Source organism: Vigna unguiculata, chromosome 5 (genome assembly GCF_004118075.2).
Source record: "Vigna unguiculata cultivar IT97K-499-35 chromosome 5, ASM411807v1, whole genome shotgun sequence".
Lineage (NCBI taxonomy): Eukaryota > Viridiplantae > Streptophyta > Magnoliopsida > Fabales > Fabaceae > Vigna > Vigna unguiculata.
The window spans coordinates 34,167,566-34,239,654 of record NC_040283.1 but is presented as its reverse complement, the minus strand read 5'-3'; the positions used below and the strand labels follow the sequence as shown (position 1 = coordinate 34,239,654).

General features: G+C 34.0%; 3 protein-coding genes across 5 annotated transcripts; all 3 read left to right on the top strand.

The window, feature by feature from the left end:
- The first annotated feature begins 4,253 nt into the window (after window positions 1–4,253).
- On the top strand, window positions 4,254–11,459 carry LOC114184650. The gene is made up of 4 exons (XM_028071966.1): window positions 4,254–4,598; window positions 4,731–7,828; window positions 8,015–10,203; window positions 10,261–11,459. Exons 1-4 carry the CDS (start codon window positions 4,254–4,256, stop codon window positions 11,457–11,459), a joined length of 6,831 nt encoding a protein of 2,276 aa, XP_027927767.1.
- Window positions 11,460–23,269: 11,810 nt separating this feature from the next.
- Window positions 23,270–24,442, top strand: LOC114184649. The gene is made up of 2 exons (XM_028071965.1): window positions 23,270–23,506; window positions 23,666–24,442. The coding sequence occupies exons 1-2, from the start codon at window positions 23,270–23,272 to the stop codon at window positions 24,440–24,442; spliced, it is 1,014 nt and encodes a 337-aa protein (XP_027927766.1).
- A 20,316-nt stretch (window positions 24,443–44,758) lies between these two features.
- Window positions 44,759–69,276, top strand: LOC114185901 (probable leucine-rich repeat receptor-like serine/threonine-protein kinase At3g14840). 3 transcript variants are annotated; one of them, XM_028073848.1, is made up of 24 exons: window positions 44,759–44,924; window positions 45,161–45,338; window positions 45,970–46,041; window positions 46,458–46,529; window positions 46,678–46,749; window positions 46,844–46,915; window positions 47,323–47,394; window positions 52,465–52,536; window positions 52,622–52,693; window positions 57,355–57,423; window positions 62,559–62,630; window positions 63,769–63,837; window positions 64,677–64,748; window positions 64,871–64,936; window positions 65,022–65,057; window positions 65,330–65,367; window positions 66,225–66,619; window positions 66,706–66,901; window positions 66,988–67,134; window positions 67,367–67,485; window positions 67,606–67,816; window positions 67,916–68,153; window positions 68,292–68,442; window positions 68,735–69,276. In XM_028073848.1, the coding sequence occupies exons 1-24, from the start codon at window positions 44,831–44,833 to the stop codon at window positions 69,131–69,133; spliced, it is 3,054 nt and encodes a 1,017-aa protein (XP_027929649.1). In that variant the 5' UTR covers window positions 44,759–44,830; the 3' UTR covers window positions 69,134–69,276. The 3 variants fall into 3 exon arrangements, with proteins under 3 accessions (XP_027929649.1, XP_027929651.1, XP_027929650.1); XM_028073850.1 differs by having other exon boundaries at window positions 68,731–69,067; XM_028073849.1 differs by lacking the exon at window positions 57,355–57,423.
- The last annotated feature ends 2,813 nt before the right edge of the window (window positions 69,277–72,089 follow it).

The following is a 72,089-nucleotide window of genomic DNA, read 5'->3' as shown; positions in this document are numbered from 1 at the left end:
AAGGGTGACGGCGTCGCCGGTGAAGCCTCCGGCGGAGGTCGTTGGTGGCGGCTAAGGCGAACGCGCGTCCAGGCCTGGGGCTGTGTTGGTGGTGTCGAGAAGAAGAGATGCCATGGTGAGGGGAAGAAGCTTGGCTTCTGTTAGGGTTTTTTTTCTAAAAAATAAAAAAGGGGCAGTAGGCCTTGAACCCTTTTACCACGCGCACCCCCTCTTTTACCTCAACCACACCCTCCTCCTTTCTTTTCGTGCACCCCCATTTTTAATTCTTACACCTCTGTTTTGCGTTTCCTTAGCACATTCCTTTATTTACTGCACGCACCCCACCTGTTACTTCACGCACCTCTCACATGTGATACTCCTGCACCCCATGCCTTTGTCTTTTGTTTTTGGGTTTGTTGTTGTATTTGCTTTGTGCACCCCACCAATTACTCGTGCACCCTTACTTTTTTTGTTTTCCACTTTTATCCATCTTAAATATTTTCATCCTTTTATAAATTTACTTATTTATTTATTTATTTTTATTTATTTTATTTAAAAAAAAAGAAAACAATTATATTTGAACATTATAAAAATTAAAATATAGAAAAAATCAAAAAATGGTTCTCTTTCATTTTTATTGTGTCTGTCCGACTGCCCGCGTCGTGTGACACTTTCTTCCAAATAATTTAAAAAAATACTAAAATAATTTTCTTTCCCTTTTAGTGTCTGCCCGATCGCTCGCATCGTATGACACATGTTTTCAAATAATTCAAAAACACCAAAAAATATATAAAATTTCAAAATACAAAAACATCAACGTTTTTAAACAAGATATCTTTTTAAGAACTACGTAACCCTGATTTCTCATTTTTAATGAGAATACGTAGGACCAAGGTCAATCCTTGTCGGGCCCAAAAACAAAAAAAATTATTTTTGTTTCTTTTTAGTTTTTTTTGTCTTATTATTTTTTGGGAAAAGTTAATATTTTGAAAACCACATCAACTTTGCATTTTTTAATTAAAGGTACCGCCCTTGGGCGGGCGCGATAGGGTGCTAACACCTTCCCTACGTGTAACCGACTCCCGAATCCAAAATATGGTTTTTCGCAGACTTGTCTTATCTTTATGGTTTTCCATAGTTTTCCAGAATAACTATGGTGGCGACTCCTAAATCTTTTTTAAACCCGTTTCTTTTTTTGATTCGCCTTCTCGTCGCGATTCTGGTTGCGACAGCTGGCGACTCCATTGGGGAAGCTAGAGAGTCAAGCTATTTAATTAGATATGCGGACTGAATGTGGTTTTCCTTTTTTCTTTCTTTTTATTTATTTATTTTCTTTTATTTCTTTTTTCCCCTTTCTTTTATTTCATTATTGTTTTTATTTTTATTTTTGTCTCTTTTTTTATTTGTATATTCTTGTCTCTATTTTAATTTATTTATATCTATCTCTTGGAATGATTGTGTGTAAATTGTTTCGCATATTTTGTTATATATCTGCCTGGGAAGTTTTCTGGTTGTTTTGCAGGTGGGGGTTATGGTATGCATCATCCTCCCTCCACACACACACACTTTGTGCATATCATGAGCGGGGCCCTATACCCGGGTCTGTGTAACTTAGAGTTAGAGGGGATTGTGTAGCAGTGCCACAGTGGATGAACTTCCCAAGTGGTCATTGTGAGAACCCCAGCTAGAGTTTGTTTACTTCGTTGGTACTCCCACATCTTGTTGTCTACCAACTGTTGTGGGAAATGCCTAGAAGTAGGCCATAGCTCTAGTGACCTTGATCCTTAAGTATTAGGGAACTATCCTGGTAGCGCATATATTTTACCTTAGGACCATTAGGCATCGAACCTCTGATAAGGCACAAGGGGAGACATGTGCATTACCTTAATTCTCATCTTATTTTTCTCGCTTTATTTGAATTAGCAATGAAGTCATGTGTCTGTACTTTCTTTCACGGCATCGTCATACATGCATTGTGATTATTTGTTCATGCATAACATGTACTTTGTCATGCCATGCCATAACATTTCTTGTGATTCTAGGTCAGAAATTTTAAGGCTGTGATTGAGTTTGAAAAAAAAAAAGAAACACAAGAAATTAACATGGGATTTCAAGTCGGAGGGAATTTAGGTTCGGATGCCTTAAAGAAGAAGTTACCTATCAAGGTTATAGATAGCAATCTGAATGGTTTAAGGGAAATAGTGCAACAAATGAAGACTATACAGAAGAACGCTTTCAAGAAGCGGTATGGGAACTTATTGAGGTTGTTGAATGTGGAAGTCCAAGCGTCGGCAGTCACCGCTTTGGCCCAATATTATGATCCGTCGCTCAGATGTTTCACCTTCCAGGATTTTCAGTTGGCACCAGTAGTAGAAGAGTTCGAGCAGATTTTGGGTTTGTCGGTGGAAGATAAAGTCCCTTACAGATATTCTGAGCAACGAGCATCTATCTCTACGTTGGCAGGAATCTTGAAGGTACACCCTGCTGAGCTAGAGAGTAAAATGGCCTCCAAGGGCAACTCGAAGGGGATCCCCCAAGGGTATTTAGAAGGGCACTTGCGTCGTTTGGCTGAGAAAGAGATAGGGGAGACGTTCATGGATGTGTTGGCTCTCACACTATATGGAGTCGTGCTCTTCCCTAACATGGAGAATTTTGTTGATCAAGCGGCCATCGATGTGTTTGTTGCTTACAAGATTCATTCGGAAAGTCCAGTCACTGCGGTTCTAGCTGATGTGTACGGGGGTTTGAATTTGTGCTACGCACTCAAGAGGAAGATGTTATGCTGTGTACCTATATTGTATGTATGGTTTATATCCCGAGTCCGCTTGGGTACAGTAAATGCTGAATGTCAGATTGGGGAATTGCCACATGGCGGCGTTGAAATTCGAGGGGCGAAAGAATGGGCCCAATTCTGTGCAGGTTTGGATGGGGGAAAGATTAGATGGTGTGTCCCTAGGCTGCCCAAGTCGCATGTCATTTCTTGTGGGGATTTCCCTAACGTCCCTCTGATAGGTACCAGAAGTTGTGTGAATTATAACCCTGTTCTGGCGCAACGGCAGTTTGGGTGTCCAATTAAGAGCTCTCCAACTCCAGAATCTTTGGTCGCCATATGGACTTATTATGAAGAAGGAATTTCTCAAGATCTAATTCGAAGAGTTAGGAGTGCCTGGGGTGAGGTTTTGCGTGCAGAAAAAGACCCAAGGCCATGGGTAATGGACGGGAAAATACCTTACCGACGATGGATTCTGGAAAGGGTTAATATGATCAAGTTACCTTTTAAATCGGACTCCCCTGCTCCGGAGCGATTGGAACCTGCTGAGTCTGAGGAGGTGAAAGGGCTAAAAGAAGAGATCGAGAAGATGAATTTAAAAAATGCCAAATTAATTAACGAGCTTCAAAGTCTCCGACATGAGTATGTGGATCTGAGGCGTGACAATGAGGAAATGACAAAAGCGTATGAAGGGATTCTTAGGCAACAAAGAGAAGAACGAGATCATGCTTTCAGAGTGAAACAGGATTTGGCCGCAGCAAGCACCGCATTAAAATCAAAGGACCGAGAGAGAGATGCAGCAGCAACATCTAAGCGCCAAAGGGATCAGTTGTGTGAAGAATTTAAGAGAGAGAAAATTGAAGCACTGAGACGGTTGCACAATGCTCAAATGAGAATTAGTGAGGTTGAACAACAAATGAGAGAGGTGGTGTCGACCTATGAGGTGAAGATGGACGAGGAGCGTTGGCATAGAGCTGAATTGGAAAAGGAACATCGAGAGGTGATCAGTCGGATGAATGAGTACACAGCCGAGCAGGAAATGACTATAGAACATTGGAAGAGATGTTTCTCACAGCTAGCTGCCTTGGCGAATGGAGCAATTGAAGAAATCCCACGATTATTAGCTGAAGCAGAGGCTGCACTACCGATCTTCAATCCGCCAAGGGAGATTGAAGCTTTCTTTAATCATTGCAAGAAGTTGATGAGGGAGATGAAGAGCATGATAGTCAGGGGTAGGGAATAGGTTTTATTTCTTTTCTTGTTTAATGAATGTAGAAGACTTGTTAATGGTTGGGTTGTATCAGTTTCGTGTTAATTTCTATGATATATTTACCTTAACGTTCTCACAGCTTTAAAATTTCTGACTAGAATAAATGTTTTGCATTCATTTTATTTCTTTTCATTCTTCATAATTCACTTCATTTAACGAAATAATAGAGCAAAATCAAATACGACGGCAAAATTTCCACGACACCCTTATCGCACACGAGCTAACCACAGAAGCATGGAAGATTGGGAAGAAGCCCATGAAGCTGTGAAGGCTGACATTAACGAGCTAAAGGATCAAGTGGGCCAAATCCTAGAGGTTTTGAAGTCACTGAAGGCTTCAGGGGAGGCCTCATCCGCTAGGGTCGAGGAGAATGCTCATTCTTATGGTACGCCTCTAGGCGCGTCAGTTCCGTTCCCAATGTACGGCTTGCCTCCGGGATACACTCCTTCAGTTGGAGAATATTCAGATGCAGAACAAACTTCTTTCTCTTTTCTTGCAGCTAACAACACACTATCGAACGGTACCCAAGGGCCGATGTTAGCTTCGACACCCGTGACAGGAGCGGAGATGAATGAGACAGTCACATTCACAGGACCGAGGATGACTGTGGCGCCCCAACCTCCGAAAACATTCATCGATGCAGATGCTGCGACTAAAGCTACACCACACGCTACAGTCTAAGCAATATCCACTGTTGTTGATGGGGCTAAGAGTAAGCTTGAAATTCTTGAGGAAAGGATTCGTGCCATTGAGGGTGGTGGAAGCTATGGGTTCGGTGATGTGGCGAGATTAAGCCTGGTTCCTGGTGTGATGATACCACACAAGTTTAAGGTCCCAGAATTTGAAAAGTATCACGGCACCACATGCCCTAAAAGCCATCTGACAATGTACGGTAGAAAGATGGCTGCTTATGCCTATGATGAAAAATTGCTAATACATTGTTTCCAAGATAGTTTGGCTGGGGTAGCATTGAATTGGTATACACACTTGGAGCCATCTCGAATTCATTCCTGGATGGATTTGGCCGACGCCTTTGTGAAACAGTATAAATACAACACAGATAGTGCGCCCGATAGATTGCAATTGCAAAACATGGCCAAGAAGGATACTGAGTCCTTCAAGGAATATGCACAACGGTGGAGAGAGTTGGCTGCTCAGGTTGAGCCACCTCTACTTGATAAGGAGATGGTGGCGACGTTTGTAAACACGCTGCAATCACCATTTTATGAGCATGTATTGGGGAATGTGTCTTCCAATTTCGCTGATATCATCATCATAGGGGAAAGAATAGAAATCGGGTTAAAAAGCGGAAAGATTGCATATGGCCCATTCGCGGCTGCAACTCCTAAGAAACCTAATTTTATTCCCGGAAAGAAGAAAGAAGCAGAAGTACAAGCGGCCTCAGTGATGCCTGTGTGGGAAAGTCGGGCTCCTACGATTAATTATCGACCACACTTGAACCAACCTCCTTATGTGGCCAATGCAATGTCTGTTCATCAAACACGACCTCAGCAACAAGGGTTTTATCGACCGTCAAATCTTTATCAACCACAACGTGCTCCAAACAGTGCTTGGAAAACCGAACCTAACTCGAATTTCAACAGAAATGCGGGACAAAACGCTAATCTAAGGAGGAATCAAGAGAGGAACTTCGTTCATTTCACTCCTATTCCTATGTCATATACGGAATTGTTGCCTCATCTCCTCCAAAAGCGTTTGGTGGCCATTTGTCTGATGAAGCCTGTGCAACCTCTGTTCCCCAAGAATTATGATCCAAATGCCAAATGTGATTATCACGGAGGGGGAGTTGGTCACTCTATTGAGAATTGTGTGTCCCTTAAACACAAGGTGGAAGCTTTAATCAACTCAGGATGGATAAAGTTCCATGAAGACAAACCTAGTGTTGAGGCTAATCCCCTTTCTGGTCTTGGGAACCCTTCGACAAATGCCATTGAGGTTAAGAAACACCGACTGGTGAGGGATGTGAATGAAATTCGAAGCTCCAAGCGGTTCGTTTTTGAGACACTATTAAAATTGGGTTTGTTAAAAGGAGAATATAACCTGAGTAAAAAGTGTGGATTCCATCCGAGTGCTAAACATTCTATCGATGAATGCACAGAGTTCGAGGATGTTCTACAAAATCTTATAGACAGAAACTTTGTACAAGTATGTCACGGACACATGGAGGATGAAGTATTTGCACAAGATGGTGCGGAACCCGGTGTGACTTTGCCAGAGCCATTGGTGATTCATTTCACTAGATCCACCTCTACCCCGACAATTCAAGAAAGACAATCTATTATTATCCAAACACCCTCCCCATTTCCCTACAAAAGTGAGAAAGCTGTCCCATGGAAATATGGTGCATACGTGTTAGGTGAGGAACAACGGGTAGGTGGTCAACCTAGCAGTGGTGAGTTAGTGGTGAAAAATATATCAGGCATCGGTGGAATTACGAGAAGTGGTCGAATCTTTACGCCTCCAAACTTGATGAAAGATGGAGTTGGCAATAATGAATCGGCGAATACCAAAAAGGCTAAGGAACTCTTGAAAGGGAAAACCATCCAAACCGACGAGGGTCTAAGAAAAGATGATGGGAAAGAAGTATCTGATGAGGAGGCTTGCGAGTTCTTGAAGTTCATACAGCAAAGCGAGTATAAAGTGGTCGAACAGTTGAATCGCCTGCCTGCTCGAATCTCACTTTTAGAACTACTCATGCATTCAACCTCTCATAGAAAGTTGTTAATGAAGATACTCAATGGAGCGCATGTGGAGCAAAATATTTCCCTGGACAGTTTTAAGGGAATTGTTAACAATATCACTGCTAACAACTACCTCACGTTTACCGATGAAGAGATACCTACTGAAGGGAGGAGACACAACAAGGCCCTCCATGTCTCTGTAAAATGCTTGGATCATGTCATAGCACGTGTATTGATCGACAATGGATCTTCCCTGAATGTGATGCCAAAAACAACATTGGGAAAGCTACCGTGTGAAGGTATTCACATGAAACCAAGTGCAATGATAGTGAGAGCTTTCGATGGGAGTAAAAGAGAAGTAATGGGAGAGGTAGAATTGCCGATCCAAATAGGGCCATGTGTCTTTCAAATAACTTTCCAAGTGATGGACATCCTTCCAGCATACAGTTGCTTGTTGGGTCGTCCTTGGATTCACTCAGCGGGCGTAGTACCTTCAACCTTGCACCAAAAGTTAAAATATGTCATGGGTGACAAATTAGTGATTGTTTCAGGGGAGGAAGATATTTTAGTAAGTGGGCCTTCATCTTCTCGCTATATTGAAGCAGCAGAGGAAGCCCTCGAGACAGCCTTCCAATCTTTGGAAATTGTGGAAAATGCCTATGTGGAGCCCTTTCCAATGAACCCACACTTGTCGCGTACTTCCCTTATGACGGCCAAGGTCATGTTGAAAGAGGGATATGAGTACGGAAAGGGGCTAGGCAAGTACGAGCAAGGATTGATGTATCCTTTAGAAGTCACCGAGAAAAAGAATAAATACGGCCTTGGATACAAGCCTACTAGAGAGGATAAGAGGAGGCCGGCGGAAGAAAGGAGAGAGCGCGGTGTGGCTCGAATCCAAGGAAAAGGACTGGGGTTAGGAAAGATTCGCATCTGTGACATCAGAGATAGCTTCCGCAGCGCGGGATGGATCAACACTAGTCAGATAGCAGCTGTCAGAGATGAAGATGAACATGAAAGCTTGGTTTTTGTGCAACCTTGTGCTCCAAATGCGCTACTCAACAATTGGGAGACTTTGGATCTACCCGTGATGTTTAATTTGGTTAAAATGTAATATTTTTAATTTATCCTATTGCTTTACCCGGAGCTTTAGGATTCATGACTTAACAGGATGACACCTTTTCCTTTATGCTCAGCGTGATAATCAATTTGTGTTTGCTACCTTTGTTATCTTTGTTTGCATTTTTCACTGTTTGTTTGTTTATTTATCTTTTTTTATAAACTCAAATAATGCAGATATGATAATGAATGTTTTGAAAATAACAATGTCGATATCCCTAACTTCGAGCACCCTGTCAATAATATGGAAGATGATTATGAAGGTGACTCCGAACCCTCCCCTGAACTAATGAGATTAGTGGAACAAGAATCTAGGGAAATAAAACCCCATCAAGAAGATGTTGAAGTGCTTGACCTAAGTGAGGGGGATGAAAAGAAAGAAGTGAAAATTGGCACGAGTATGAAGAAAGAAGTGAAAGAAGAATTGTGTGTGCTGCTAAAGGAGTTTAGGGATGTGTTCGCTTGGTCGTACAATGATATGCCTGGTTTAGATACTGATATAGTACAACATAAGCTTCCACTCAAACCGGAATGCCCTCCAGTCAGACAAAAGCTAAGAAGGATGAAACCAGAAATGTCATTAAAGATTAAAGAAGAAGTGCAAAAGCAATTTGACGCTGGATTTCTAGCTGTGGCAAAATACCCTCAATGGGTGGCAAATATTGTACCCGTGCCCAAGAAGGATGGGAAGGTTCGGATGTGCGTTGACTATAGAGATTTGAACCGGGCGAGCCCAAAAGACAACTTCCCATTACCGCACATCGATACATTAGTGGATAATACAGCCAAGTTCTCGCTATTTTCGTTTATGGATGGCTTCTCGGGATATAATCAGGTTAAGATGGCACCTGAAGATATGGAAAAGACCACGTTTATCACATTGTGGGGGACATTTTGCTATAAGGTGATGTCTTTCGGGCTTAAGAATGTTGGGGCCACCTATCAAAGGGCCATGGTGGCACTTTTTCATGATATGATGCACAAAGAAATCGAGGTTTATGTAGATGACATGATCGCCAAGTCTGAGTCAGAAGAAGAACACATCCTTAACCTAAGGAAATTATTTGAGAGATTGAGGAAATTTAAACTTAAACTAAACCCAGCAAAATGCACATTCGGTGTGAGATCTGGAAAGTTGTTGGGTTTTGTTGTCAGTCAAAAGGGGATAGAAGTCGATCCCGACAAGATGCGTGCGATAATCGAAATGCCTGCTCCCAGTACAGAAAAGGAGGTACGGGGTTTCTTGGGCAGACTGAACTACATTGCTAGGTTCATCTCCCAGTTAACCGCCACTTGTGAACCAATATTCAAGCTATTGTGTAAAAACCAGGTTGTTGAGTGGAATGAAGACTGTCAGACTGCTTTTGATAAAATCAAACAATATCTACAAGATCCTCCTGTGTTACGCCCGCCCGAACCGGGGAAGCCACTCCTTATGTATTTGACGGTACTTGATGAGTCAATGGGTTGTGTGTTGGGTCAACATGACAAAACTGGAAAAAGAGAGCATGCCATATACTACCTGAGCAAGAAGTTCACGGAATGTGAACAGCGATACTCGTTTTTAGAGCGAACTTGTTGCGCATTGGCATGGGCTGCCCATCGTCTAAGACAATACATGTTGAGTCATTCTACCTGGTTGATATCCAAGACTGACCCTATCAAGTATATTTTTGAAAAGCCCGCTCTCACTGGAAGGATAGCCCGGTGGCAAATGCTATTGTCAGAATACGACATTGTGTATGTCACTCAGAAGTCCATCAAGGGTAGTGCTTTGGCTGAATATCTGGCCCAACAACCCGTTAATGATTATCAGTCGATGCAACCCGAATTTCTGGATGAGAACATCATGACCTTGTTTGAAGATGACCAAGAAGATGAGAACATAAAGAAATGGACGTTATTATTCGACGGGGCTTCTAACGTCATGGGACATGGTATAGGGGCAATACTAATATCTCCAGAAAACCAATACATTCCAATGACAGCAAGGTTGTGTTTTAATTGCACAAACAATATCGCTGAATACGAAGCATGCGCTATGGGCATCCAAGTCGCGATTGAGTCAAAGGCAAAATTTTTGAATGTATATGGAGATTCAGCGTTGGTTATCCATCAACTAAGGGGAGAATGGGAAACTAGGGATCAGAAGTTGATTCCCTACAAAACTTATATCATGGAATTGGTGGAGTATTTTGATTTCATTAAATTCCACCATATTCCGCGAGAGGATAACCAATTGGCAGATGCCTTAGCTACTTTATCATCGATGTTCAAGATTAATCAGGATGGGGTAATGCCGATGATCCAAATGAAGAGTCATGAAGGGCCAGCATATTGCCATTTCATTGAAGAAGAGTTAGACGGTAAGCCATGGTATTTTGATATTAAACGCTATATAAAAACCAGAGAATACCCCGAAGAAGCATCTGAGAATGATAAAAGGACACTGAGAAGGTTGGCTGCAAATTTTATCCTGAGTGGGGATGTGTTGTACAAGAGAAATCATGATATGGTTCTCCTTCGATGCGTGGATGCAAAAGAGGCCGAGTCAATATTGGAGGAAGTTTATGAAGGAACTTTTGGCACACACATGAATGGGCACTCGATGGCTAGAAAGATCTTGAGGGCTGGTTACTTTTGGTTGACTATGGAGAATGATTGTTGCACACACGTGAGAAAGTGCGAGAAATGTCAGAAGTATGCAGACAATATCAATGCGGCACCCACTACTTTAAACTTAATGTTTGCCCCATGGCCGTTTTCAATGTGGGGGATAGATGTCATTGGGGCTATAGAGCCAAAAGCCTCAAACGGACATCGCTTCATTCTAGTTGCAATTGATTATTTCACTAAATGGGTGGAAGCTGCTTCCTACGCTAGTGTGACTAGGAAGGTTGTGACTAAATTTATAAAGAGAGAGTTAATTTGTAGGTACGGGTCGCCTAACAAGATAATCACTGATAATGCCACCAATCTGAACAATCAAATGATGGCCGAATTGTGTGAAGGATTTAAAATTCAGCATCATAATTCTTCTCCTTATCGTCCAAAGATGAATGGGGCAGTCGAGGCTGCTAATAAGAATATCAAGAAGATTGTACAGAAAATGGTGGTCACGTATAAAGACTGGCATGAGATGCTTCCCTTTGCTTTGCATGGGTATCGCACCTCAGTACGTACATCAACTGGGGCAACACCTTTTTCTCTAGTGTACGGAATGGAGGCAGTACTACCCTTCGAAGTAGAAATCCCATCCCTACGAGTGTTAATGGAGACCCAGTTGGAAGATGCAGAATGGGTTCAGGCCCGATTTGACCAGCTTAATCTCATTGAGGAAAAAAGGCTAGCGGCAGTGTGTCATGGACAGTTATACCAAAGAAGGATGAAAAAGGCGTTCGACAAGAGGGTGCGTCCTAGAGAGTTCCATAACGGCGAGCTAGTCTTGAAAAAGATCTTACCTATACAAAAGGATCATAGGGGCAAGTGGACTCCAAATTATGAAGGCCTGTATGTGGTGAAGAAAGCATTTTCTGGTGGGGCACTAATTCTCATAAGGATGGATGGAGAGGAGTTACCGTTACCGGTCAATTCTGATGCGGTCAAAAAGTTTTATACATGATGATTCCTTGATAGGAAGTGCTACTAGGGGATATTGACATTGTCTCCAAATTTTGTTGTATTCTGCTTTGTTTTTCATTCAATAAACACCATTTTTTTCTCTCCATAAATTTAAAGCAATGAATGTCACGCTGAGTTCGTAAAGAGAATAATGAACAAAAAAGAAGAGAATAAAAGTATGTGCATACTAACGAGGCATCACGGGTACATTCACTAAGAGTAGACTCATTTTTGGAGGGTGTCGTGGAAAAAAAATTAGTAAATAAAAAGGCAAAAAATAAAGCTTCATATGAACTTTATCCATGCATCCATGCATTTATGCATCCTCACCGCATTACATCTTTTGCCTAAAGATTGAATCTTGTCGGTTAAGCATTCAAGCAGTGTTTACTGGCACATCAAAATCAAACTTCGGGATCTCCTTTCATATATGGACATTCTCCGCTTAGTTTTCTTATGTCTACATCAAGGCCCTCTCCGATGGAATGGTCATTGATTTTCTTTCTTTACATCAAGGCCCTCTCCGATGGAATGGTCATTGATTTTCTTATGTTTACATCAAGGCCCTCTCCGATGGAATGGTCATTGATTTTCTTTCTTTACATCAAGGCCCTCTCCGATGGAATGGTCATTGATTTTCTTATGTTTACATCAAGGCCCTCTCCGATGGAATGGTCATTGATTTTCTTTGTTTACATCAAGGCCCTCTCCGATGGAATGGTCATTGATTTTCTTTCTTTACATCAAGGCCCTCTCCGATGGAATGGTCATTGATTTTCTTATGTTTACATCAAGGCCCTCTCCGATGGAATGGTCATTGATTTTCTTTCTTTACATCAAGGCCCTCTCCGATGGAATGGTCATTGATTTTCTAATGTTTACATCAAGGCCCTCTCCGATGGAATGGTCATTGATTTTCTTTCTTTACATCAAGGCCCTCTCCGATGGAATGGTCATTGATTTCTTTGTCACATCATGATCCTCTCCTTTAGAATGGTCAAGTTTGTTTTCTTCTTTTGATCACGACCCTTTTCTTTGAATTGGTCTTGTATATGCTTGTTTTGTTTTTTTTCTCTTTACCTTTAAAACCCAAACGAAATTAGTGTTTTTATCTTTACTCATCTTTTACTTTGATAACCTATGAAAGTTAAAATTTCATACTATCAAGTAAAATCTAAGTAAAGAGGGGCAGCTGTCAACACCCAATTTCGTCCGGGTAACAATGATAAAATAAAATAATTAATCAATTAAAGTTCAATTGAGAAGAATAAATAAATAAATAATTAAGAAAAGAAAAGAAAAAATATGTTTTGGTTTGAGAAAAATAATTATCTATTTATTTTATTATTATTATTATTTTATTTTAGTTATTTATTTGTTTATTTGGGCTTATTATTTTATTACATTATTTTTCTTTCTATTATTACAGCTCCTTTTTTTTGTTTTACGTCTCTCATTCTAGTTTAATAAAAAAAAATAAAAAAAAGAAACAAAAAAAAGAAACAAAAAGAGAGAAGGGAAAGGGGAAAGAAATAGGTAACGTAAAGCCTCTCTTTTGTCAGACCCAAGCATGCTATGCTATCATGGTTTTGTATTGGGAAAGGTCTGTGGCATGGTCATGATGGCTGAAGGAGCAGGAAGCAACATCTGCTCTCAGTCTGGTCCCAAATTTCAAAATTGGAAGGTGCAGAGGGTTACATAATAAAAAGGGGAAGATTCATGAGAGGAGGGGTCTTTTTTTGAATTACTACAGAGAGGGGAGAGGGCACTAGAAATCAGTGAGGGAGAGAAGGAGTCAAATTTGGGAAACGGAAACAAAGCTATTAGTGCATTAAGTTTTATTTTCACGGTAAGTGTTCTTAACTCCTCTTTAGTTTATGTTACCGTGACTTGATGTTGTTGTTGATGTTCATGGGTGTATGAATTAGAGCTTATGTTAATTTGATATTGATGTTCATGAATGTATGGATGGTTTGAAATGAGCATGGTTATTCCTTTTGTTTATTCTCATTGCAACTGTTACAGTAAAGAACAGAGCACAATTTCTTTTATTTTATTTTTATTTTATCTGTTAAGATATGTTCTTGTTTGGATGTTACTGTTGTCCGAGTGAGTGCTGAAAAATAACCTCATCCTCAATCTCAATCTCTCTCACCACCATCATCTTTCCCTCATCACCTTCACCTGCAAGACTGCCAAGCCAGAACCCAAACACACTTCACCATCATCTTCAAGTCACACCTGAAAATAAAACATAGACCCAAAAGCAGTATTCACACAGTCATCAACACAAACTCTCCCATCATCACCCTCATCATAAACTCGTCCGCCATTAACGAACCTTCGTCACCAACCAGCATATTCAATTTTGGACTCTTATACTGCACTACAAACACAAGACTCCTCCATCGTCATTTTCACATCCACCTGCATAAAAAACCAAAATAAAGAAAAAACAGATACCAAACTCAGCACGCACACACATAAGTTTTATCCCACAAGTCTTCATCCTAGTTTGGCACCACTTGAGACTCTTCGCACACTTTCACCTTCACCATCGCAACATTCCCACTCCCACGGCATACCCCTTTTGTAGAGCCACCATCTCAACATCACATCACCATTTCGACACAAGCAACAAACCAGAATCACATTCATCATCATCACTGTCACGCACTCAAATATACCATAACAACCCAATACAAATCAGAAGCAGAGGGCCGCCGGCGATTCGAAGCTCTGAACGGGAGTATGGTCGCTTGTGGTCGCGTGAACGGAGGAGTGTGGTCGCGTGATGGTTGCGGAGGGGGATAGTCGAACATCGGGAAGCTTGGCATCACCGGTGGCACGTCTCGTCGCGGCAGCAGCGGCGTTCATGATGGCGGCCACAGACGTTGCGTCGTCGGAGTTCGAGCAGAGGAGTGTGGTCGCGCTCAGTGGCGAACCCAACGGCGGCGGCTCGCGCGAGAAGGAAAAGGAGCAACGCCGTCGGCTCCAAGCGTCGCCGGTGAGGGCAAGCGGCGACGACGATGTGGCTGCCGTGTCTCGTTTTATATTTCCCGGGAAGTGGAGGAGACGTCGGTGCAGGAGCATTTCGCGAGAGAGGGGAGTGAAGGGTGACGGCGTCGCCGGTGAAGCCTCCGGCGGAGGTCGTTGGTGGCGGGGAAGAAGCTTGGCTTCTGTTAGGGTTTTTTTTCTAAAAAATAAAAAAGGGGCAGTAGGCCTTGAACCCTTTTACCACGCGCACCCCCTCTTTTACCTCAACCACACCCTCCTCCTTTCTTTTCGTGCACCCCCATTTTTAATTCTTACACCTCTGTTTTGCGTTTCCTTAGCACATTCCTTTATTTACTGCACGCACCCCACCTGTTACTTCACGCACCTCTCACATGTGATACTCCTGCACCCCATGCCTTTGTCTTTTGTTTTTGGGTTTGTTGTTGTATTTGCTTTGTGCACCCCACCAATTACTCGTGCACCCTTACTTTTTTTGTTTTCCACTTTTATCCATCTTAAATATTTTCATCCTTTTATAAATTTACTTATTTATTTATTTATTTTTATTTATTTTATTTAGAAAAAAAGAAAACAATTATATTTGAACATTATAAAAATTAAAATATAGAAAAAATCAAAAAATGGTTCTCTTTCATTTTTATTGTGTCTGTCCGACCGCCCGCGTCGTGTGACACTTTCTTCCAAATAATTTAAAAAAATACTAAAATAATTTTCTTTCCCTTTTAGTGTCTGCCCGATCGCTCGCATCGTATGACACATGTTTTCAAATAATTCAAAAACACCAAAAAATATATAAAATTTCAAAATACAAAAACATCAACGTTTTTAAACAAGATATCTTTTTAAGAACTACGTAACCCTGATTTCTCATTTTTAATGAGAATACGTAGGACCAAGGTCAATCCTTGTCGGGCCCAAAAAACAAAAAAAATTATTTTTGTTTCTTTTTAGTTTTTTTTGTCTTATTATTTTTTGGAAAAAGTTAATATTTTGAAAACCACATCAACTTTGCATTTTTTAATTAAAGGTACCGCCCTTGGGCGGGCGCGATAGGGTGCTAACACCTTCCCTACGTGTAACCGACTCCCGAATCCAAAATATGGTTTTTCGCAGACTTGTCTTATCTTTATGGTTTTCCATAATTTTCCAGAATAACTATGGTGGCGACTCCTAAATCTTTTTTAAACCCGTTTCTTTTTTTGATTCGCCTTCTCATCGCGATTCTGGTTGCGACACAACCTTTTCTTGGATCCCCCAACATATTTCATGGCTTAACTACACGTTTAATGCTTAAGGTTTCCTTTCCCAAGGGTTTTGCTCTTTATGGTTTGGGCTTAATTATGTCGCATCAATCACAATTTACCTAGATTTACATTATTTTCATTCAATTTCTCTTTTTTTTCCATTTTGACACTCTTTCGATGCCTAGAACTTCAAAACAAACCAAATTGGGTGGAAATTTGACAAAAACTTACCAAAATAAAAACAAGAGATAAGTTCCAAAACTATCTTAAAAATTCATTCAAACTAGGCACTTATCATAATTATAGTGGAAGTTGAATTGTTTGTCCTCCTTACGCCATTAATGAGATTGGTTCGTTCATCTTGAGTTAGTTTTACTATTGAGCATTGGCCATTTGGAAAATCACCAGTGCAGAAATCACACCTCATAATTTGCTGAGATGCACTTTTATATTGCTCCAGCCTGCATTTTAGACATTTGTTTCTTGATTTCCTCCATCTGTTGCGAAATCAACTTGTTTTGGGCTAGAATGGAACCTTTTGTATCTAACCCTAAAATTCCTCTTCTAGAAGGTTGATTTCTGTCATGTTACACTTAGTGGTCACTTGATACCAAAGACTCTAGTGATTGAGGTTGCTTCTTCAACAACCTTTGTCATCATAGTGCCACCTGTAAAGGCATCCAAAATTATTTTTAGTTTGTGGTCTCAGCTCACTATAAAACATATTGAGCTGAGCCACATCATCAAATCCTCGGTTAGGACATTTTCACAAAGAGATTTGTATCTCTTTATAGCTTCACATAAAAGCTCATCTAATCCTTGTGAAACTGCATAATTTGTTGATTTGCCACCAACATATCTTGATGGTGGGAAGAATTTGGTCAAGAACTTCCTTTCTACATCTTCTTAATTGATTAAACTCTAATTTGCTTAAGACTGCAACTAGATTTTTTTCCTTCCCTGTCAAGGAAAAGGGAAATAATCTGAGGTATTCAACTTCCTCATCTTCTCTAGTTATTCCCATGGTGCCACACGATTTATAGAAAATGGTAAAATGGTTGTAGGGATTTTCATTGTCTATCCCTGCAAACTGATTTGAAGTGACTAGTAATAGTAATGCATGCTTCATCTCCACTCCTTTGGTTGGGCGGACTATGTTTACAAATGCCTTTGCCCTTGTTGCTGCATATAATCTCCCAATAATCTCCTTTGTTCATTGCATTCTCCCATTGCTCTTCTTAATGATGTTGAAGTGTACTTTGGGAGGATGATTCTACATTGAACTACAGTTGTCTAAGCCTTTCTTGTTGCTTCTTCTTTCTTGTTTTGCTACTATTACTCCTAGTAGTTTTCTCAACTTCAAGATCAAACAACAAATCTTCTTCTTATCTTTTCCTTAGCATACAAGATCAACTCAAGACCAAGTGAACAAAGTATCTTCATCTTCTTATCTGGTAGAGCTAGAGCAATCTCTTCTTCCTTCTTGTATCTTCATCTTCTTCGACCTTCATTTTTAAGCTTGTGCTCTCTATGATAATAGAGAGCTAAACCTATTTTTGTTAGGGATAGATGTAGCCACTAAAATATCTTGTACCGTTGAATGTTTTGAATATATACATATTTTTTCCACTAAATGCTAGTATTTTTGTTTGTTTACACAATGATTGCTTTGATTTAGCCATTCATTGCATGATACTTGGCTCATTGGGTATAGAAAAATATCTTTTGAAACCTAGACTTGGAATAAGATACCTAATGAAACTTATATCTAGGAATGGAGCTTGACCCATTAGTTATCTTAAACCCTAGTTTATAAAGCAAGTTCACTTATTTGGGATTCAAGGGATTGACTCTTAATAAGAAAACCTAGGCTCATTCAACTAAGGGATTAGGGTTTGACTAAACTTGTGGTTGACATTAGTATACTAATGGAGAAAAGTTTGAGTGGTTTAAATGCATGAGAGTGAAGTTGGTAAAATATAACCCCAACAATATCAATCCATTTCATTTCTAGTCTTTTCCATTCCCTAAGTGTTTCGAATTTCCAAAGTTCACCTTTTATCATTAATGTTAATTTTATTTTCTAGCGGAAAGCTCAAGTTATGGAATTATTCTTTAGTCTAAATTAGTTATGAATTGCACAACTATTTGGTATTACACAATTCCTTTGAAAAACAATACTCCAGTCTTACCAATTATTACTTGCATAGTTTGGTATGCTTGTCAAAATGTTAACAACAAGCATTAGAATATTTGATTGGATTTAAACTTAAACTAGTTCCCATTCAATTTAAGTTGGTGGAATAAGATGAATTATTAATTCATTAAAGCAATAAGCACAAATGAAATAACAAACAAGTAAAGCAAGAACATAACATATATTGAATCAAATGCAGTATAGAGCGTTAAAGAAGTTACATCCAATCCCAACACCAAAGAGTTTAACTGCTCATAATAATGATTCCTAATACAAGTACAAGGAGTTATTGTCCTCCTCCCATAGTTCTCACAAAATTTATTACAACGGGTATCTAAGAACTCCTAAAATTGAACTACAAAATCAGCATACAAATAATTGAGTAAGGCTCTAATTTTATAGAAATTAAACGTGCTACTTCAGCTCTAAAGGTGTTGGTCAGCCATGGACGTTTCTTCCTTAGGTGCTTTTCCTCTAAGCTTGAGCTTCTAGTTTGGTGGTCAGTAGTGGAGTTTTCCTTCCTTTGAGGGCTTTCTTTGAAGCTTAGCAGTAAATTCTGGTGTTTGAGGTTTCTTGCGGTGAATGTTTCCTCTTTGAGTCTCATCATCAATATCGCTGCTTAGCCATAGAGTTCATATTTAAATCTTCAGTAAATCACCTTACGGTGCTCAATGTTAGTTTTGGGGCTCAACGCCATATGCTTGAGTTCCTTAAATTTACCTCCAAATACATAACAAACACATCAACTCCCATATTTTTTTACTTCTCTACTCCTTATTCTGTAATCTAAAGTAAAAGAGGGTTGTTTCACTAAGATTTATGTCAAATTCATATAAGATAAGTGTCAAAGGGATATGCAATATTAAGTAAACTAAACACTTATCACCAGCAAACTAGGATTTTCACGAAAAAGCTTAAGACAATGTAATTTTACCATGAAAGTTTTGTTAGATGTTTCATTCCTTAATTTCACAAACCCATAGGGATACACTTAATTAATAACAAATGTTCTAATCCAATTGGAATGAAGTTTGCCAAGCATGAACTTTAGTCTTAAATTGAACAATAAGACTCTCTAGCATATTCTAAACTTTTTTCTAAGAATAATTTGGTCATGAAAGTTTTAGTCATTTCTTTGTAGAATTTAAAGTTCTGATAGGTTGCTAGATGAATCTTTTTAAGCTCTTATAACTCAAGCTTTCGCTGCTCTCTAACCTAGTTATAGTCCATAATGCAAGCTTTAATGCTCAGTATGCACGATGCTCAATATCCACTAGTAAGGGACATGCTTGCCAAAAACAACTCTAAAGGGAAACATCTCAATAGATGCTTTGTAGGCAGTCCAATGAGCCCAAAGAGCATCCTCTAGACACATGACCCAATACTTATTGTTAGGTTTTACCAATTTCTCCAAAACTTTATTGACATGTCTGATTAAGATAGCAACCCACCCATTAGTCTAAGGGTGATATGGTGTAAAAATCATGTGCACCACCCATATTTCTTTAGTAAAGTTTCCATGGACATGTTGTAGAAATGTGTTCCTTAATCACTCACAATAGCTCGAGACACTCCAAATATACAAAAAGTATGTGGCCTAACCAAATTTATAACCCCTTGACCATCATTAGTTCTTGTAGTTATAACCACCACCCTTTTGGACATATAGTCTACAATAAGTAATTTATTGTTTGAGCCACCACCCACTCAATACATCAAACATTTCACAAAACAACATAGGTTGTTCGGGGCATTTATCGTCAATTGGTTATTGTATTTGTTGTTTTTTGACATCGTTCATTAAGGATATACTAAATATGGATCGTCTAGAAAGTGTTAGTCGATAATCTATTGGTTGAATATCCTATGTATAAATCTATGTGTCATCTATATATGATTTTTGTATATTGAACCTTAATGTTTTATGTTGAAGGTGACGTCTTTAGTGGTGAACTTTCCTAATGTATTATTGTTACAGAATTGACAAGTGTACTAAATCGTACAAGTAATAAAGTGAAAAATTCAAGTATCATTTCCAAGAGACTTATCAAACACTTGACAACTCTTGAAATTCATAATTCAATTAGACAACAAATTTCATAAAAAAATGCAGATAACCAAATTTGGTCCTTTAATTTTATTCGAATTTTCAAAAAGACCACTAATTTTTTATTTGTTTAATTTATTCCTCTAAATTTTTTAAAAATGTTCAATTTGGTCCTTTCGTTAAATTGACGTCAACGCCATTTTGGTACAGTGTCATGTGTCATGTTATTGTTGTAAGACTCATGAAATTAATTAATTAAATAAATAATTAATTAATAAATGTGGGTGGTGGGAACTTTGATGACATTAAATGTTAATTGGTATAATGTGGAAGAGTACTAGCTTAAGTTGTTGAGAGTACTTTGATTGTGTGAGAGGACTTGGGTTTGAGTCCTATGTTTGCCAAGTTTGTGCTATTTAATTGCTATTATTTTGATAATATATTTGTGCCTAGTGAGTGATAGTATAATCATAGTATTTTGATAATTATCACTCAAGATGAGTTGGTTGGATGGTTGTGTATTGAATTGGCGTTGGTATGATCACAGGTTCAAACCTTGATGGATATAAAGTAGACTTTATTTTTGCTGAATTTAGCTTGGAGGGAATGTGAAAAGGTAGAGGGAGCCCTAGCAGAAGGGGCGGCCAAGAGGGTCTGAAAAACCACTTGGTAATTATCATTGAATATGCATTAAATCCATAATGAAGCCCAATTTCGTTTAGTTTTTAAACCCATTATTAAGACACCTATAAAAGCCAAATTCTAGGTGAGAATGAGGGTTTCTGCAGTTGTGGTTTTTGGGCTTTAAAGGAAGAACGAAATTTGAGAGGGAGTGGTGAGTATTGGGTGCACAAGAGACGACATTGGGAGTAAGGTTGATGCAAGGCCTAGTGAAACAAGGAACCTTCATTTTTTCCCTTTTAATCAAGCATTCCAGGTTAGGGGAGTTGTCCTTTGTGTATGTAAATTAACTGATAAATGTTACGATTCTAGGTCATTGGCTTCTCAATTGAGTTATGTTTGTTATGAAATTCGTGCCTTATGTGCAGTGATTGAGAGTTTGATGGGTTTGAGGTTGTATGCACCACTATGTTATGCATTATTTGATTAGGATGGGGGTTTGGTATGGATTGTGTCATTGTTGATTTTATACTCGAATTTTGGTAGTCTATATGAATAGAAAGCATGATTATGAGGTTTGCTTGCCATTACATTGTGTTGGTAATGATTGAGTGGTGTTTTGGTATTGGTTTTGGTGAATTGTGTGCGTGAACAGAGACCAAAATCTGCAAGTTTCGCCCAAGCGAGTCCATCTCGCCTAAGTGAGAGTTGTAGAACCTCATTTCTGGTTTTTTGTTCGCGCTGGTCGCTTAGGCGACCTGTGTCAGTGTTGAGCGACAGATACTCTCGCTTAGGCGAGAATGGCTCGCCTAAACGAGGTCGTGATGAAGCCTGTACGAGTTAGGCGCGACTTGTCGTCGAGGTGAGGAGTTTTGGGGTTTTGAGCGACAGATACTCTTGCTTAGGCGAGCATGGCTCGCCTAAGCGAGGTCGCGATGACACTTGGTGCTGTTTACGTTGAATCCTCGTCTAGGCGAGGAGCTATGTGTGTTTAGCAAACTAAGGTCTCGCTCAGGCGAGAAGACCTTGCCTAAGCGAGATGATGTGGAGAAGCCATTGTTTCACCCTCGCTCAAGCGAGGTGGCCTAGCTTAAGCGAGGCTGATGGACTAGCCTCGGCGAAGACCCTAGGTTTAAGCGAGAATGCAATGATTCCTATGCTGGTGTATGTTATTTGAGCTGGTTTGCTTGTTATTCCTAAATTCTATGAATTATATGCTTGTGTTGGAGTTATTTGGGCTTGAAGGACTAAGTCCATAGGATTTGGGATGTGCTTGGATTGAGTCACGAGCAAGGAGTCCGTGATGGGTGTACCGCATGCGGAATGTGAACAAATTAGTTCACTGGAGGTACTCTCGTTGGGATAAGTGAGCGAGGGAGTTCATCTTATGCTCAACTTGAGAATGCTATGAGCGAGAGAGTTCATAGTAGGAAAGGCGGGTATGCGTGTCCGGGTTCGAGTAAGCAGTTCGGATGAACGGGCGTGAGAGTCCGTGAAACAGGACTACAAGAGGGATAGGCTTGTAGGTTGGACCACGAGCGAGGAGGGTCGTGGAAGCACAGGAAATCCCAAGACTTAGAGAGTATGCATAAACTCATGGTTGTCATGAGTGTGGGAAAGTATGTATTTTTGTGAAATAATAAATATTTATGATTTATCGGGTGGGAGTAATTTATATTTAATTATATCTTTGTGCATAACTCACCCTATCTGTTTGTGTGTGGCGATGATCAGGTAACTAGTTATCCGGGAGCAGATGATGTTGTAGGTGAGCCAAGATCTACATAGTGGCGGAGAGTGGGAGCAGTGCCGTGGGAATTTTATAAAGCTTGTTATTTAATTTCCATGTAAATTTTAATTATCAAATTTTACTGTTTTTCCTGGATCTTTAATTTGTAAAAAGGGATTTTGGAATATTTTGACAATTAATATTTTATAGTGGATGTTTAAGGTTTTAAATTTCCCGCATTTTGGGGAAATGGTTTACTAATAAATGAGGAGTTTATTTATGTCTCGTTTATTTTATTTATTTCTAAGTAATATCCTACTGGGATTTTATAGTTGGTATCAGAGCAAAAGTTTTGAAATTACTTTAAATATTTTAGGGCTTTTGGGGAGTGAGCTTATCGATTGATTGTTTGTGTGATTGAATTTGATGTTGTAAATGAGTGAGTGGCTTTGCTTAACCAAGTGAATTGATTCTTAACAGTTGAATGTGGCATATCCAGGCTATGGTTGCTAACAGGAGGAGAAGGAATGGAAACGAAGCTGATGACATTGCGAAGGTCATTCATTGGATGGTGGATTTGATGCAGTCGCCTGTAGCAGCGCAGCCTAGAACATCGATTGCACCAGTCAAGGTGCCAACCATGGAGGACTTTCTACGTCACAAGCCAGCAGAGTTCACTGGCAAAGCCTCTCCTAATGAAGCGGATGCATGGCTCCACAAATGTGAAAAGATTTTCAAGGTGATGAACTGCACGGATGAGCAGAAGCTTCTGTTTGCCACCTACTTGCTGAATGATGACGCATAGTATTGGTGGGCGGGAATGCAACAATAGATGTAGACAAGAGAGGAATAGGTAGGCTAGACTAGCTTCAGGACTCGTTTCCTGGAGAAATATTATCTTGACACGGCTAGGCAGGACAAGGAAGCTGAGTTCCTCGTATTGCAACAAGGAGAGATGACAATGCAGGAGTATGTCAACAAGTTCGAGCATCTGGCGAGGTACTACTCGCAGGACATTACTAAGGAGTGGAGGTCTTTGAAGTTTGAGCGAGGACTCAAACATGAGCTGAAGAAGGTGGTAACACCTCTGAGGGAGAGAAGATTTCCCGTCTTGGTGGAACAGGCCAAGAGTGTTAAGCATTTGGAGAAGGGCCCTGGGCCAGTTATTAGACAGCAGAAGAGCGTCGTAGAGGCTAGACAGATGAAGAAGCCTTGCAGCCGTCCCCCTTCCACCTATGGAGAATTTAAATGTTTCCAATACGGGGGAGCGCATCTGAAGAGAAATTGTCTGCAGCTGAAGAGTCCAACCAGTGAATAAGGGAGCAGTCGCAAATGCTTTATATGCGATCAGGTCGGGCATTTTGCTAACCAGTGCCTAGATAAGAAGACAAGTACGACGAAGAAACCACAGGCTACGATATTAGAGAGACCTAGAGCTGCTGGTAGAGTTTTTGCCCTGACCACCACAGAGGCTACACAGTCGGGTAATCTTATTCTTGAGCCTTGTTTATTGTTGGGTAAATCAGTGTTGGTTTTGTTCGACTCTGGAGCAATACATTCTTTTATTTCTGATGCATGTGTGTCAAAACTGAGCTTGGAGAAACATGACTTGGATTGTGAGTTGCTGGTTTCAACCCCATCTTTGGGTCAGGTGACTACCAGTTCGATCTGTGTAGGGTGTTTAATGGAAGTGGCGGGCCGTAGGTTCAAAGTGAATCTCATCTGCTTGCCAATGGAGGGCTTGGTCGTAATTCTGGAAATGGATTGGCTGTTAGGCAATCATATTGTTATAGATTACAGACGGCGCAACGTGATTTTTCCAGAGACATTGGGGCTGGAGTTGATATCAGCTCAAAAGGCGATTAAAGAAGTAGAAGTTGGAGCTACTTGCTTCATGATAGTGGCTCAAGGAGAGAAGAAGAGCACAACTGAGCAGATCAGAAACATCCCTGTGGTGGATGAGTATGCTGATGTCTTCCCAGACGAGATTCTAGAATTGCCACTAAGTAGGGATGTGGATTTCACTATTGATCTCATCCTTGAAGCTGAACCAGTTTCTATGGCACCATACAGGATGGCGCCAGCCAAGTTAGCTGAACTAAAGAAGCAGATTGAAGACCTGCTTTAAAAGAAGTTCATCAGACCGAGTGCATCACCATGGGGAGCACCGGTATTATTAGCGAATAAAAAGGATGGCAGTTCCAGATTGTGTGTTGATTATCGTCAATTGAATAAGCTGACCATAAAGAATAAGTATCCATTGCCGAGGATTTATGATTTATTGGATTAGCTGAGAGGAGCCGTAGTGTTCTTAAAAATTGACTTGAGATCTGGATATCATCAGATCTTGGTCAAGCCAGAGCATGTGCAGAAGACGACTTTCAGGTCACGCTACGGGCATTATGAATATATGGTGATGCCTTTAGGGTGACAAATGCTCATGCGATCTTTATGGATTACATGAATAAAATTTTTCGGTCGTACTTGGATCAGTTTGTCGTTGTATTTATTGACGACATACTCATATATTCTGAGAGCCAGGAAGAACACGTAGAGCACGTGAGAGTGGTGTTGGAAATTCTCAGAGAGCATCAATTATATGGGAAACTATCGAAGTGTGAATTTTGGTTGGATGAGGTACAGTTCTTGGGTCATGTAATATCAGTCCAAGGGATAGCAGTGGATCCGGCCAAGATTGAAACGGTGGTGAAGTGGGAGAGACCGCAGACCGTTACATAGGAGAGGAGCTTCTTGGGTCTGGCAGGCTATTATGGGAGATTTGTGGAGGGTTTCTCCAAGAGGGTGAGCCCATTGACACGGCTCACTAGAAAGGATCAACCTTTCGCTTGGATCGATGAATGTGAAGCTTGCTTCGAGGACATGAAGAGAAGGTTGACGACTGCACCGATGTTAGTTATTCCAGACCCGATTAAGACGTTTGAGGTATACTGTGATGCCTCATATATGGGGCTGGGGTGTGTACTAATGCAGGAGAAACGACTAGTCGCCTATGCATCTCGTCAGCTGAAGGTGCATGAGAAGAACTACCCTACGCATGACTTGGAGCTAGCACTAGTAGTCTTTGCCCTCAAGACTTGGAGGCATTATTTGTATGGAGCACAGTTTCAAGTATTCAGTGATCACAAAAGTTTGAAATATTTGTTTGATCAGAAAGAGTTGAATATGAGACAGAGGCGTTGGATAGAATATTTGAAGGATTACGACTTTGAGCATTGTACCATCCTGATAAAGCTAATGTCATTGCAGATGCTTTGAGCCGTAAGAGGTTACATGTGTCTGCCATGATGATAAAAGAACTAGAGCTTATTAAGAAGCTGTGGGACATGAATTTGGGGTTACACATGGGCGTTGATTACATACGGTGCAGTATGCTACGAATCACTAACGAGTTTCTAGATGAGGTTCGGGTGGAACAAAGTAAGGATCAAGAACTGCAGCAGATAATTGGTGAGTTGGGCACTGAGAAGAGAAAAGATTTTAGGATGGGTAAAAACGGCATTCTGTGTTTTAGAGAAAGGGTGTGTGCACCCAAGAGTCGAGTATTGAGGAAGATGCTTTTAGATGAAGGGCATAAGAGTCCTCTTAGGATACATCTAGGTATGACTAAGATGTATAAAGATTTGAAAGCAACATTCTGGTGGACGAGCATGAAGACAAATGTGGCAGATTACGTTGCTTCTTGCTTGGTGTGCCAAAAGGCGAAGATTGAGCATCAGAGACCGGGTAGCACGTTGGAACCTCTTGACATTCCTAAGTGGAAATGGGACAGCATTTCCATGGATTTTTTCACTCACTTACCGCGGTTTGTGAGGGGACATGACTCGATCTGGGTTATTGTAGACAGGCTGATGAAGTGTACGCACTTCCTACCTATCAACCAGAAGATGTCTTTGGACAAGCTAGCTGAGCTATATATCCGAGAGATTGTCCGACTTCATGGTGTACCAACAAGTATTATGTCGGACGGAGATCCGAGGTTTACATCGAGGTTCTGGCAATCACTACAGAACGCCTTAGGCACTCAACTGAGAATGAGCTCAGCATATCATCCGTAGACAGACGGTCAGTCTGAGAGAACCATAAAGTCACTGAAGGACTTACTGAGAACCTGTGTACTGGATCACCTGGGAACGTGGAGTGATATGTTGCCCTTGGTGGAATTTACATATAATAACAACTACCATTCCAGTATTGGGATGGCCCCATATGAAGCTTTGTATGGTAGGAGATGCAGGACACCTTTGTGCTGGCAGCAGGATGGAGAGTCAGTGGTTCTTGGGGCGGAGTTCTTACAGCAAACTATTGAGAAAGTGAGGGTGATATAGGATCGGATGAGTGCAACACAGTAGACAAAAATCATATGCAGATAAGAGGAGGAGGCTACTTGAATTCGAGGCAGGTGACCACATATTCCTCAGAGTTACTCCCAAAGCAGGTATTGGAAGAGCTTTAAAATTGAGGAAGTTAACTCTATGATTCATCGGTCCGTATCAGATCACTAGGAGGATTGGACCAATGGCATACGAGATTACTTTGCCACCTCATTTGGCAAACATACATAATGTCTTCCATGTATCATAGCTAAGGAAGTACATTGCGAATCCTGCTCATCTGCTGGAGGAGGATGATGTTTAGGTGCGGGAAGACCTGACGATCAAGGCTGGACAGGTGAGAATCTTGGATTCTCAAGTCAAATAGCTCAGAGGGAAGGAGATCCAGACAGTGAAGGTTCTATAGGATGAGGCAACCCAGGACATGACGTGGGAGATGGAGGATCTCATGAGGAAATCTTATCCTCACCTATTCTCTGGTAAGTTCTCCTTTTCGAGGACGAAAACTTTCAAGGTGGAGGAAATGTAAGACCCGTGAAATTAATTAATTAAATAAATAATTAATTAATAAATTCGGGTGGTAGGAACTTTGATAACATTAAATGTTAATTGGTATGACGTGGAAGACTACTAGATCAAGTGGTTGAGAGTACTTTGATTGTGTGAGAGGACTTGGGTCCGAGTCCTATTTTTGCCAAGTTTGTGCTATTTAATTGCTATTATTTTGATAATATATTTGTGCCTAGTGAGTGATAGTATAATCATAGTATTTTGATAATTATCACTCAAGATGAGTTGGTTTGATGGTTGTGTATTGAATTGGCTTTGGTATGGTCACGGGTTCAAACCTTGATAGACATAAAGTAGACTTTATTTTTGCTGAACTTAGCTTGGAGGGAATGTGAAAAGGTAGAGGGAGCCCTAGCAGAAGGGGCAGCCAAGAGGGTCTGAAAAACCACTTGGTAATTATCATTGAATAGGCATTAAACCCATAATGAAGCCCAATTTTGTTCAATTTTTAAACTCATTATTAAGACACCTATAAAAGCTAAATTCTAGGTGAGAAGAAGGGTTTCTGTAGTTGTGGTTTTTGGGCTTTAAGGGGAGAACGAAATTTGAGAGGGAGTGGTGAGTATTGGGTGCACAAGAGAAGACATTGGGAGTAATGTTGACGCAAGGCCTAGTGGAACAAAGAACCTTCATTTTTGCCCTTTTAATCAAGCATTCCAGGTTAGGGGAGTTGTCCTTTGTGTATGTAAATTAACTGATAAGTGTTATGATTCTGGGTCATTGGCTTCTCAATTGAGTTATGTTTGTTATGAAATTCGTGCCTTATGTGCAGTGATTGAGAGTTTGATGGGTTTGAGGTTGTGTGCACCACCCTGTTATGCATTATATGATTAGGATGAGGGTTTGGTATAGATTGTGTCATAATTGATTTTATACTCGAATTTTGGTAGTCCATATGAATAGAAAGCATGATTCTTAGGTTTGCTTGCCATTACATTGTGTTGGTAATGATTGAGTGGTGTTTTGGTATTGGTTTTGGTGAATTGTGTTCGTGAACAAAGACGAAACTCTGCAAGTTTCGCCCAAGCGAGTCCATCTCGCCTAAGCGAGAGTTGTAGAACCTCGTTTCTGGTTTTTGGTTCGCGCTGTTCGCTTAGGCGACTTTGTCAGTGTTGAGTGACAGATACTCTCGCTTAGGCGAGAATGGCTCGCCTAAGCAAGGTCGCGTTGAAGCCTGTACGAGTTAGGCGCGACTTCTCATCTAGGCGAGGAGTTTTGGGGTGTTGAGCGACAGATACTCTCGCTTAGGCTAGAATGGCTCGCCTAAGCGAGGTCACGATTAGACTTGGTGTTGTTTATGTTGAATCCTCGTCTAGGCGAGGAGCTTTGTGTGTTGAGCGAACTAAGGTCTCGCTCAAGCGAGAAGAGCTCGCCTAAGCGAGATAATATGGAGAAGCCACTGTTTCACCCTCGCTCAGGCGAGGTGGGCTAGCTTAAGCGAGGCTGATGGACTAGTATCGGCGAATACCCTAGGCTCAAGCGAGAATGCAGTGATTCCTATGTTGGTGTATGTTGTTTGAGCTGGTTTGCTTGTTATTCCTAAATTCTAAGAATTATATGCTTGTGTTGGTGATGTTTGGGCTTGAAGGACTAAGGTCATAGGATTTGGGATGTGCTTGGATTGAGTCGCGAGCATGGAGTTCGTGATGGGTGGACCGCACGCGGAATGTGAACAGATTAGTTCACCGGAGGTACTCTCGTTGGGATAAGTGAGCGAGAGAGTTCGTCTTATGCTCAACTTGAGAATGTTATGAGCGAGGGAGTTCATAGTAGGAAAGGAGGGTATGCGTGTCCAGGTCCGAGCGAGGAGTTCAGATGAACGGGCGTGAGAGTCCGTGAAGCAGGACTACAAGCGGGATAGGCTTGTAGGTTGGACCACGAGCGAGGAGGGTCATGGAAGCGCAGGAAATTCCAAGACTTAGAGAGCATGCATGAACTCATGATGGTCATAAGTGTGGGAAAATGGGTATTTTTGTGAAATAATAAATATTTATGATTTATCGAGTGGGAGTAATTCATATTTAATTATATCTTTGTGCATAGCTCACCCTATATGTTTGTGTGTGGCGATGATTGTGTAAGTTGTTATCCGGGAGCAGATGATGTTGCAAGTGAGCCAGGATGTACGCAGTGGCAGAGAGTGAGAGCAGTGGCATGGGAATTTTATAAAGCTGTTATTTAATTTCCATGTAAATTTTAATTATCGAATTTTACTGTTTTTCCTGGATCTTTAATTTGTAAAAAAGGATTTTGGAATATTTTGACTCTTAATATTATAGTGCATGTTTAAGGTTTTAAATTTCCCGCGTTTTGGGGAAATGGTTTACTAATAAATGAGGAATTTATTTATGTCTCATTTATTTTATTTATTTCTAAGTAATATCCTACCGGGATGTTACAATTGTCACCTGACAGTGCTTGTTTTCAATTTAGTCCCCTGTTTCTAATTTTGACCTCTACAAAGCCTTCAATTTATAGATTTTCTATAACACAATTCGCTATGCAAACTGACTCGCTAGGCGAATTAGGCATGATTCGTTGTGCGAGTGGTCCTTCGTTGGGCAAATTGCACAAATCTGATTTAGCCTGCAACTTTGTATTTGATTTTGTACTGGGATTCCCTATTGGCTTAATTTTTTTAATCTTTTGGAACTCCACATTTTCAAATTGTCTTAAATTCTGTTGACTTAAACTCGAATAACTAACTTTTGTGGATAATTGATACGGTTGATAATCTTTGATTAGTCAATATTCCGCTCGTTCTATTGATAATCTTCCCAAAAATCTAAGATTTCCACTTATTTGCAAAATATATCTCAAGCATTTATCTTTTCCACTTTTATTGAATACAACCTAAAATATCAAATAAAATCCAAAAATAAAATAACAATTAAACATAAAAGGAAATAAAATAAAAACATGTTGGAATTTCCACATTGGCTAAAGATAAGGCAATTTCATAGTATATAAGTGGGGTGCAAACCTCACCTTACAAGTCAGTTTTATGGGGTTGAGTTAGACTTAAAGTCCACTTCCTAACATGGTACCAGAGCCATTGGTTAAAGCCGGTTTTATGAGGTGGAGTTAGACTTAAAGTCCACTTCTTAACATGGTATTAGAGCAAGGTCACAAACCAAACACTTGGAAGGCACAAACTTATCCTACAGGAGAAGAATTGTTTGAAATGGTAATTTTTTACTCTAAAGTTAGGAAGGAGAGTGAGAGGGTTTGGTTTTGTTGAGAAGTTGGGTAATGATGATTCAAGTGGTAACTATCTCTCCTTCACCCCTTCTATATATATATATATATATATATATATATATATATATATATATATATATATATAAGTAACACCACTATCACACTAAAATAGCCAAACTCAAGAGAGTGGAGCAAGGAATCTTCAAGACACGGTTTCTTAAAAGGGACATCAAGCGCTTTTTAAACACACATTTTGGCATTCTGAAGATGTATGGTAAAGTTTTTACACAAACCTAAGTTTCCAACCAAATCATAATTACAGTCTTGGAGTAATTAATGGCATAACTCAAGAAATGTTAAATTACATTAACACAGGAAGACAAACCTATTAAAATAGAAAAGAAAAGACCTAGCATCACTTTAGAAGAGATCATAGGCCCAAATTTTAACTTTGGAGGAAGAAAAATTGTGAGGATTTTGATAAGCCATAGGTCTTAGGTTAGAGCCTATCCTAGCGAGATTTCTTAGACATATTGTTCCATCCGTTATCGGGCCACTATCAAACCACCTATTTCTAGTACCACGCACGAGATGTATATACCTCGACGTGAGGAGGGTGTGTGAGAAGTCCCACATTGACTAGAGATAAGACAATTTTCATAATATATAAATGGAGTGCAAACATCACTTTACAAGCCGATTTTGTGAGATTGAGTTACGCTTAAAGCCAACTTCCTAACAAAACATGATAATAATGTCAATTATAGATTATCTTCCAACAGTAATACTAAATTTGGTGCCTAACTCAAATGAAGACAAGTATGTTTTGTTGTGGTAAAGACCAACAAATCTTAGGATCACAAGGGAAGTATGTTGTCATAAATATAGAAGAGAACAATTATATCTTGTTATGGTAGAAACCCATAAAAAAACTCAACTCATACTTAAAAGAGAAATTATTAGGAGTTTAAATATGATTTGAAAGTTTCACATTAAATAAAAATAAAAGAAAAAGAGTTAAATGACATAAAAATAAATAAATAAACCTGTAAATTGATCTTACAGTTTCATATTAAAGATGTCAACAAAAGTCTTATGTAACTCATCGAACGAGAAATCGTTAAGAATTCAACTAAATTGAAAGTTTTAATTAAATAAAAACAAAAAAGAAAATTGAAAAAGACCCGCAAATTATTAAAGTGTTGTCAGGTTATTTTATATATGCAAATCATACCCCACTTATGTCATATCTCCCCTAAAGAATTCCTCCAAGATTTATTTAAACCTATTAATAAAATAAAATAAATAAATAATAAAACTAAATATACATTTAACGAGGGCACCGTACATTTAAAATATATATAAATGTATCTGTCGTGTAGCTGGGAAAAAAATATTTTATAGTCCGAAAATATTATATAAATCTACAGTCTATTTCCAACTCCAAGATAAAGAAATTCCAAACCATACAATTTATTTCATTGTCCTTTCTTAGCCTTTTCTTTGTCCCATCTAGAGATGGCAAATAAATCCGTGCCCGTGGGTATCACCCGAACCCGTCCCTGTTTTGATGGGGAATCCCCGCTTTGACTGGGTATGGGTATGGGTATGGGTAATACCTGAAATTTTCAACTGTGGATGGGGATGGGGATGGGGATATATACATACCCGCCCAAATACCCGTCCCCGCTTAAATTACTAAACTATTTATAATTTATTAAATAATCTAAAAAATATATATAAATAAATAATATATTTACACATAAAATATAATATAATATAATATAATATAATATAATATAGTATATATACATATAAATAAAATATACTTTTATATATATATATATATATATATATATATATATATATATTTACACATATACATGTAATGTAATATAATATAATATAATATAATATAATATACATATAATATATATACATAATAATATAATATAATATATATAATATATACGTATAAAACAAATTAATCATTTAACTAGTGAGATCTTTTATAAACAAATTTATAATATGATAAATTTATAAAAATTTAAAAGAAATATATATATATATATATATATATATATATATATATATAAGCATAAAATATCTACAAACATATACATATAATATATATACATAATAATATAATATATATTATTATATTTATATTATTATATAATATAATATAATATATACTTAAAATAAATATATATCTATAAATATATATATATATATATATATATATATAAACATAAGATATCCACACATATAATATATATACATAGTAATAATAATATAATATATAATATAATATAATATGTATAAATAATTATATATATATATATATAAACATAAGATATCCACACATATAATATATATATACATAGTAATATAATATATAATATAATATAATATATATATATATATATATATATATAACATATTTCTCATTCTCTTTGTTTTTTGTTATACACTTTGTTTACTCTCTCAATTGTCTGGTTTATTTTTCAAGATTTAATTTTGAAGGTAATTTTTCTTCTTCTTATTACATAATTTTTACTCTCTGTACATGGTTATGTTCAAATAGGTGTTCCTCAATTTCATTCAATGAAATAATTTTTAGGTTACACATTTGATTATCTTTATTTATTTATTTATTTTCATGAAAATGTTTGACTCTTATTTTGTAGCTCTTCTTTTTGTTACTTTGGTTATACACTTTTTTACTCTCTTTTAATTGTTTGGCTTGTTCTTTAAGGTTTAAGCAGATCTTCAAGGTACTTTTCCTTTTATCATAATCTTTATTATACATTTTTTTTCCGTTATGTTATGTTCAAATGGATATTCTCAAATTTGGGTCACACATTTAATTATCTTTACTCCTTTATGATAATTTTATTTATTATTTATTTTTTGTTTCATGATAATGTTTAATTATTTACTATAGAGGCTTTGATGTGTACAAGAAGTTGGATATGGAACTCAAACCATCTAGGTAAGTTACTCAAATTTATTAATATTTTTTGTTAGTATTTTTTGTGAATTCTCATCTAATATTCTACATTTGGTGTTTGTAGGTGTTAAAAAATTAAAAGGAAAAGATGTTCTCATGAGTGAAAATGAATCTGATGAAGAAGGTACATTATATTCTAGTAATTAAAATTTTCAATTTCAATTATTATATCATATCTAATTTTTCATTTTTTTTCTATGTGTAGGTGGATCGAATGCAAATGAAACCACTGATCATTTGTAAAATTAATAAATATTTTGGTTATTATAAAATTTTAGTAATGTGTAATTTTTTAGCTTTTATATAATTATTTGAATTTTATTTAGTTGTTATTTGATACTTTAATTTGAGATTTATACTATTATAATATTTTTCTTAATATTTGACATCATGAAAATCAAAAAGAGTATGTTATTTTAATATTGAATATTTTGATAGTATCATGATTCCGTTGGTGTGATTTTTAAATTTTTTTTATAAAAAATATTTAATTGATATATGGAACAATAAAAAAATGGGTATGGGTATGGGTATAAGAAAATACCCGTTACCCGGTGGGGATGGGGATGGGTCAAAAGTTGTATACCCGTTGGGTTTGGGGATGGGGATGGGGATGAATTTTTATTATGGGGATGGGGATGAATTTTTATTATGGGGATGGGATCATGTTTGACTCTTATTTTGTAGCTCTTCTTTTTGTTACTTTGGTTATACACTTTTTTACTCTCTTTTAATTGTTTGGCTTGTTCTTTAAGGTTTAAGCAGATCTTCAAGGTACTTTTCCTTTTATCATAATCTTTATTATACATTTTTTTTTCCGTTATGTTATGTTCAAATGGATATTCTCAAATTTGGGTCACACATTTAATTATCTTTACTCCTTTATGATAATTTTATTTATTATTTATTTTTTGTTTCATGATAATGTTTAATTATTTACTATAGAGGCTTTGATGTGTACAAGAAGTTGGATATGGAACTCAAACCATCTAGGTAAGTTACTCAAATTTATTAATATTTTTTGTTAGTATTTTTTGTGAATTCTCATCTAATATTCTACATTTGGTGTTTGTAGGTGTTAAAAAATTAAAAGGAAAAGATGTTCTCATGAGTGAAAATGAATCTGATGAAGAAGGTACATTATATTCTAGTAATTAAAATTTTCAATTTCAATTATTATATCATATCTAATTTTTCATTTTTTTTCTATGTGTAGGTGGATCGAATGCAAATGAAACCACTGATCATTTGTAAAATTAATAAATATTTTGGTTATTATAAAATTTTAGTAATGTGTAATTTTTTAGCTTTTATATAATTATTTGAATTTTATTTAGTTGTTATTTGATACTTTAATTTGAGATTTATACTATTATAATATTTTTCTTAATATTTGACATCATGAAAATCAAAAAGAGTATGTTATTTTAATATTGAATATTTTGATAGTATCATGATTCCGTTGGTGTGATTTTTAAATTTTTTTTATAAAAAATATTTAATTGATATATGGAACAATAAAAAAATGGGTATGGGTATGGGTATAAGAAAATACCCGTTACCCGGTGGGGATGGGGATGGGTCAAAAGTTGTATACCCGTTGGGTTTGGGGATGGGGATGGGGATGAATTTTTATTATGGGGATGGGGATGAATTTTTATTATGGGGATGGGATCATGTTTGACTCTTATTTTGTAGCTCTTCTTTTTGTTACTTTGGTTATACACTTTTTTACTCTCTTTTAATTGTTTGGCTTGTTCTTTAAGGTTTAAGCAGATCTTCAAGGTACTTTTCCTTTTATCATAATCTTTATTATACATTTTTTTTTCCGTTATGTTATGTTCAAATGGATATTCTCAAATTTGGGTCACACATTTAATTATCTTTACTCCTTTATGATAATTTTATTTATTATTTATTTTTTGTTTCATGATAATGTTTAATTATTTACTATAGAGGCTTTGATGTGTACAAGAAGTTGGATATGGAACTCAAACCATCTAGGTAAGTTACTCAAATTTATTAATATTTTTTGTTAGTATTTTTTGTGAATTCTCATCTAATATTCTACATTTGGTGTTTGTAGGTGTTAAAAAATTAAAAGGAAAAGATGTTCTCATGAGTGAAAATGAATCTGATGAAGAAGGTACATTATATTCTAGTAATTAAAATTTTCAATTTCAATTATTATATCATATCTAATTTTTCATTTTTTTTCTATGTGTAGGTGGATCGAATGCAAATGAAACCACTGATCATTTGTAAAATTAATAAATATTTTGGTTATTATAAAATTTTAGTAATGTGTAATTTTTTAGCTTTTATATAATTATTTGAATTTTATTTAGTTGTTATTTGATACTTTAATTTGAGATTTATACTATTATAATATTTTTCTTAATATTTGACATCATGAAAATCAAAAAGAGTATGTTATTTTAATATTGAATATTTTGATAGTATCATGATTCCGTTGGTGTGATTTTTAAATTTTTTTTATAAAAAATATTTAATTGATATATGGAACAATAAAAAAATGGGTATGGGTATGGGTATAAGAAAATACCCGTTACCCGGTGGGGATGGGGATGGGTCAAAAGTTGTATACCCGTTGGGTTTGGGGATGGGGATGGGGATGAATTTTTATTATGGGGATGGGGATGAATTTTTATTATGGGGATGGGATCATGTTTGACTCTTATTTTGTAGCTCTTCTTTTTGTTACTTTGGTTATACACTTTTTTACTCTCTTTTAATTGTTTGGCTTGTTCTTTAAGGTTTAAGCAGATCTTCAAGGTACTTTTCCTTTTATCATAATCTTTATTATACATTTTTTTTCCGTTATGTTATGTTCAAATGGATATTCTCAAATTTGGGTCACACATTTAATTATCTTTACTCCTTTATGATAATTTTATTTATTATTTATTTTTGTTTCATGATAATGTTTAATTATTTACTATAGAGGCTTTGATGTGTACAAGAAGTTGGATATGGAACTCAAACCATCTAGGTAAGTTACTCAAATTTATTAATATTTTTTGTTAGTATTTTTTGTGAATTCTCATCTAATATTCTACATTTGGTGTTTGTAGGTGTTAAAAAATTAAAAGGAAAAGATGTTCTCATGAGTGAAAATGAATCTGATGAAGAAGGTACATTATATTCTAGTAATTAAAATTTTCAATTTCAATTATTATATCATATCTAATTTTTCATTTTTTTTCTATGTGTAGGTGGATCGAATGCAAATGAAACCACTGATCATTTGTAAAATTAATAAATATTTTGGTTATTATAAAATTTTAGTAATGTGTAATTTTTTAGCTTTTATATAATTATTTGAATTTTATTTAGTTGTTATTTGATACTTTAATTTGAGATTTATACTATTATAATATTTTTCTTAATATTTGACATCATGAAAATCAAAAAGAGTATGTTATTTTAATATTGAATATTTTGATAGTATCATGATTCCGTTGGTGTGATTTTTAAATTTTTTTATAAAAAATATTTAATTGATATATGGAACAATAAAAAAATGGGTATGGGTATGGGTATAAGAAAATACCCGTTACCCGGTGGGGATGGGGATGGGTCAAAAGTTGTATACCCGTTGGGTTTGGGGATGGGGATGGGGATGAATTTTTATTATGGGGATGGGGATGAATTTTTATTATGGGGATGGGATCATGTTTGACTCTTATTTTGTAGCTCTTCTTTTTGTTACTTTGGTTATACACTTTTTTACTCTCTTTTAATTGTTTGGCTTGTTCTTTAAGGTTTAAGCAGATCTTCAAGGTACTTTTCCTTTTATCATAATCTTTATTATACATTTTTTTTTCCGTTATGTTATGTTCAAATGGATATTCTCAAATTTGGGTCACACATTTAATTATCTTTACTCCTTTATGATAATTTTATTTATTATTTATTTTTTGTTTCATGATAATGTTTAATTATTTACTATAGAGGCTTTGATGTGTACAAGAAGTTGGATATGGAACTCAAACCATCTAGGTAAGTTACTCAAATTTATTAATATTTTTTGTTAGTATTTTTTGTGAATTCTCATCTAATATTCTACATTTGGTGTTTGTAGGTGTTAAAAAATTAAAAGGAAAAGATGTTCTCATGAGTGAAAATGAATCTGATGAAGAAGGTACATTATATTCTAGTAATTAAAATTTTCAATTTCAATTATTATATCATATCTAATTTTTCATTTTTTTTCTATGTGTAGGTGGATCGAATGCAAATGAAACCACTGATCATTTGTAAAATTAATAAATATTTTGGTTATTATAAAATTTTAGTAATGTGTAATTTTTTAGCTTTTATATAATTATTTGAATTTTATTTAGTTGTTATTTGATACTTTAATTTGAGATTTATACTATTATAATATTTTTCTTAATATTTGACATCATGAAAATCAAAAAGAGTATGTTATTTTAATATTGAATATTTTGATAGTATCATGATTCCGTTGGTGTGATTTTTAAATTTTTTTATAAAAAATATTTAATTGATATATGGAACAATAAAAAAATGGGTATGGGTATGGGTATAAGAAAATACCCGTTACCCGGTGGGGATGGGGATGGGTCAAAAGTTGTATACCCGTTGGGTTTGGGGATGGGGATGGGGATGAATTTTTATTATGGGGATGGGGATGAATTTTTATTATGGGGATGGGATCATGTTTGACTCTTATTTTGTAGCTCTTCTTTTTGTTACTTTGGTTATACACTTTTTACTCTCTTTTAATTGTTTGGCTTGTTCTTTAAGGTTTAAGCAGATCTTCAAGGTACTTTTCCTTTTATCATAATCTTTATTATACATTTTTTTTCCGTTATGTTATGTTCAAATGGATATTCTCAAATTTGGGTCACACATTTAATTATCTTTACTCCTTTATGATAATTTTATTTATTATTTATTTTTTGTTTCATGATAATGTTTAATTATTTACTATAGAGGCTTTGATGTGTACAAGAAGTTGGATATGGAACTCAAACCATCTAGGTAAGTTACTCAAATTTATTAATATTTTTTGTTAGTATTTTTTGTGAATTCTCATCTAATATTCTACATTTGGTGTTTGTAGGTGTTAAAAAATTAAAAGGAAAAGATGTTCTCATGAGTGAAAATGAATCTGATGAAGAAGGTACATTATATTCTAGTAATTAAAATTTTCAATTTCAATTATTATATCATATCTAATTTTTCATTTTTTTCTATGTGTAGGTGGATCGAATGCAAATGAAACCACTGATCATTTGTAAAATTAATAAATATTTTGGTTATTATAAAATTTTAGTAATGTGTAATTTTTTAGCTTTTATATAATTATTTGAATTTTATTTAGTTGTTATTTGATACTTTAATTTGAGATTTATACTATTATAATATTTTTCTTAATATTTGACATCATGAAAATCAAAAAGAGTATGTTATTTTAATATTGAATATTTTGATAGTATCATGATTCCGTTGGTGTGATTTTTAAATTTTTTTTATAAAAAATATTTAATTGATATATGGAACAATAAAAAAATGGGTATGGGTATGGGTATAAGAAAATACCCGTTACCCGGTGGGGATGGGGATGGGTCAAAAGTTGTATACCCGTTGGGTTTGGGGATGGGGATGGGGATGAATTTTTATTATGGGGATGGGGATGAATTTTTATTATGGGGATGGGATCATGTTTGACTCTTATTTTGTAGCTCTTCTTTTTGTTACTTTGGTTATACACTTTTTTACTCTCTTTTAATTGTTTGGCTTGTTCTTTAAGGTTTAAGCAGATCTTCAAGGTACTTTTCCTTTTATCATAATCTTTATTATACATTTTTTTTTCCGTTATGTTATGTTCAAATGGATATTCTCAAATTTGGGTCACACATTTAATTATCTTTACTCCTTTATGATAATTTTATTTATTATTTATTTTTTGTTTCATGATAATGTTTAATTATTTACTATAGAGGCTTTGATGTGTACAAGAAGTTGGATATGGAACTCAAACCATCTAGGTAAGTTACTCAAATTTATTAATATTTTTTGTTAGTATTTTTTGTGAATTCTCATCTAATATTCTACATTTGGTGTTTGTAGGTGTTAAAAAATTAAAAGGAAAAGATGTTCTCATGAGTGAAAATGAATCTGATGAAGAAGGTACATTATATTCTAGTAATTAAAATTTTCAATTTCAATTATTATATCATATCTAATTTTTCATTTTTTTTCTATGTGTAGGTGGATCGAATGCAAATGAAACCACTGATCATTTGTAAAATTAATAAATATTTTGGTTATTATAAAATTTTAGTAATGTGTAATTTTTTAGCTTTTATATAATTATTTGAATTTTATTTAGTTGTTATTTGATACTTTAATTTGAGATTTATACTATTATAATATTTTTCTTAATATTTGACATCATGAAAATCAAAAAGAGTATGTTATTTTAATATTGAATATTTTGATAGTATCATGATTCCGTTGGTGTGATTTTTAAATTTTTTTTATAAAAAATATTTAATTGATATATGGAACAATAAAAAAATGGGTATGGGTATGGGTATAAGAAAATACCCGTTACCCGGTGGGGATGGGGATGGGTCAAAAGTTGTATACCCGTTGGGTTTGGGGATGGGGATGGGGATGAATTTTTATTATGGGGATGGGGATGGGATCATGATACCCGTTCCCGCCCCGCCCCGTTGCCATCCCTAGTCCCATCCATTTTATTTTCACCGTCACACTTTACATTCCACTCTTCCGATGATTGATGGCTTAAATATACATCTAATCTTTATTTTTCTTGATTTTATTCAATTTGATCCCTATTTTTATTTTATGTTCAATTAGATCCTCATTTTCATCAAATTGTGATCAATTTGGTCTTTTTCACTAACGGTGTTTAAATAGTTAATGTTTTTGAACAGTACATGCCACGTGTCAACTTCGGATTTTTTTAATTTTTTTAATTTTTAATTTTTTTTAAATTTCTTTTTAATTTCAAAATAATGGTCCACGTATCAAGTCATAATTGTGTCACGTGTCAATACTAGTGCCAGGTATCAGTTTGATTAGTATTCTTTTTTTTTGTTCAATTTAGTCCTATATTAGTTATTTTTGTTATATTTAGTCCCAATTTTTGTTAAAATAAATCAATTTTGTCCCTTTCAAATTGACACTAAATTTAATATCTTTTATACAAATTATATTAATATCTTTTCTAAAATTGACCTTTCAATTTATTATTTTTTAATTCAATTATAAATTATTAAATTTAATTATAAATTGAATAAATTCTTATATTTAATTGCTAAATAGAATATAATTATTTAAAATATTATAAGAATATAATTATTAATTTTTTTCTAATATTTATATTCTAAAATATTTTTAAAATTGATATATAAAAATATTTTAAATATTCAAAAAATTTTAGAAAAATAAACTAATATTTGTAAAATTAACATTTACATATAAAATATTTTAGATTTTAATATCTAAAATGCAATAAAAATATTAAATATTTTAAATTTAAATGTGAATTTTACAAATGTTAATATATATTTTTAAAATTTTAATAATTATATTTTAATAATGTGAATTTTAAAAATTAAATGATTCTATTTTAACAAAATTTGGGACTAAATTAAACAAAAATAACGAATATATGGACTGAATTGAACAAACATAACGAATATCGAGACTAAATTGAACAAAAATAAATAATACAACTATAAACTGACACGTGGCACTAGTATTTACACGTGGCACAATTGTGACTTTACACGTGGACACTTTTTTTAAATTAAAAAAATTTAAAAAAATTAAAAAAAAATTAAAAAAAATCAAAAAAAATCAAGAGCTGACACGTGGCATGTACTGTTCAAAAACGTTAACTATTTAAACACTATTAGTGAAAAGGACCAAATTGACCACAATTTGACGAAAATGAGAACCTAATTAAACATAAAACGAAAATAGGGTTCAAATTGAATAAAATCAACAAAAATAGGGACTGAATGTATATTTAAGCCATAATTGATTCAAAGTTGGGCAATTACTTTCATACCCTCTTTAAATAATTTATTTTGGTATTTATTTGAATATAATCATAATTTTATACACGTGTAGTAAATATTTCACTTAATAATGGGCCTCCTTTGAGCATGTAAGGTCTAAGATGAAGTTTACATGCACCAAGGAGGATATGAAGACCTAAGACTTTTTATTTGTAAATAGTTGTATAAAAAATTTCATTTTGGATATTGTATAATGGGCCAAAATAGAATAGGAATGTTGGTCAACTTAAGTCAACTTGGGTCAAGACCCAAAGTTCACTAAATGGGGCGCATAAAGAGGAAGTTAACCAAGGATCAAAGAGTAATCTTGAAACTTGATGAGCAAGACATGATTGGAGTAGTGGCCATGTGACACTCTCCTAATGGAGGGGATTTGCTAAGAGTAATGGCCATGTGTCATTCCGTGAGTTGGGAAGATTCTTTCATGTAGTGGTCACATGTCCACCTCTCATTGGAAAAGATTTCCAACTTACTCCCCAAGCTTTCCAAGATGACTCTTTAATGGGTTTACTGATCTAGGTTTAAGACAACTTGCTCCTATAAATAGAGAGTTTGAGACCTTGTAAAAATCATTCATGAAATAGTAGAGACTCTTTGAGATGACTATAGACACTTCCCTTTTTGTGGATCAACTTAGGCTATTGTTCTCCTTAGTGACTTTCTCTAGTTTCCTTTATTGAGTGTTGGCCTAACCTCACTTGAGAAATTCTCCAAACACCATAGTCGAACCTCCTTCTTCTCATTTTTTCTAACTTCCGCAACTTTATAAAAGTCTCCACCAATTTCGCAAGGCTTGCTCCAGTGGCGGAACTACTTAAGGACAAGGGGGAGCCATGGCTCCCCCAAAGTTTTTGAAAATTATTTTTTATATATATTTATTTATTTTTTAAAATTATATTTATATATTATTTATATTAAGTTTATATTATGAAAATTTATAATAAAAGATAAAATAAAAAGTTTAATGGAGACATTGATTTATAAAAGAGATTATAGTTTTTTTTTTTTTGCTATAAGAATTTTCCATCATGTAAATTATCATGAAAGTGTGTGAGGAGAAATAAATACAAAGAGATAGATTAGAAAACATAGGTTGGGGAATACATAGATTGAGATTGAAATATACATTCTTGGATGATCTCTCACATATCAAGGTTAATATCTTATTATGATTTATATATGTTAAATTTATGATTCTTTTTAAGATGTTTCTTCCAAATTAAGTTTATCCCAAATGACTATAAACCCTAATTTTGATTTTAGGGATCTTTTTATGAAATTTGCATGAACCTTAATTATAATTTTTCCCAAATTATTATAACCCTTAATTATGAAATTTAGGGATTTTATGTTTTCTGCTACCTATGGTAAATTTTTTTAAAGTTTTGAACTTATGTAGTGTTACTTATTTAATTAAAGTTGTATGAGTTTTGTTATGTTTTGCATGGTGATAATTGTGATTTATGAATATAAATTTTATCTTTTTCTAAATAGATGAAATGTGATAAATTTATATTAGAAATTATGATAAAGAGTAAAAGAATTGATTCTTTTTTGGAAAGAGTAAGATTTGTGATAAAGATGAAAAAAAATGCATCTACATTAATTAAACTTAAGAAATCTCACAAGAACCAAGAATTCAAGACAATGAAAAACAAATATATAAAGTTCCTATAGATAAATATAATGAATTTAAAAATTCATTAGAACGGGATCCGGAAAAAACGTCCTCAACTTTGATAATACTCACCAAATCAAATTGATGAGGTATGAAGGGCTTATCAAAATTGTATTCATGGTTTTTTATCATGATATAATAACATGATATAATAACGAATGATAGGCATTTTTTTTTTAATTTTACTATTATGTGTATTTGTTTTAAGCAGAGGAAATGAAGAGAAAAAACGAAAAGTTTTTTTTCTAACTAAACAAAATTATATATAACAAATTTAATTTGGTGTTCCTAAAGTTTTTGTCCAAGTTCCGCCGCCAGTGGCTTGCTCTCTCTTAAAAATGAACTCATTGTATAAATAAATAAAAAAGACGGTTAATATGAAAAAGTAAAGTGACGTATAAGAAGAAGACACACTCATGCAATTGAAAGATTCATTTAAATCTATTAATAAAATAAAATTTAAATTTTATAGTCCGAGCTACAGTCTATTTCCAACGCCATCATACTGATGGAGAAATCCCAAGCCATACAATTTTTTCATTGTCCTTTCCTAGCCACAATAATTGATTCAAAGTTACGCAATTACTTTCATACCCTCTTTAAATAATTTATTTTGTTATCTATTTGAATACAATCATAAAAAATTTATACGTGTAGTAAATATTTCACTTAATAGTCATTATTATATTTTATAATATTGCATTTTACTTTGCAGATTAATATTAATTGTTTTAAATTTTTAAAATATCATAATTTCTTAAACAAATCACCATGCTTCAAATTCCCGAACTAATACGTGTAGACCTCACTTGTTTAGGGTCAACCCGTACTTAGCTCACCCCCCATTTTTCAGCGAGCTGAAAAGTCTAGTCCACTCGCATAAATGCAGGCCCATGAGTATGTGGCCAGCCCGTCTATTTTTTTTTTTATATTTAAAAAAAAATCTTATCATAAAGTTTTCGATATTCAATAAATAGAAAACTTTAATAAGTTTACAAAATTAAGCAAAAATTTTGAGGATTTGGATGATAAGTTGTTAATTCAACATTTTCATCATATTCATATTCGTATTTTAACATACGTGATGTATTCTTCAAATTTTATCACATTCAAAAATACATAATACTTATTTTTTTCAGTCATATAAAAATTTGAAACATTCATTAGAAAAGTCCAAAAAAGAAGTGACATATATACACAACTACAATTTTTATTTTTATGCAGATCAGCCTGCACGGATTGTAAATTTTTACTGACTGAACTTCTCCGGACCAGCGGACTCAATATCCTAACCCGCATTTTTTTACGGACCTCCAGATTGTCCGGAACAAACACACGTTGCCACTCTATTCCAAACCACGTAAAATGGTTGAAAAGTAAAGAAATTGTCTTCTTTTACTTTTATCATTCAGATCTAAAATATATTATTAAAATAGACAACAATAATTGGTCGAATAGTATATACACAAATATTTATAAGAGAATAGGACAGAATAGTAATTTGCTAAGAAAATATCCATTATTTAGGTTTCCCACATTTAGTGCGATTCAGAGCAAGAACGTTTCCGTCATTTCAACCCAAGAATCAGCAAGCATGAAGACAACCACTTTCTCTGAATTTCTGCTCCTTTCACTACTTGCTTCTTATTTCGCATCACTTCATGGATCCACTACTGACCCAAAGGAAGGTATGATATATATTTTTTTTCACTTCTTTCAAACTAAGTTCATTAAAAAATGGTTAGAGTCGTCGTCTGAGTCTTCAGATGAGTAAAAAATAAGAACTTTGAATGATATATAAAAGAACAATCCACAGATTCGTTAATTTAAGATTTTAAACAAAAAATATATAATATTATAATCTTTTATACCAGTTTGTTCATAACTTATTAATATTAAAATGCCCTTAAACTTGTGTGTGCAGTGCAAGCTCTTAGAGATATAGCTAAAACACTTGGAAAAAGTGGTTGGGACTTCAATGTAGATCCATGCAATACAAGTGTAGAATGGACTTTGCCTGGACCCTATGACTCAAAACAAGTTCCCAGAAATAATGTCTCCTGCGATTGTTCCATTGACAAATTCTGCCATGTTACTAGCATGTAAGGTTTTTTTGACTGAAAAAAAGAAGCATAATTTTTTATTACTATATATATTATTAACATTCTTTATTTGGTGGTGTTGCATCTATAACAATTTTCTATCAAAATTACTATCACCTTTAATGAAATATTCCTCTCCATATGATACGTTTATTTATTTCGATGCGCTCTAACTCATATTTATTTTCTTTTAGATTTCATTATGACAGGATTTAAAGAAAATTATAAAGAAAACTTAAAAAAAAAATGTCAGTTTTAAAACTTTTCAGCTTATTATTTATTGTGTATCCTCAAAATGTCCCTGTCATGAAAATTTATTATTATATGTTTATCTATAGTCTTGACCCATTTTTAGATAGAATTAAATTATAATTTTTGTTTATAAAATAATTAAACTTAATTACATGTTATATTAAAATTAATCATTACCTTTATCATCTTAATATAATAATTTCTCTTCTGTCGGTAACTAGGCAATTGGTTTAAAGTGCATTTGATATGATAACTTGATTTTTCTATTTAATCTCTGTATATACTAGTTAATACAGTTATTCATGAAGATAAATTCTCTTCTTTTTTTTTTAGGATTTTCTAATTATTCTCAATTTTTTCGTGGTAAAAACATAAACAGTGACATTGTGGGAGACAGTCTTCAAGGCAATCTTCCAAGAGAGCTGGTTGGGTTACCCTACATTCAAAATATGTACGTGACCCTCTCCTATTCAAGGATAATAGTACTAGTAAATTCATTTATATTCAGTTAATTAACTTATTAATTATTATCCTATTTGCATAAAGATAAGAAGACTAAAAATAGTTATCACATCATACTAATAACAAAACCAAAGAACATGATACTAAGATGAAAATAAAAATTACTTTAAATATTCAATAAAATAAAACTTTTTAATAAATATATAATTAAAAATACTTAAAATTACAAAGTATAAGTAATATATATATATATATATATATATATATATATATATATATATATATATATATATATATATATATATATAAAGCAAGAAAAAAAGTTAAATTTTTCTTAATCCTTTTTCTATTTAAATTGCAAGTTTCATATTATGTTTCACTTTCATGTTTTTTTTTTTGAAACAGTGACTTGTCCCTCAATTACCTTAACGGTACAGTTCCTGAAGAATGGGCAACCTTGAAATATCTAAATAAGATGTATGCTTTCTCTCCATCTTCCATTTTTGAGCTTGATCAATAGTTTCTTCATTATTGTTTAATTTATCTTTTTGATTTTGCATGTTCTTTTAAAATAATAATATTTCATTATTATGATTTTGATATATGATTTGCATTGTACTGATAGTGCCCTATTGGGAAATCGACTAAGTGGTCCATTCCCTGAAGTGCTGACACAAATCACCACTCTCACAACTTTGTGAGTTTTTATATGTCTATTGTAACAGTAATTAGTGTGTTTTGAATTTTACGAATATATATCACTCTCTCTTACTTTTGTTTAAATTTAATAGGGTTCTGGAGTCAAATAATTTCTATGGAAATCTTCCTCCAGCACTTGGGCATCTTCCTCAGTTAGAAAGATTGTAAGGCACCCCTTAATTTCTCTGCAAAATAGACACCATATATATGTTAGTTTATAATTTTCAAGGTGACAATTTAGTTTCTTATTCATCTAACCCAATATAAAGGTATAATAAATGATCCATGTAGCTATTAAATTAAAATATACTGTTGGTAAAAAAAAAAATCACATCTCATTCTAGCACCTTTATTAATAAATATGTGAAAATATTGAGCTTTAGAAAGTTATGTGATCTCTTTACAAAACCCCGAACATCAGATTGACTTAGTGATGGAAGGAAAAGGAAAAGTATAAGCACGTAAAAAATAATGAAATAAAGTAAAGTTTATTTCTTTAAATTGTTTACTATGTTTGCGTCGTTGAAAATTGTACATATGAAATTCATTACATATTTTATTGATGCCACAGGCTACTTAGCTCTAACAATTTCACAGGGGAGTGGCCTCAAACATTTTCCAACCTTACTACATTGAAAGATGTGTAAGCTTCCTACTTTTACTTTTACTTTTCCATCAAGTAGTTTCATTAGATCGAATTATTTTATATTTTATTATATGACTATAGTGTAAGAAAAAAACAATTTTAAAATGATTGTGATTTTAACTTTTTAATATACTACATGGTACTTGTGTATATTTTATTCGTTAAATTTGTTCAATAATGATATTTTGACTTACTTTTTTATTCACTTTTAATCTATTATTTTATTCACTTTTAGGTTATATATTTTAATTTTTTGTAGTGATGTGATGTGATGATTTAAGGGTGATTGGAATGGTGAGTTAAAATTAAATAAAAAAAATGGATCAAAATATCATTATCCAAAATTGTTTAAGACTTTATTGGATCCTATCCTTCCTCATTATTAGAACCTCAGTGATACCCTTCCAATTTTGAATTTCCATGTACACTATGACCACCACGATTCAAGACTCAACCTGAATGTTCCCATTATTTCTCAACATTATATTCATAGTTGTTCCCATGTATGAGTGCATGAGATAAAAAAGGTTAGAGTCATGTTAATACAAATATTTCTTTAATAAAAAAATTTTAAATAATTTCACCTTTTTAAGTTTTCTTTATATGTTATCTTTTGCATTGTACTAGAGTTGACTAGCCAACACTAGGTAACAATTTGATCAATACTAATATTTGAAAACTAAATCAAAAAAATTTCTTACAATAGTATATCTTTTTACAAGACCGAAATTATCCTATAAAGACTCTTCAAACTCATTCTTGAAAAGATTTTTTACTCTTCAACTTTCTAGTTGAGATGTCTTCAAGTCCATATCTCATCCTCAACCAAGTGCGGGTGTGCCTGCAAAAAACTCACACTCAACTCAGTTGAGTACATCATATAGTAATGAATGTTGTAATGATTTACCTGATTGGGCCTGGTCCATACAAATAATTACCATGCTTAATTTGTCTAATAATCTTCGTAATATGCTTTAGTTCCTAATCATTGTTGTAACATAATAAGGTCGAAATGATGTAGGCCACAATGATCCAGGTCATTACAAGGCAATATGGTTTCAAATACATATAGTACACTAGCCCCCAGACTCAATATGACACAAATGAGAGTCTTGAAATACCGAGATGTTTCAAGTAAAATTGGTCGATATGATTCATAGTAATGCAAAGAAAATTTCATATTCTATGGTTGTCTTATCTCATAGGTATACTAGCCCCATAGCTTCAAGGAACAAAGGGACAAAGAGGCTTCATTGGAACGTTACCAAACGGTTAGGTTGTCAACATGAGATAATTAAGGTTCAACAAGACTAAGATAGATCTTAGTAGGGAACTTTCGATTAAGGTTCGACCAGGACCGAGATTTTTCTCAATAGAGAACTTTTGATTAAGATTCAACTAGGACCGAGATGTTTCACGGTTGGGAACATTAATTGGATTTGACTGATACTGAGATGGAACTTGGCAAGGAATTTTGATTGGGTTCAACTAGGACAAAGATGGATCTTGGTAGGGAACGTTGATTGGGTTCGACCAGAACCGAATGGACCTCGATAGGGAATGTTGATTGGGTTTGACAAAAGCCCAAATGGATTTGGACAAAGAACGTTGATTTGAGTCTGACTAGGACCAAGATGGATGTCGGTAGGGAATGTTGATTGGATATGACCAGGACTAGGATGGATATTAATAGGGAACATTGGTTGGGTTCAACTAGGACCTAGATGGATCTCAACAGGGAATTGTGAATGGGTTCAACTAGGACCGAGATGAATCTCGACATGGAACATTGATTAGGTTTGACCGGGTCCAAGTTGGATCTCAACATGAATTGTTAATTTGGTTCAACCAGCACCGAGAAAGATCTCTTTGTTTTGTTATATTTAGTGTTGGTGTTCTTAAAGGTTGAGAGATCAAGGGAAAAAGGACAAGGCCAAGAGGTCAAGACTAAGAAATTGAGGCTGATAGGTTGAGGTCGAGATGTTAAGACTAAGAAGTCGAAGTCTAGATCTTAAGACTAAAAAATCGAGGTCGTGATGTTAAGACGAGATGCCGAGGTTGAGATGTCGAGAACGAGATGTCCAATTCAAGACCAAGAAGTCAAGGTCGAGATATTGAGGTCCAAAGGTCGAGACCAAGATGTCAAGACTGAGATGTTTAAGTCTGTGAAACTAAGGTTGAGAGGTTGAGGTTGACATATCGAGATCAGGAGGTCAATTAAGTAATTAAGGTCGAAAGGTCAAGACTGAAAGCTCGAGGCCAAGATGATGAGGGCAAGAGGTCAAGGAAAGAGGTCAAAAATGAAAGGTTGAGGCCAAGAGGTTGAGACCAAGAAGCGAATGCTGAGATGTCTAGGTTGACAAGTCGAGACTGAGAGGTTGTTGTCGAAATGTTAAGACTATGAAGTCAAGGTTAAGAAGTCGAGGCTGAGATATCGAGGTCAAGAGGTCAAGACTAAGAAATTGAGACTAAGGGGTCGAGGTCGAGGTCGAGATGTTGAGGCTAAGAGGTCGAGCTCGAAAGATCAAGGTCAAAACCGAGAGGTTTAGATGTCGCTACCGAGATGTCTAGATGTTGCGACAGAGATGTTAAGACTGAGAAGTCGATTTTGATAGGTCGAAGACCAGATGTCGAGGCAAAAATATCAAGGTTGTGATGTCGAGCCCAAGACGTTAAGATTGAGAAGTAGAGGTTGAGAAGTCGAGGCCATAATGTGGAGGTCGAGATGATTAAAGTTGAGAAACTGAGGTTAAGAGGTGGATGCTTAAATGTCGTGGTCGAGATGTCGAAGCATAAATATCTTGGTTGAGATGTCGAGCTCAAGATGTTAAGGCAGAGGAGTATAGGTTGAGAGTTCGAGTGTGAGATGTTCAAGTATGAGAAATCGATGTCGAGAGGTGAATACTGAGAAACTAAGGTTGAGAGATCGAGGCCGAGATATTGAGGTTGAGACTAAGAGGTGCAATTGTTGAGATTAGGATGTTAAGACTGAGAAGTGGATGTTGAGAGCTCAAGCACAAGATGTCGAGGCAAAATATCGAGGTCAAGATGTTAAGCCCAAGATCTTAAGATTGATAAGTTGAGATTTAGAAGTCGAGGCCGAGATTTGGAGGCTGGGATGTTTAAGGTTGAGAACTCGAGGTTGAGAGGTGGAGACCGAGAGGTCTAGGCCGTGGTATAGAGGTCAAGATGTCAAGGACAAGAGGTTAGGAGTGAAAGTTCGAGCCAAAGAAAACGAGATTGAGAGGCCGATGTTGAGATGTCGAGGTTGAAAGGTTGGGGCCGAGAGGTTGACGACGAGATGTAAGACTGATAAGTCGAGGTTGCCAGGTGGAGACCGAGATATCAAGGTCGAGAGGTTAAGATTGAGAAATTGAAGTTGAGAGTTTAAGGCCGAGAGGTTGAGGCTGAAAGGTCAAGACCGAGAGATCTATATGTCGAGATTGAGAAGTTAAGACTGAGAAGTCGATCTTGAGAGGTTGAGCACTAAATGTCAAGGCCGACATATCGAGGTTGAGATGTTGATCCTGAGATGTTAAGATTGAGAAGTCAAGGTTGAGAGGTCAAGCCCGAGATTTGGAGGTTGAGATGTTTAAAGTTGAGAACCAGAAGTTGAAAGGTTGAGGCATAGATAGTGTGTCAAAAATGTCGATGCCAAAATATCTAGATCAAGATGTTGAGCTCAAGATGTAAAGACTGAGAAATCTAGGTTGAGAGTTGAAAGATATTGAGGTCTAGAGGTCGAGGCCAAGATATTAGGGTTTAGAGGTCAAGAATGAGAAATTAAGGCTAAGAGGTTGATATTGAGATGTTTAAGGTTGGGAAGTTGAGGTCAAAAGGTCAATGTCAATATATTGAGGTCGAGAGGTCAAGGCTAAGAGATGAAGGCCGAGAGACCGAGGCCGAGATGTCAAGGCTAAGAGATCGAGACCAAGAGGTTGAGAGCTCAACAAAGTCCTTTTTGCATTGCCATCAACAAAGTTTTTTCTTCACAAACCGAACCTCAGCCCATGATGGGCGCCAAATGTTTCTATAAGACCAAAATCATCCTATAAAGACTCTTCAAACCCGTTTCAGCAAAGACTCCTTAATCTTTAACCTTCTAGTTGAGATGTCTTCAGATCCAGATCTCATCCTCAACCAAGTGGGTAAACCTGCAAAAGACACTCTGACTCTCAAATCGGTTGAGTACATCAGATAATAAGTGAATGTTGTAATGAATGTGTAAACCATTTACATCATAAATTGAACTATTTATACAAAGTTTATGGATCCTTACCTAATTGGATCTGAGTTATATAAATAATTACCATGATTAATCTATTTAATGTTCTTTGTACTACGCTTTAGTTCTTAATCATTACTGCAACGTATGCAACATAAGGAGGTTGAGATTAACCGTACCAATATCAGCCTTATCATCACCCATTCTTCTTTTCTTTTCCTATTTATTGAAAAATTTGTTACTTTTCGCATGAAGGCTAAAAGCATAGATGTTTCAAATTTGAACGACTTTCTCCCCCTTCACTCAAAGCACCAATCATAACTATTTATGATCCACATTTCTAACTCTCCTAATGTTGCTTCATTCGCTTTACAATTTGTGCATAATTTAGGGAATATGTACATGAGAAATGTGTCACATGTTCATAAGTTAGGGATTTATATTATTAAATATGATTTATTTTAAGTTTAAGTTTTTTATTGTAATTAAATGTCGATATATAAAAGAATAAATGAAATTTAGTATAACATGATTTTATAATTTTTGTAAAATTAAAATATCAAACATGTTAGTAATAGTTTTCATATGACCTTTCTCAAATAAAATGTATTTTAGATTTAAACATTAATTTCTTTTCTTTTTTCATTGTCCATCCTCTAATATATTTATCAAGTTTTGATTTCACCAATTTCACTACAAGATTATTAAAAGAAGATGAAGTAGACGTCATAGAATTAGTACTATTATTTTTTTTGTTGGACCCTTTAATTCCTTTCATCAAATTGTCGTAGATTTTTTTTCATAATTAATTGTCTTTTTTTGATGTTTACTTAAATTTGCAGACGTCTTGGCGATAATCAATTTTCTGGAAAGATACCTAAATTTATTGAGAAATGGATAAATCTCCAAATATTGTGAGAATCATTTCTCCACAAAATTAAATTTAATTGTTTTTTACGGTTCTTTGATCACATACAACCATAAGTTTTGTTTGGTTAGAGATATTACAGGGAGTGGCTTGGAAGGACCATTTCCATCTGGATTTTCATTTCCACAAAGCTTAATCAAATTGTAAGTACGATCTTTATTGTTCTAACCATCATATCAAAATTAAATGTTTTTTTAATAATATTCTTGCAATATTTTTTGTTATTCCAAAATTAAATGATATGATAGTATTATTTGGCGATAAGCCCAATGACGAATGGGTCGATAGATAAGTTAATGATCGACCTTCCTAATCAGATTTAATATTAACCATTAGAGAATTGTGGTGATAGGCCTGATGAATACTTTGCAGTAACCATTTCTCAGCAAGTGTATTGGTACGTAGTAGTATTAACACGTGTCGTATCCAAAAGGATTTAACAAGTATATTGGTAGTTTGATTTTTGAGTTTTATGTTTTTGAAAGAGAGTGAGAGTAAAAATAAATAGTAGTTATTAGATAGATTGAGTATAGTAGGGGTTATGAATTGATTTCATCTCATCCTCTTCTACTACACAACTACCTTCTTGTTTACTTACTTTGCAAATCATTCATTGTCCTAGGAGTACTCTTTCTATGTAGATATAGGTTCATCCTTGATACACTAGAACCTAAGGACTCCAAACCCAGTGTGATTCCTCAATTCTTGGTAGAATTAGTCCTTGCTTTAATGTGCAAGGCTCTCTCCTCCAACATCCCCTTTGGCTATTGAATCAGCACCAGTACATGTATGATAATTTATTGGGCCTTAGTTTGAGACCAATCTTTTAACTCAATCCCAACCAGTGAAAAAGGATGAGTAATCAATTCATCCACACAAGTTAAGACCAATCTTCCAACTCAAATCAAACCTGTGAAATAAGATGAGTGATCAAGTCATCATTAAGCATAAATAAAACCACAAAAAATAGAATGAAAGCAAAGATAAATACCCAAGAAGTGGAAGTGAATAAAATCAGAACTGATTACATTAAACTTGGACACAAGAAAGTTCAACTACTAATAGAATATTATAAGGCAATTCCAGCAGCATCTACACATAAGATCTACACTAAGAGCATCTCCCTCATGCCTCACTGACTTTATTTTATCCTACTACTACATTGTGGAGCTTCCACTCAATGCTTCTAATGAGAACCCAAACTATTTATTTATAGGAACTTTTGGGCAGTGCTTAGCCCAACTTTTAGTGTTTAGCCATAAGGGTTATTTCACAAGTGGGTTTCCTTACAGCTCAGCCCCTTGTCCTAGTGCTTAGCACATGATCTTTCCTTCTTGGAAGGGTTTTCTTGGATGCTTAGCCTCATGGATTTAGGCTTCAGGTTTCCTCTCAAAGAGGGTTTCCTCATGAGACTCGGCTCAATTTCTCGTGTTCAACCAGAAAGTCCAAATATATTGTCTTGTCTTTTCTACTTCCAGGCTCAGCTCCAGTAATGTAGCTCAGCTACATACTTGATATTTTCTTTTATATTCAATGCAAATTTGCAAAATATCATTATATTTCATAAAACTCTAATTCTACATACCTCATTTCGTATCTTAAGCTAAGGAGGTTTGTTTTATACATAAATAGCATCATTTGATACATGATAAGTGTCAATTTCAAATAGAAAAATTACTTATTCTTGACACTTATCAAGGCCCAATATCATTGAGTCCCTAATCATTAAATGGTCAACTTGATAACATTGATGGAAGGTTTTCATAGAGGGTGCGAAGGGTTAGACAATTAAGAACGACAATAAATGCAGAGGGCAAAATTAAAGAAGACGTTGAACAAGAATAAAGGAGGGGGAAAGCTAAGAGGTCAAGAAAAATAAGGATAAAAGGATCACTGATGCTAGGAAAAAGACAGATCACTCATTGTATGTTTTGGTTGATTGAATTTAACCTTTTGACTATAACACTAGCACCCATCGTTGGGCATCGGTAAAATACTTCCTGTCACCAAAATTTTTATTTTTTGAATATTATCACAAACAATTGGGTGATAGAATGAAGCACATATGCTTTGTGTTGTTGTGTGTCGTTGATCTATGCTCTCTCTCGTTGTCCTAAAACCATGTCTACCACCGAATACATCCCTCAAATGCTTTTGTGAAAGTCTCGATGATAAAAGAAATGACAAGTTTAGCATCGCAAGCCATCATTTCGTTGATGAGGATGTTGTAGTTGAGATTTGTAGCAACAAAACACCATCTATTGCAAATAAATTTGTGAAGAAGAGACAAAAATATGGCATCATATCATTATGTCACCTATGTAATCTTGATCAAACCATTGCAGAGCAGTTGGTTAATCGTGATGAAAATGGATCTAGTATTATCCAATTTTCATAAGATAATTATACTACTATTTTATACCCATTTCTCTCTAGCTTAGATTGATTATATATATATATATATATATATATATATATATATATATATATATATATATATATATATATATACTGCATAAAATAAATTCCAACCAATTTGATCGAACAACCAGTCTCTCAAATGATGATCTACTTGTTGGTTGAGCAACAAGACTCCGTACTATTTTGGTCGAGCAACCAGTCTCCCAAATAATGATCTACCTATTAGTTGAGCAACAAGACTCCGTACTATTTTGGTTGAGCAACCAGTCTCCCAAATAATGATCTACCTATTAGTTGAGCAACTAGAGTCCCAACCATTTGATTGAACAAACAAGTCTCTCAAATTTCGATGATAGTTGGTCGAGCAAACAAGTCTCATAACTCATTTGGTTCTGTAAATAAGTCTCTAAATTCCGATGATAGTTGGTCGAGCAAACAAGTCTCTACCCCATTTGGTTGAGCAAACAAGTCTCCCAAATCTTGAGATAGTTGATCGAGCAAACAAGTCTCGCAACTCATTTTGTTGAGCAAACAAGTCTCCCAACTCATTTTTTTGAGCAATCAAGTCTCCAAAATTTTGATGTTAGTTGGTTGAATAAACAAGTCTCCTATGAAATCATCTTCTAAAGTAGCAACAAGTCTCCCATGAAATCATGTTCTAAAGGAGCAACAAGTCCCCAATGAAAAAGTTTTCTAAAGGAGCAATAAGTCTCCTATGAAATCATCTTCTATAGAAAAAACAAGCCTCCTAGGAGCAACCAGTCTCCTAAGAAATAAAGAAGACATTCTAAAATTCGATGGAGCAAATAAACTCCTAAGAAGTGCTTTACCATTTTTTAGGGGATCGAAAGCCGAAAAGTACATTTCATGAAACATGATTTTTACTTGGTATACAACAACATCAAAGCCATCCTTGAAAGAACATTAAGCCATGGGTGAGAACATTTTAACAGTTCATATCTCAAACTGTGCAAACTACAAAATGTGATATTAAGGTCGTCAAGCACTTTAGTAGTCCCATTTTGGAGACCTAACATTGTTTGGGCTTATAATAGGATATATATAATATTTGAGTCGATAATTAAAATTGTCTAGTCTTACGCTCTACAATGCTAAGGCTAAGGGGGTTGTGTGGTGTTATGCCCAATGTCGACTGAGTCAATAAGCCCAAAGCCGTTTGGATTAAGATTGTCATATGTCCTGATAGACTTACACTTTGAAAAGATAAGGCTAAGGGATGGTATGGTGAGAGGCCCAATGCCGATTGAGTCGGTAGATAGGTTCAGGACCAACCTCCTTGATCATATTTAATTTTAATAGTTAGGAAACTATGGTGATAGGCCCAATATCATTGGGGCCCCAATTAATAAATGACCAACTTGATGAGCTTGGTAAATGGTTGGTTTGATGAGCATTGATGCAAGGTTTCAACGAAGATCTGGACAATTAAAAGCGAAAATAAACGTGGGGGCAAAATTAAAGAAGACATTTGGAATAAAGGAAGGAAAAGCTAATAGGCTAAGAAAAATAGAGATATAAGGACCATTGATGTTAGGGAGAAGACATATTACTCATTGTTTATGCCAGTTGATTAGATTTTATTCTTTTGACTAAAACATATTCTTTATAATTTATACTTACTATCATATTAATTTTCTTGCAATAGGATGTTTCAAACATTTCAAATTGAATTAGTTATTTTTTATTTTCTAGTTTGAACACGAATACATTATATTAGTATGTTTATTTTTTAGAAAAACAAAATAATATATATTTAGAAGAATACATTTATTAATAAGTGACATATTTATCATTTTATTAAGAAAATTTAGACAACAATTATAATACGATAAAAGAAACCGCATTTAGAAGCTAAATTTTGAAGAAAAGAAATAAATGTATATTAATTTTTAAGGTTAAATATGTTTTTAGTTCCTAAATTTTGATGTGAAATTAAATAAAAGTAAATAAAGTCTTTATAACCCAATTTTGATATATATTTTTTACATGTTAAACGGATTTTCTAACTAAAATTTGAATTATTTATACTATTTGATATATTATATATTTCAAATGTTAGTCTATTACACGATTTAACATTATGAAAATAAAACTAATGTTATTAGGTTAAAAATTATACCAATTCATTTTTTAAGCTTGAAGACTAAACTGTATTACAATTTGAAACGATATGAATTTCAATATTATGATTAAGTTTAGGATTATAAACGTATTTAACCCTAATTTTTACTTAAAAAATTATTTGATAATTCTAAAATAAAATAGAAAGCGAACTATTCTATTTTTATAATTATTTTATAATGCCTTTAATTTTTTTAAAGAATTCTTTAATGCATTCACATCGCTAAAATATTAAATGCAGGGAAGTTACCGACTTAAATGGACCCGAGTCAACTTTTCCATTAGTTAACTTGACACTATTGGAACGATTGTGAGTATTTTTTTCTCTTTATTTTCCATTTTTATTTGATCTCTTCTATAAAGCGTAAATAAAATTTAAACAAGTCTAAACAAAGGCGGGTAGTGATATTTTGCTTTGTATTTAAAGAATAAATTACTACTTATGTCTCTCATCAATGAAATGATCACCTAATAATATTAAAATGGTTAGAGTGAGATTTCATATTAATTAGGCATATAATTAAATTATAATATATATGAATATAAAACTCCATTTGTTAAATTATTTGAAATTGAGTTCAATTTGAAGTTATTTTTAGATGATGATAAAGTGTTATTTAAAATTTATTTTAGTAAAGTTGGTTGAATATTTATTACTGGCTACTAGATTTTCATAATACTACTTCTGAGATCAGTGGCTAAAGCAACCAAAATTTTAAGGAGTAAAATTATATTTGTTATATATAAATTATTTATTTTTAATTAAAATAATGTTCATTTTTTTATATCATTTTCTCTATTCAAAACAAATACTCATGAAAATAGAATCCAAACAATATGACAATAATATATATGAAAGAGTAAAATAAAGTTTATCATCAACAATAATATATTAAAATAAATAAATAAAAGTTACCTTTAGTCAGAGTGTTTCTCTAGGTTCTTTCAATGACTTAAAATCTTCAATAATTGAAGCTAGTTGCAATATCTCTTTCCTGAAAATCAACTCAATTACATGTAACAATGAAAACATCTTAGTCAGGTCATCCACTTGTCTTTTTACCAAAAAGATAACATGGTAAGCAACATGCAACATCTTTTAATGGCAAATACTCTAACCATGAAGAGGAAATAAGCTAAATCACGTATACTGAAATCTTCTTGGATGATCATCTTTACCAAAACAACGATTAATTTTCTAGATGCATTTGATATGACCCTATTTTAGATAAGCCTTTCGTACCTCATCAATGTGATTTGGTGGGTATTGCCAATTTTGAATACGCTACCCCGTATCACGTTCTAAAGCATTTTCAAATTCATTATATGTAACTTTAAGAACCTTAGAGAGTTGTTTTTCATTTTCTTCAATTTTTGGATTCTCATGAAGTTTCTCAATTTTAGATGATGTAGATGTATTTTTTTTATCTTCATCACAAGCTTTCCTCTTGAAAAAGGAATCAATTCTTTTACTCTATACCATAATTTTTCTAATATAAATTTGTCACCTCTCACCTATCTACAAAAAATATAAAATTATGAATACTCCAAATTAAATCTTAAAACGAAGACTCAATATTTTAAGAAAACTAATAACTTCTAAATGATTAGTTTCCGTTAACTTAGAGTAGATTCCTAATTTTGCTCTTCCCTTACACAACTTTAAAGCCTAATATAGCTCTATCTACACAAAGAAGAATTTGATCAACAATTAGAGCATGATTTTATGATCTCTAACCGATAGAGATATGTCTAGAGCGTATAAAAACTACATACAAGATGAAAACATATTGCTTAAAAAAAAGGATAAAAAATGAACTTACTCAAAAGAATGAATTGTTCGGTCCCAAATGTGCCTTAACTCCTCAATTTTGCCATAGTGAAATTTGATTTTGAAAATAATAAGGAATTGATGGTGAAAATTAAGATAGAAATAAGAGGAGAGAAAGAGACAGAGGCACGGAAAAAGAAAAACCCAAATAAAAAAATATAAAAAATTATAATAGAGAGGAAAAACATGATTTTTAAATTTTAAAAAAGCTTTTTTAAAATAAATTAATATAAATAAAGTAATAATATATAAATATTTTAAAAAATATATAAAAATAAAATAAAATAAAAATAGTTAAGGAAGCCGTGACTTCCCTGTCACACTTATGTTCTGTCATTGTCTGAGATGTTTAATTCTAGATATGTTTTAAAAATTCCACATCAAATATAGATATATCATGTATATTTTATGACATTAAATTAAGTTAATCTTTATTTAAGCTTTATTTATGCTTAATTTAAGAAATTATGCTTTATTTAAGCTTAATTTAAGATAGTATAAAACTATTAATATGTAAATGGATGAAGAGTTTTGTCTCACTCGTTTTGGCTAAAATTGGTCCACCAAAGATAGAATGAAGCGAGTTGGTCCACAGTAGCATACTTGGTTTAAAATCTTAACTTGCTAACTTTTTCTTAATTTGTTCGGCCTCATGTCCTCTGTTATTGATTTTTCCTAATTCCGTGTTCTACGATATTTAGACCTCAATGTGAAAAAGGCAATAAAAAATTTGTACCAAATTATAATTTATATATAATATCAGTTATGTAACATTAAATTAGAATTAAATTCCAATTGTTTAAGAAAATTAATAATCATCTATATTCAACTTAAGACAAATTTAATAAAAGAACTACATAATATTTTACATTTTGCTAGAGCTAAAACATGATTTTATACAATTATATTAATTGAAATAAGTGATAACCATTAAGTTATATATATATATATATATATATATATATATATATATATATATATATATATATATATATATATATATATATATATATATATAAGCACACTATATTATTTGGAAATAAATTATATAGAGGAGAAAAAAAACTCGTTTTGTATAGTTTAAAGTAATGTTCGAATTATTGTAAACTAATATGAATGTACAAATAAATGACATTTCATTTTTTTCTTAAAACCTTATATATTACTTTATACTGTATAAAAAACAAGAGTACCGATTAATGCTAGCAGCAACTATGAATTAATAAAGTCATTTTTTTGTTATTACTATTGGGATATATATAGTGGAACCCCATATATCGACATTATTATATATTTTTTTATTATAACAAAAAAATATTATTAAATTATAAAATGTTTTTTATAAGAAATTCATCCTAAAAGTAAATAATTTTTTAAAATTTTATTATAAATAATTTTTATTAAATCAGTAATTTCTTTATTATGAATAGTTATTTGAATTAAGAAAATTATTTACTAAGAAAGAAAAATAAAAAAATTAAATTATGTATTAAAAAGAGATTTTTTGTTTTTGTTGAAGGTATATATGAAATTAATAACTTACTGTAATTATAATTTCTAGAAAAAAAAATAATGTAACATCTCATTTAATAGCTTTTAAACTACTAAACAAAGTATTATATAGTGATAACCCAAAGCAGATAACATGGAAGTTAAGTATAATCTTATACAGTCATCCAAAACCGAGTAATGACAATACTATATGTACAAGACCTTTAGAAGAAAGGAAAGGTAAATTCTAACCACTTACTACAAAACACACCTATCTACAGGACCTCTGGATACTATTGTTCAGTCCTACTATCAACGCCACGCGAAAACTCTCCACCTGCAGCCTCCTCTGCTCACACATTTAAGTGATCATTGCAAAGAATAAAACAAAGGGTAAACAAACATAAAACACGTAGGGTAAGCTAATAATGATTTAAAGAAGGTTACATTAGAGTAAGAGCATAATAACAATCAATTATCACAAATTCACACATGAACATTCCAATACTCACACGTGATTCAACTCTAGACTCAATTATCCGGATATATGCAATTAACATCAGACCTCTTGGTGGCTTGCATTGGTGTATGATTCCCAAACTCTGCAGAGTTTAGCCTCAAGGGGTTATCACCCAATCATCACACCAAGTAAGTCTCCTTTGCGTCAAAGACTTGATCGAGTCCAATGGCCAAGACCTCCTGCTACTCCTCACGACATGACTCAGTATACTCTATATGAGCCTTAATGGTTATTGGAGCGTCAGGATACCAACCAAAACTGAGTCCTTATGTCTTTGCTACCTCATCCACACTTAGAATTTCTCCATGAAATTCCTCCATAATTCACATATAATAGGTCCATATTCACCCAATCTCACTCAAAGCATACCAAGACAGTCAAAATAATTCATTTCAGATAAGTTAATGCAATGAAACACATCAAAATAGCAAACAGATGAAATCTGACAGCCAGCGCTCAACTTCAGATTCCAACGCTCAGCCTCAGCATTAAAATTTTGTTCCAGACCTGCAGGGGTCCCAGCGTTGGGGCACCGCTTGGCTGGCGCTCAGCCTCATTCTTCTCGCATTTTTCAGAGCCAGGCACCATTGGGTTGGCGCTCAGCGCTGATCCTCTCACATTTTTCAAGGCTCAGCCTCACACCAGAAAACAACACATATTCTGGTTTTCGTTGGGAGATGTTTCACTTGATTTCATGACCCAAATTGGCACCTCCATGGCAGTATTGTCTAGTTTTCAAAATGGTTTTTAAGCAAAGTGAGATGATACCAATTAGAGCCATGATTCAAGTGTTCATTTTCCAATTCAACCTCAATTCACACAATGCAATCACAATTTCACTTATACCAAACATCAAACAATTCATATTCCATCATACTTCAAACAATCAATTCTAATTACACACAATTACATTCATTGTATCCTCTAATTAAATTCAATTATCAGCTTCCCTTACCAGATTAACTCGCACAATCTACTGTCAAAAACCTAAAACCCCTTTTCCATTGTCGATGCTCACAAATCAACTTAAAAGTATCAGAAACATGATCAGAGAACATCATTAGAGCCACTGATCGACAAAGAATTTTTACAAGATACGCAAACCTCACATGCGATACAGATTACAACACATGCAAGGTTTTAAGAAAAGACTGAGAAAAGAGCAGAATTATAACTTACTCAATTCAAGGTTCTAATCGGACAGACTTGGAGATCTCGCCGCAGTGATCACTCTGGCGGTCTCTGATTTCAAAAAAGATGAGAGAATGGTAACATATTTTAGAGAGAAGTTAGAGAGAATTTAGAGAAAAAAGTTTTAGAAAGATAGTGTTTTCTAAATAATAAAATCCTTTTATAAAATTTTTATTTATATATAAATGGTTTATTATTAAAATAATAATAATAGAATCTTATTATTTTAAACACAGACATTCTTTTAATGTGATTTTCTAGATTCTCACAAATAATAGTAACACCAACATGATATCAATAAATTTCAATTTCAGAAATTTATTTCATTTTTCATTTCAAAAAGTGTTACAAAAACGCTTGATGATTTTAAGAACAAGAATAATACTTTATTCTATATTTAACTATTGTGCAGGATATTAAGGAGCTGCAATATTAACGACAAAATACCAGAATATATTGGAAACTTGACAAATTTGAAACTTCTGTAAGTTCTGATTCACTCATTTCTTCACCGTCATGTTTGCTTCAGATTTTTGTGGCCACAAACTCCAACAATTATTTGTTCACGTGTGCACTTCTGCAAACCAACACACCTCGTGAAATTACATTTGTTGTTCAATAAAAATAAATAAATATACATGACATAGTAAATTTAGCTGTGGTGGAGCCTATGGTTAAGGAAATGGTGTGGCTCCTGTGGTGAATATTGGGGTTCTTATTGTGGGTCTTGTAATATATTTTGTGGGAGAATATCTGCTGGATATTGTTGTTCGCATGAACCAAATCATAATAATCTTTGTATTGTGCATAAATTTTTTATTGTTAAGAATATATATGTTTCTAATGATGATATAGTGTCGATGAATTTTGATTTCTTGACTCATATGTCTTTTTTTTTGAAGGATATTATTTTCACTGTAAATAGTTTACGAGGTTTACAACGTTTAGATTTATTTCATTGTAATTATGAAATAATTCCTAACTTTTTAATGTCTAAAACTTATTTTATGAAAAAATTGAAAATAGTTTTTAAATGGATTAAAATGCTTAATGAGAAGAAAGATTTTAGTTCTGAACAGAATGAAAAGTTAGTTTAAACTACAGAAAGCCCGGTCATAAAAGAAAATTAATAATAAATCTTTCAAAACAAAGATTTCTAACAATTTATAATAAATTTTAAAGGTCTTTCGTGGACTGTTAGTGAGTTTAATTTATTTAAAAATTTTGTTATTAGACTTTAGTTTTCTACTTGTCTTGCATTGATTTACTTTTTTTTTCCAATTATGTATTTACTTAATTTTTTCATCATAAAATAATTTTTGTCTATGTAATTATATATATTTATATATTTTTATATGATTTTCATAATATAGCATAAAACTACCACTAAGTTCATTAACCAAAAGAAGAAATTAGTCTGCCCGTTAAATTTTTTTTCACAACAAATAAGTTCATATTTTGTGCCTCAAATAATCATAGTCCTTGATTATGCTTCATAATTCCTTTTTTATTTACATTAGATGATTCATATCACATGTTTACCCAAATACAATGATATATTCGTATTATCTTTGAATGTGACTCTTTTCATTATCTTGACTTGTAAAACAATTTTCTTTCAGGGATCTCAGCTACAACAAATTAAGGGGAAAAATTCCAAACATGGAAGGACTGATTAACGCTACAAATATGTACGTATCCTAATTTTTCAATGAAATACTTCCTACATTACAAAAAAAAATTTCATTAACAATCAATTTAATAAAAATATTGACTAATTTAAATATCAATTTATAAAATAGAAACTTATTAGTTAATATAAAATAATAAAAAAATTATAATTAATCTATAAATTAATTTTTAGCTATCAAAATTTTAGTACCAAAAAAATTAGTTTATAAATTGGTCATTAAACATTAGCGACTAATGTTTTGATTACCAAAAGAATTAGTTCTTAAATCAGTCTTTAATTAATTAATGACTAATTCAACGATCAATTATAATTTTTTATTCATAATAATAATTATTTTAATAATCAATAAATTTTAATATATAAATTAGTATTCAAATTGGTTAATATAACGACTAACAATTCTTACTTACTAAAATTAGTTATTATTTAAGAGCTTTTTGTAGTGACCCTCTTTAATAAGAAAATCTATGTCTTATATATATATATATATATATATATATATATATATATATATATATAAATATTGTAATTATTTTTAATTTAAAACAGTGATATATATGCATATTATTATAAATAAAATGAAGTTGTTAAGTGAATTTAGTCCACTTCCAAAAAACGTTCGTTACATACAGTGTGTGAAATAGTGAATTTTAAAATTAAGGCATGAAAAACAGACAAAAATTTAAAATGACTATAAAGTGAAGTATAATTATTTTCAAGGACAATATATATATATATATATATATATATATATATATATATTTTTTTTTTTTTCCCTCAAAGATACCATTTTGATGAATCTATTTCATTGTTTTCTTTTTACTATATATATAATAGATATTTGACTGGAAACCTTCTAACTGGATCAAGAAATGAATGGAGACTACCTGAGAAGAAGATTAAGTCCATGTGAGTTATTTATTTTATTTTTTGTAAGTTTCCTTTGATCAAATTATTGAGTTGCTCTTCATGGTTTAATATACAATTTTTTGACAAATTATTTTCTTTACCACATTTCACATTTTGTGCAGAGATCTTTCATACAACAATTTCAGCAACGATAATGAAAGAGCACCACGATGTCAAGATCAAAAGAAGTAATATTGCATATTCATGTTCATTATTTTTGCTATGTTTCACGAATTTATTTGCGACTAATCTATGTCTTATATACATGCCTAGGAATCTTTTTGCAAGCTTTTCAAGTGAGAACAACTCGTAAGTTTTATTTCGGATACATTGGACCTTTATCAAGTAAAATATAGTTTAAATTGATGACACAATTAAAATTGATTAATTTAATTACTTTATTGGTCATGACTTGATAAATCGATTATTTATTTCTGTAAAGAAAAATAAATAAATAAATAAATAAATAAATATATATATATATATATATATATATTCTGTTTTATTTTTTCTATAGTGAAATATGTTTTTATTTGACTTGGATATGCTCTTACTTGTTTAGTCCTTTTCATTTCTTTCAGAGGACCCTATTTATGTATAATGGACAAGTGTCGTAAGAGTAAGTGAATCGAAAACTAACTTTCGTAAATTATGTATCAAAATTTCACTGTTTCATTAGTATTTAGTATTTGAACCTGTTTATGCTTAGATTTGTTGAATATAAATATGAAAAGAAATATGAAATATGTGTCTATGCATAAATTATATAATGGTCCGATTTGGAAGAAGAAGAAATGGTTTCAACAAGGAAATGGATTTTGCCAAGAACGTTAATTTTAATTTATGATTAAAGTCACATTCTAAATAAAGATAGAACTTCTTTATTTCGTATAAATAGAACCCATGTTACAGGGATTTTTGTAATATGTCTTGCACACTGAGTAGCTAATTGAATTTTAAGTATGGTAGTATAGAATTAGAAAAATCAACTACACAAGTGAGATAGTATAAAGTGAGATAGTATAAAATTCGAAAAGGTTAAATATGTTTTTAATTCCTAATTTTTAATATAAAACTAAAATTTGTTTTTGTTTGAAATATTGATATATTTTAATTCTCAAACTTTTATATTGGGTGGATAAAATCCTTTTAATCAAATTAGTTAATTTTTTTTTTCAAACACATTTCATACTAGTATTTGAATTGTTTAAAGAGTTTGATACATTCTTGTTTTTGCTTCAATATCAGCTGAAAAATGTGTTTCACACATTTTCAATTTCACATCAAAGATCAAGAACTAAAAATATAATTAATCCAATTAGAAAAATTAATACATTTCACCATTAAAACAAACAACATTAATCAAAAAGTGTAAGATAAGTATTATCGTACTTTGTAAGCATTATAGTATTTAAGATCTCATCACTAAGACTTTATTTGATTTTAAAGTTGAACTCTTTACTCTCTCCTATTTAGCCTTTTACTTCTTCCATATAAATTGTGGTGGAAATGAAGAGATAACCATTGGAGATACAACATATGATCGTGATTTATACGTTCAATCCGAAGAAGTGGCTTATTCGTCGATGTCAAATTGGGCAATTAGCAATACTGGTTTCCTACTGGACGCTAACAATGAAAAAGAAGCACGTAGTAGCTACCAAGTACAAAACATATCAAGGCTTTCTATGTCGGATGATGAAGCTAAACTATATAGCACTGCAAGAATCTCTCCTCTTTCTTTAACTTATTATGGATTTTGCCTCGCAAATGGGAATTACACAGTAAAACTTCACTTTGCTGAGATAATGTTCACTGATGATAACACTTACAAAAGCCTAGGTAGACGCGTTTTTGATGTCTACATTCAGGTATCACTTACAATGCATTTTACATGTATAATTTTTTTTTCACATGCTTAAGCAATTCTTGCCAACATTACATTTTAATGCTGCAGGGAAAACGAGTATTGAAGGATTTCAATATAGCAAAGATAGCACAAGGGGCTGGAAAGGCACATATAGAAAATTTTACTGCTTCTGTGAGTAACTCAACCTTAGAGATTCGTTTCTATTGGGCAGGAAAAGGGTCAACTGGTATTCCAAAAAGATCAGTATATGGCCCTCTTATTTCAGCAATATCTGTCACTTCTGGTGGGTTTTCTTTTCTCCAGGTTTTATTTCTGTTGTTTACGTTTAGAATATTAATTTATACATGTAATTCTTCTTATCACTAACAGATTTTAAACCCCCATCACCACCAAGTCATAAACGGGTTGCAACATCAATTATTCTCATTGTGGTTGCAATATCAATTATTCTCATCTTGGTGGCTGGCATACTTTGGTGGAGATTTTGTCTTAAAAGTAATAATTCATTAGCTAAAGGTGAGTATGGAGCATATACTATTATTTATTTGATTGACAAACCTCTGTAACTCAAACATACTTTGGAATTATCAAAACTCAAACATGTTTTTTATACACATGAATTAACAATTTAAGATGTAGAACTAGTGTAGTGAAAAGAGTAGTGTGTAGTTAAATGTTTCCTTATCTAATTTAGGGCATACTTATGCTCATTTTTCAAAAATATTAATGATGATTTCAATCGATGCAGAATTCAAGGATTTAGATTTGAAAACTGGTGTATTTACCTTACGTCAAATCAAAGTAGCAACAAATAATTTTAATATTTCCAACAAGATTGGAGAAGGAGGATTTGGTCCAGTATATAAGGTATCCAAAAAGTATATATATTTTTCTGAATTTCGTAATTGATTCATTATCATAGTTGATATTATTTACTTATTGATGAATTTCCTCTAATCAAATGTATTCCACATTCCCTACATGTAGGGCATTTTGTGGGATGGCACAATGATAGCAGTCAAACTGCTTTCATCTAAATCAAAACAAGGAAACCGTGAGTTCATAAATGAGATAGGCTTGATCTCAGCTTTGCAACATCCTTGTCTGGTTAAACTTTATGGTTGTTGTGTCGATGGAGATCAACTATTGTTGGTATATGAATATTTGGAAAACAATAATCTAGCACGGGCTTTATTTGGTAAATCATTATAGTATTCAACATTGATTTATTTTTTATTTCACATAACAACTTTATTTTGACTAAACATTTCTTGTCAACTTTTATGAAATTGCAAAGGTAATGAAGAACACAGTTTGAAATTAAATTGGGCAACAAGGCAGAAGATCTGCATAGGTATTGCTAGAGGTTTGGCTTTCCTACATGAAGAATCAAGATTAAAAATTGTTCACAGGGACATCAAGGCCACTAATGTTTTGCTTGATAAAGAGCTAAATCCAAAGATATCTGATTTTGGTTTAGCTAAACTTGATGATGAAGACAACACTCATATAAGCACTCGAATAGCTGGGACCTAGTTAGTCTTTCTTTTCTTTTCATCTATGATCATATCTTACATAATTATGATAACTTACACAAATTTCCAAATTATTAAAAAGATAAACTAAAACATAATTTTCTTTTAGTGATGTAATCATGCAATTCAATTTTGCAGCGGATATATGGCTCCCGAATATGCCATGCATGGTTATTTGACAGATAAAGCAGATGTTTATAGTTTTGGAATTGTTGCCTTGGAAATTGTTAGTGGAAAGAGTAACACAATCCGCCGACCAAAGGAAGGAACGATGTGTCTTCTTGATTCGGTAATTTTATTTACAAACTTATCTATTATTCATGCGAATCTAAAAACTCCATAACATAATCTAATTACCCTTTCTGTTTTGTGTAATAAAGAAATAGTGTCATACAATTTTCATCTATAATAGCAATTGTGATGAACTTCATACTTTTGTTTTTCATAATTTTCCTTAAATGAAGGCATATATGTGACATATTGTGTTGCGTTAATTTATAAAATTATGGTGTTCAATTGTGTAATTCTATGTTCTGGATTTTCTACAAAGACTCTCAATGATTTTTTCCTTTCCAAGTTAGGCACGTGTGTTGAAAGTAGAAGGCAAATTAATTGAGTTAGTTGATGAAAGACTAGGGTCAAATTTCAATGAAGAAGAAGTGATGGTGATGATTAAGGTGGCTCTTCTGTGCACCAACGCCACTTCCAATCTTAGACCCACCATGTCTTCAGTTGTTAGCATGCTTGAAGGCAAAAGTCTTGTTTCAGAATTTACTTCAAATACAAGTGAAGTAATGGATGAAATGAAGTTAGAAGCAATGAGACAGTACTATAATCAAACAACACAAAAGGAGTTAACGGTGCCACAAAGTCAAAGTTTATCAATTGAATGGCCTTCATCTTCATCTTCTGTTGATCTCTATCCCATTAACCTTAATTCGTCAAACTTGGAGACAAAGAGATTAAAAGATTCTATATAAAACTGTAATAAGTCTTTATATAATTTGATGTATTTATACTTTGAATGTTTATTTGTAGAGTCTTGTAATATAAGTGCTTAAAAATATAATTTTTGATAGTTAACATTGTAAATTGTAGTTGTTAAAACTCGTTATAAATGATATTTATTATGAATAATATTTATGACAAATAAAATAACCATCACACATGTAAATATATAAATATATAAATATATAAATATATATATATATTAAGATCAGCTTATAATAAATATGTTTTAAATCTTATTATTTTTTGTTAATAAAGAAAAAAGAAATCAATGATTAAAAATCACCACAAATTTCACCCGCAATTGTTGTTAACATTAAGAATTTTATCCCTACCAATTTAGAGATGAAAAAGGGTCATTATTCTTAATGGTTTGAGATGTTCAAAATCCATTATCGAACATACCAAGTCCTTGATCACATTCTCGTATCCATAACAAAAGCAACTAACATGGCACAAGAAAAGGTTGTCGAAGTCGATCTAGTACTTTGGTATGAACTTGTACTTCAATGGAATTATGCTATCATCTCCAACGATCTTTTGCACACCATTTTGCATGATACTCGAATGAATAACAAGCATGGAGTGACTACAAAATATCTTCTAAGACAACAAAGTCTTACGCACTATCACTAGTGCAAAATTGCATTTTTACCTCGCCTTATAGACTTCAGTTGACAAAGAACCAAAACATATAATGACGTAGTGGCATTTTTGCAATTTCAGGCAACTTTTATGCCTCGATTCAAGAAAAACCCAGAGGCCAAAAGGGGTTATAGGCTTCGGTTCAAAAAAAACCGATGCCAAAAGGTGCTTATATGCTTCGGTTGAACAAACCCGAAGCCAAAAACGTGGCTAGAAATTTAAAAAATGCCACTAGCCATTACATCTTTGGCCTCGAGTGGCACTGGACCAGGGCCAAATAGGACTATATGTCTCGTTTATTAATTGAACCGAGGCCATATAGTTTAATTAGGACACAAAAACGTGAACTCCTCTACTTCTTCCTCGCGCGCCGCTGCATCTTCTCTGTCAATTCACTCACATCCATATGGATGATTGTCCTAACATCTTGGCATACTGCCAATAACTCAAAATGCTTGTTGATAAACTATCTTACGTTGGTGCAACGGTCTCAAATAATAGGTTAATACTTCAGTTAATTGTGAGTTTAAATGAGAACTATGGTAGTGTTTCTACTGTAGACCATATCATCCTTCCTTTAGTCATGGCAACAATACCCGAAATGTGGCCAAAACTGGTGGAAATCGAAGTAGAGGTCGCAACAACAACTACTACAACAACAACGGAAAGCAACATGATGGACCATCATAATAACGACCGTGGCAGCATCAAGAATCCCAGTGGATATCATATCCACAATGGGAGCTTTGGGAAGAACAACCATGGGCCTCTCCTCCATGCCCTTACTCCACATCTTCATGGACTCCGCCTCGTCATGCATGTTAGCCCATAATTCTTGGCATTCGTCCACAATAAACATTTAGTGCTTATGGACCTCCTTCACAACATGTACCCAACCAAATTAATGCAGTAACACAAACTTTATCTCTAAATGTTCCTAATGATAACTTCTTGAGATACCTAATTATAACTTTATCTCATGAGAAACGGTACATTGACACTAGTGCAATGTAAAACATGTTAACTTTTTGAGGTACTCTCTCGTCTTATTTTAATTTGAGCAATAACAAAAGTACAATGTTTGGCAGTAGACATGAAAATTCAATTGGGGGATATGGACAAACAACTTTATTACCTCCTTACCATCTTTAACTTAAAACAATGTTTTGGATGCCCCTAAATGCATTAAAAACTTGACCCCTATACGTCATTTAACAATTGACAATTTTGTGTCTATTGCATTTTGTAAGACCCACTATTTATTCTGCCCTAATTTTTAAAGGGTTGTCCCAAATTAGTTGGACCTATGGCTGGCCTATAAGGAGCCAAAGACCCTAAACTACCCTAACCCCACTCATTCCTTTCACTTTTTCAGAAATCACTTCTCTTCATTCCCTCCTAGAGCAGTTGCAAACTCTTTGCTAGGGTTTGGTACCACCTTGGTCAAGCAAGTTCGAACTCATTTCTTATACGACCTTAGTATATGTCTTCCTTATACGACCCAGTACTCATGTTTATGTGTGGATTATAGATAGCTAAACAAAATGACGATCAAGAATAAGTACCCTCTTCCGCGGATAAACAACCTGATGGATCAGTTACATGGAGAATCGGTGTTCTCGAAGATTGATTTGCGGTAGGAATACCATTAGATTTTAGTGAAGGCAGATGACGTACAGAAGACAGCCTTCAGGTCCCAATATGGACACTACAAGTATGTGGTTATGTTTTTTGGTGTGACCAACGCTCCGGCAGTGTTCATGGACTACATGAACAAGATCTTCAAGCCATTCTTGGATAAGTTCATAGTAGTCTTCATAGACGACATCCTTATATATTCTAGAACTCAGGAGGCGCATGCCGAGTACATGAGATTAATACTTGCTATTATGAGAGAGAAGCACTTGTATGCTAAATTATCCAAGTGTGAATTCTAGATGGATGAAATGCAATTTTTGGGGCATGTGATATCCGCACAGGGCATAATAATGGATCCAGCGAAGGTTAATGCAGTAGTTAACTGGGAAAGTCCCAAGTCAGCAACAAACATCAAGAGCTTTGTAGGTTTAACTGGCTACTATAGGAGATTCATAGAAGGATTTTTCAAGATAGTGGTGCCTTTGACAAAGCTTACCCAAAAGGACCAACCTTTCACTTGGACACATAAGTGTGAGGAAAGCTTTCAAGAGCTTCAGCGAAGGTTGACGAGTGCTCCGATACTTGTGATCCCCGATGTTGGTAAGCCTTTTGAGGTTTACTATGATGCCTCTCATTTGGGACTTG

Bases quoted from the DNA above. Each gene is read 5' to 3' on its own strand.
- LOC114184650 (XM_028071966.1), top strand. From the start codon at position 4,254: ATGGAAGATTGGGAAGAAGCCCATGAAGCTGTGAAGGCTGACATTAAC. The intron at 7,829-8,014 runs GTAATATTTTTA...CAAATAATGCAG, and splicing joins ATGTTTAATTTGGTTAAAAT to ATATGATAATGAATGTTTTG. The intron at 10,204-10,260 runs GTAAGCCATGGT...AATACCCCGAAG, and splicing joins CATTGAAGAAGAGTTAGACG to AAGCATCTGAGAATGATAAA.
- LOC114184649 (XM_028071965.1), top strand. From the start codon at position 23,270: ATGACAATGCAGGAGTATGTCAACAAGTTCGAGCATCTGGCGAGGTAC. The intron at 23,507-23,665 runs GCTAGACAGATG...ATATGCGATCAG, and splicing joins AGCAGAAGAGCGTCGTAGAG to GTCGGGCATTTTGCTAACCA.
- LOC114185901 (XM_028073848.1), top strand. From the start codon at position 44,831: ATGAAGACAACCACTTTCTCTGAATTTCTGCTCCTTTCACTACTTGCT. The intron at 64,937-65,021 runs GTAATATTGCAT...ATACATGCCTAG, and splicing joins CGATGTCAAGATCAAAAGAA to GAATCTTTTTGCAAGCTTTT. The intron at 68,154-68,291 runs GTTAGTCTTTCT...TCAATTTTGCAG, and splicing joins ACTCGAATAGCTGGGACCTA to CGGATATATGGCTCCCGAAT.